The sequence below is a fragment of the Pipra filicauda genome, unplaced genomic scaffold, assembly GCF_003945595.2.
Source record: "Pipra filicauda isolate LSUMZ 115617 unplaced genomic scaffold, ASM394559v2 scaffold196_size3971931_pilon, whole genome shotgun sequence".
In the NCBI taxonomy this organism is placed as follows: Eukaryota; Metazoa; Chordata; class Aves; order Passeriformes; family Pipridae; genus Pipra; species Pipra filicauda.
The window spans coordinates 824,996-897,084 of record NW_024104305.1 but is presented as its reverse complement, the minus strand read 5'-3'; the positions used below and the strand labels follow the sequence as shown (position 1 = coordinate 897,084).

Here is a 72,089-nt window from a genome sequence, read left to right as displayed (position 1 = left end):
CATTAACCCATCAACCCAGCACTGCCAAGCCCACCCTGAACCATGTCCCTAAGTGCCACATCTACATGCCTTTTAAATACCTCCAGGGATGGTGACTCAACCACTTCCTTGGGCCTGTTCCAATGCTTGACAACCCTTTTGGTGAAGACATTTTTCCTAATATCCAATCTAAACCTCCCCTGGCCCAACTTGAGGCCATTCCCACTTGTCCTATCGCTTGTTACCTGGGAAAAGAGACCAACAACCACTTGGCTCCAACCTCCTTTCAGGTAGTTGTGGAGAATGACCAGGTCTCCCCTCAGCCTCCTTTTCTCCAGATAAACAACCCCAGCTCCCTCAACTGCTCCTGGACCCTAACCACCATATAACACTTTCTTTCATCTCCTTCAATACAGACAGTCTGAGGAACAGAAGGAGAAGTGAGTGGTGGACACTGAGAAAATAATGATAAGTAAAGAGAACTTAATGATAATATAAAGAAAGCAAACAGGGACAGGTCTCATGGAAAAGTGGAGCTGTACAGGCAGATGAAATCAGAGCCAAAAAGAAATTTTAAACTACAGCACAGAATTGGTCAGAGCAATAATCTTAAAGTGCATTATTAACAAGAGCTAATTTTTCTGTCATATACCTTATTTTGTCGACAACTAGTAGTATTTTCAATTTCTAAATAAGAACTAGAATAGTAATGAGCCTGATCCAAATTCTACAGAAATTAGTAAAGCACTCTGTAAAGATGAAAGTAACCTATGTGATCTGTAGGATGCTGACACTCAAAACTGGGATTCCAGATCTAGAAAAAGAAGCTGTCTCTCTAACTATCACACATGTAATTTTTTATGCTTACAAAAGAGAAATTATCAGGCCTTACTCCAGAGAAAACAATGTCTGTGCAACCCACTGCGGTCAGGCCATGAGGCATCTATTAATAACAGTTACATGAAGACCTAACAAACTTTGCCTTTTTTTGAACATAAAATTTGGAAATGTAAAAAAAACCTCTTATCTTATTGTTTTTTCATTTCATCCTGATACAGTCAGTTTAAGCAGAAAAATTATGAAAGCAGCAATTCAAGATACCTGACCTATTAATAGTTGATCTATTAAATTCTAGCTAATACATTTTCATCATTAAACCACAGAGGCTTATTCGTGAACTTGCTTCAAAGGAATTATTCAGAGCAATCTGCTGTAACACGGTGAGTTAAAATTATATTCTTACACACCAACATGACTTGGTGAGCTTAGCAGAGACATAAGTTATCTGAAATACAGGGCATGACAAGAAACAACCCAGAGAGTGTAGTCACAGAATAAAAACATGATCATCAGTAGAAGTGAGAACCTGTCAGTCATTCTTGTCTACAAGTCCCTGCAAGAGGGAGAATATTTGCTCAGATTCGCATATTATTTGCCTGCTGTGCTTGTTTTGGTATCTACCTGACAATCTGCGCAGAATGAGTGACACCGGCAAATGCTGAGGAGTGTCAGTGCTGAGATGAGATGGGGGATGACTGTATTACCATTTTAAATGGCCTGCCTGCCGAGTGCTGTGATCTCATTCCTCCCATTCCTGTCACGCTTCATTAGTCGGCCCCCCCGCAGCCCTGTGCTGCCGAGAGCCCCGCTCATTCCCTGCTTCTGGAGACAGCTGCAGCTATCTCCTCCTACAGCAGCACATTTCCCGCTCTCCCTCCCTCCCTGCGCCGAGGGTGCTTGTGCCCATGTGTGTGCACAGACGCACACGCTCACGCCGCAGTGCATTCCCTGCACGACTGACCGTGCCCAGGCTGTGGGAGGCTGTCCGCTGTTTCCAGCCTATTAAGCGGGAAGGTCCGAGTGCTCCGAGAGCTGCTGCTGGGCTGGGGCGCAGGGAAGAAATACTTTGTTCCTCGCTGTGCCTTCGACGACGCCTCTGAGGCAAGGCAGACAGGTGGTAATACATCCAGCCTGCAATTCACATCAGGGTTGAGGCAGAGGGCTTGCAAGAGCAAACCACCACCTGCAGCTAAAGAAAAGGACTTCGCTCTCTTTACATTTATAATTTATATAATGACAGAAAAATTAAACAGTACGATCAAACAAGTAATAGAAAACCTGACTTTCCTGCCACACGGGAGAACAGCGATGCTTCATTTCTAGATCCTTCCTTCCTTCCTTCCTTCCTTCTTATTTTTGCAAACAATATGTAGACACTAAAAGTGATAACTAGGATAACTAGTAACATTTGGAACAGCTAACTACAGCTCCAGTCCTGTAGCAGAAACTGCTTAAATCTCTCTAAAAATCTCCATTTGTTAAATGTTTCAAGTATGCATAAATATATTTTAGCTCTTGTCACTATCACCTTCCGAGCTTCAAATCTTCAAATTTATTTTAGTTAGGTTCATAAACCCTTACATAACAATGCAGTTCTACCACATAGTGAAAAGAAATACATCTGAGGAAAAATGAAGATTTAAAAATTAGAATTTCTTTTTTTTGATGTCCAGAAATAAATAACAAATTTAATTTAGAAAATCTCCAGTATTTTAATAATATAGTTTAAATGTAAACAACATAATTGACTGCAGCAAATCAAAAATATGCTCCAAGATGGGAGGACAAAAAAACCTGTACAATTTTCTTTGAAATTTTAATTTACTAGCTTCAAAGATAATAAAAAGTTTAAAAATTCAATATACTAGCATTTCATAAATCTGACCAAATGTAAAACTGCAAGCCAGACCAACATTATAGCAGATAGCTTGCTTTAAGTTATGGTCAGAACAAGAAGAATTCATATATTGGACAATTATAGAATACTTAATCACTGAGGAAAGGTTCCTCAATTTTCTCTCAGTTATTAACCATTTTTTGTTCTGAAATATGAAAATATTTATACCATTAAAAACCCCCTTAAACACTGTGTTATGTACTGTGTAAAGATGGATTTACATCTAGTAGTTTAGTCTTTTTTATATATTTTGGTTTAATTAATATTATTTTTCTTGTATGCAGAAAATGTACATCATAAAGAGTTCCTAAGGAACAGGCAATTAGATAAGATGCACGGTTTAATAAACTGAGTTTTAGAATGAGATCTTAGTTTTCTTTGAAATTAAACACTTGGGCAAAGTTTGTGGTGCAAGTTCAGGTGGAGGAGGCAAAACTCTTATTTGTGACCTTCCCTTGCTGGACCAGGTTTATGGAGGTTTTAGAGTGTTGCAAGGCTATTTTCAGTAAAGGAACTGCCTTAAACAGCATTTATTTCCCTCCTCATTTTGACACAATTCCCCAGGCCCCTACATGAGAATAAAGTTTCCAGAAAAATGTCATGGAATCACAGAATGGCTTGTATTGGAAGGGACCTTGGAGATTCTTTAGTTCCAATCCCCACTACCACGGGCAGGGACACCTCTCACTAGACCTGGTAGATCAAAGCCCCATCCAGCCTGGCCTGGAACACTTCCAGGGATGGGGCATCCACAATTTCTCTAAGTAATGTGCTCCAGTGTCTCACCACTCTCACAGTCAAGAACTTCTTCATAATATCTAATCTAAATCTACCCCTTTCAGTTTTCAGGCAATTACATGCTCTTGTAAAAAGTCCATTTCCTATATCAATGTCAGTATCAGAATGTAATTTATAGTTATTAATTCAGTTTTTCTGAATGTTAATCAGCATCACAAAACCTGGTGATTCCTAAACCTATGAGGAATCTGTACTTGTTCTGTATGGTCAGCTTTGTAACCTCTTCATGTTAACAATCAGCAGAAAAAGCAATGTTGGAAAATCTTTTTGAATAAACAGTAAACATTAATTTTGACTTTCCTAATAAGGAGCTAACAGGTACCCAAAGAACTAGAATATTGCTTAAATATGAGTCAAACTTATGAACAGAAGATGGTACATAAAATGTTAAAAAATAATTTATAAAAGAACAACAGTTACATTTTAATGATAACCAGGCCTTATACAGTCTCCAGACTTATGATCTTCGTTAATCCTTTTCTTGCAGCTGTGTATATTTATGCAACAACACAGTCTTTCACAAGGAGTTGATTTAAATAGGAGGTAAAGTGGGATATAATGGAAAGATACAGGTACTTCATTTAGGCTAATAGAGTTGATAGAAAATTCAGAGATACTGCTTGATACAGTGCCATGAATATCCACTGTAATGGCTCTGCATAATGATTGTCCCTTCGATAAATATGAAATACACTATAACATTTATACCATAAAGAATGTTTTAGCCATTACCTTTCTATAGGTTACGAGTGCCATCCTTTAAGATCAAATAACAGTTACTGACTCTGAGTGGATTAAAGATTAAGCTTTTTTTTTCCAAAATAAATGATAAAAGACTTATTTTCTTCTACAGTGAAATGTTAAAATGCTGGTAAAAGCATAAATTGTATTAAAATAGAACATTCTGTGAATAACAACAGCATCACAAAAAGGCAAGAAAATAATGCATTCATTTTCTCATTCAGTTATAAAATCTAAACTACAGAGCCCTTCAGGGAGCATTAGATATCATTTACAGTATGAAAAGTAACATCGTTCAGATAAGTAAATTAATGAGCATGAGTTCTGTGGATCTGTTAACTACAGATAATAGTTGCTGAATGTTTTTTAGGACCCAAAATCAACAAACTGCAGTTCCTCTCCCTTTGCGACCTCTCTCATTGTAAGACATAGCAGGGCTGTCTTTAATTATGAGTCAGGTCACTGTAAAAAGTGTTCAAAAAGAAAAGTTTAAATTTAAACTTTACTACCAATTTCAATCAATTCAAATTAATATAAATATTTAAAAGCCCGACTGTCATGGTTTGAGAGCTCCAAAATCCAATTCCCTAGTCCAAGCCCCCTCCCACATCTCAACCCAGTGAGAGATGTTTTTTCCAGACACCACACGAGACTCAAAATGGGGGAAAGGGATTATATATTACAATGACTGTACAAATAAATACTACAATACATTATATACAATCTTAGCTATCTCTACCATGACATACAAGTATTTACAATGGATCAAATCTCTTCTCCCCTCCAAATAAAAGTCCAGGAGGGAAGAAGGAAAGATCCCTTTCCACTCTCAGAGCAGCAGTGTCTCTAAGGCAGCAGGTTTCTTCTTCTCATGCATGCAGCAGCTGTAGCTGGATCTCTGCCAGTACACACGAGGGGGTATCCAAGCCCCTCGGCCAGTCGTCTTCAAGCGAGGGTCTTCTCTTCCGTGGACTGCATAGCAGGGACAAAACTCGCGTCGCCACGTCATATCATGGGGCGTAAGACCCCCATGAAGGTCCCTTCCTCAGGGGATTCACCCCTGAGTCAGAACATCTCGGGCAGCTTTCAGTTGAAAGCCTTTGCCTCAAAAGTTCTACCAGAGCTCCTGTGCTCTGTCTCAGGCTGCCAGCTTGGCAGCAGCGGCGAGGGGGGGCCAAGGTCACCCCCTCTGCATTCCTTCTCCATCCCGGTCCAGCTTTCCAGGATGCTTTGAGCTTTTCAGCTTCTCTCTCTCTCCGGTGCTGCATGTTGCATTTTAGGACTTCCATACAGTAGGAGTCCACCACCCCAACTTAAGAGGGGTCTCAAAAGGGTTTTGGGGGGGGTCTGGTTCAGTTCTTACCCCCAAAACCCTGTGTAGAGCTTAACTCTGCTCCCTCTGCTGCTGGCTCTCGTTCTCTTCCTCTCTCTCCTTCCAGGAGTTCTCTCTGTGTGCTGCCTGCCTGTTTTGCTGCTTGGTCTTATCTCCCCTGGCTCTCTGCCACCTTTTCTTCGGTCAGTGCAGTTCTGCCGCCACTTTTCCGTATCTCTTGCTGCGGCTCACAGTGGAGAAACATCCCCTTGGCTTATAGCTACAGATACATAGTCCAGCTTAACGCTGTTCCAAGTCCCTGCAGCCCCAGCCGGGGCCTGGGGGGCCAAAGCCCCTCAGGGGGGCTCCTCGTGGAGCCACTCCTTGTGTAAAGCCGCTCCTCGTGGCTTTACAACATGGCCACTTCTCCAACAACAACTACAACTATCTTCTCTTCCGTTCTGCTTGTGATATGTTTATATTTTGCAGAAGCGCTCATTGGGTAAAACCTCAAAACTTCAAGGGTCACCACCCCCTGGGGTTTTACCATTTTATAACTGCAGGGGGAAAAACTGTTTCCCTCCCCCACACCTACCCCTCATCAAAACAAAACAACCACCTCTGTGAACTTCCAGTATCTGCCTCTATTAAATCAAATATATATATATATATTATTTTTTTTCTTATCAGTGTTAGCCCTAACAACAGAATATCAATTTTACTGGTTGGCTTTAGGCACTAACACCATTGACAGGTGTGTGCAGGCCTTCCTTGCCCATCTAAGCTGGGGCTGGTGATCTCTGTCTGGGCTGACTGCAGAGGTCCTCATGTCCTTGTCATCAAGATGCGCATGTTATTTAGACCCTTCAACTTCCAGGTCTCTGGCTCTGGAAGACACTGCTGACAGTCCAGAAGGTGAAAACAGAATACCAGAGTTTCTACCATCGCTGCTTCTGGGCCAGATTCAAACAGTTTCAAACTGTGAGATCATATTTTCTAGCATGTCTGGCCATAGGACTAGCACAAAGCAAGCTTTTGCACTCTACCATCTGAATATCAAACCAATAACTCAGGCCGTGGACTCATGCACTTAATTCAGAGTGATGTTGCTCATTTTTATTCCCTAAGTGATTCACTTTTCACACAGATGTACTGTCCTGTCATTTCAGTGGCTTAAAATTATTTATTATCCCTAGAACTGGAGTTATAAAATACAGTCATTTACCCTAAAGGAATAAAATTCATAGCATTTTAAGCAAGAAAAAGATCTGTTCCCCCCATTTTGAGTATCTTTCACACATTACGTTCTACATTGGGCCTTGGCAGGATGAGATATGTCTGTGCTGCTGGAGATGCTGTCTTCCAGATAATGAGACGTAAGGCCAAAACTGTCACTTACATCACTAAAATACCTCATAGCATTTCTTTGTATGCTTTTCCAGGACATAAAAAGATATAATAGAGAATTGTACCATGCAGAAAAAGAAAAACCAAATAAATATTCCTCTAAACTATAAAATTATTTTTAGTAGTCTGGAATAGTGGAAAACTACAAAGATCATGTAGTCAGTAACTTGGATAATTCAAAGATAGGGCTCTGAAATAAAAATAAGTGAGAAAAAGAGCTTTGATTTTCAGAGGCTTCCACAGCAAAAACAGTGAACAGAATTTAGTATAAATTTTATTAATTTCTCAAAGGGAAAGCATTCTCTCTTGAGTTAGCCAAACAGATCTCTCAGTAGAAACTGACTTAAAAACTAAGTAAAGATTCAGAATGAAGACTAGAGAGTGGTCTGATGAAGTCAGCTGTTGAGGTAGTTTGTTAAGGTTCCCAAGCAGATGAAATACTAATTTGTTCACAGAATCACAGAATATGCCGAGTTGGAAGGGACCCGCAAGGATCATCGAGTCCAACCCTTAGATCTGCACAGGACCATCCCCAAGAGTCACACCATGAGCCTGAGAGTATCATCCAAACGCTTCTTGAACTCTTATCAGGCTTGGTGCTGTGACCACTTCCCTGGGGAGCCTGTTCCAGTGCCCAACCACTGGGTGAAGAACCTTTTTCTGATATCCAACCTAAACCTCTCCTGACACAACTTCAGGTCATTCCCTTGAGTCCTGTCACTGGTCATCACAGAGAAGAGATCAGTGCCTGTCCCTCTGCTTCCCCTCACAAGGAAGTTGTAGATTGTGATGAGGTCTCCCCTCATCTGGAGTCTCTTCTCCAGGCTGAACAGACCAAGTGACCTCAGTTGCCATTTGTTAAAAGATTTTTCTCCACAAGTAACTGAACACAAATCAGAGAGATACCAATCAAAAGGCACAGTCACAGAAAAACACAGAGAAATATTATTGCACATCATTTTTGTCCCTCACAGATCTGAATCTGCATTAGGAGCTTTATTGATATGAGAAAGGGTTGCCAACTGCCAGAAAGTTGTCATCAGCCCACAATATCTGGAATTAAGTGGTCCAGCTGCACAATTTTTTTTCAACACTATATAGTCTCCCATCACAGAGGTTTTCTAGAGTAATGGCCTGTGGATACGGGAGCCTGCTGGAAGAAGAAGGTCTCTCTTTTCTCTACTTAAGGAGTCTCTATTATGGGACAATACTGGATTGTTGTTCCAAATAGCAAAGAAGTCACATCACAGCAATGGCAGCGTGATACAGACAAAAATAAGCACTAACAACAGGATTTCCACAAAAGCGTCAGAAAAGGCACTGAGAAAATTGTACTGTCTCTGCTGTAAAAAACCACTCATGCTCTGTAATTTTTTTTTTACGTTTGTTAATAAGTGCAGATTATGGTAATATATTAATCTTATCTCTACTGTTTATTCTCACTGCCTTCTACTAAAAGCAAATACCTTCTTCAGCCAAAAAAGTATACTAAGTACTTGATTCTGTGACAACACGAAGTGTCAACAACAGTTAATCACAAACAAGTCAAGAATTCCATGCCTGAATTTATACAGTGGGTGAATGTGAATATTTTTAATATTCTTTTAGAAACACTGAGAGCCTGGCAGGTTTCTCTGAACAATTTGTGATGCTACTAGAAATGTCTTCTTGATGAAACTGTAAAATGACACAAACATGTAACTACATATTGCAGTGACTATCACCAAAAAATCATCAGTTACTGTAAACCAGCAAGATTTCACAGAGTTCTTGCAAGGTTACATCAAAATACAACTGCTGAAGTACCAGATCTACGAGTTACAGCTTGCTTTCTGTTACATCTATGATAGCAAGTCCTGATGAAAATTTTTGGGGTTTGTGATATGCTGTGCAAACTAGGGGAAGGAAGATTCTTTAATTGGAAGATCTGAAAATCTGCTAATTTAACACATAAAAGACACATGTTGTAGCATTCTCTCAATTTTCTAGAACATCCACATTTGGAAATGGTAGTTCACAGACTGCTTGCTCTGCTCCTACACCAGACAAGGAGCCAACAGAACACAGAGTGTCTTCTGAAGTTACATGTAAATTCCTAGATACACATAAGAAAACCTAGAGCATTTTTCTGAAGTGGAAAAAGATTAGGATTTCTAATGGCTACTGTTCTTCTTTGAAATCATAATGCCCCTTCCCATCCCTGAATGTTCAGCACATTTCTCTCAGTTGGGAGAACTGCACAGCCACAAGGAATAACAGTAATTTTATGTAAAATAATTTTCTGACAGAAGGCTCCATCTTAGAAAATGGATTTCCTGATGGCATCTTTGACTAGCATGTGCTAAAAGCAACTGCACAGAAAGGTCATACACGGTATTGACAACCCCACCTGTTTGGAAAGTACAGGTACACATTCGCAGTCTATAAAAGCGTTCAGCAAGATTTCTGAAAACATAGACTCCCAAAACTATCGTGGAAAGCCTGCAGGCTTCATATATTTGCTTTAGATTTGCAGATATTTCTCAGATCATTAACAGTGGCTCCAGTCAGCAAGCCTTGGGCCGATATTTTCAAATCATCAGGGAATTTATTTTTGATACCACACCAAGCCAGTTCCTCAGCTAGCATAAATTATCACAAGGCATTTAAAGTCATGCAGGCATGATAGTCTGGATATGTGCAGTGTACCTACTGTGCCATGTATATGCTGTAACTACCACAGATACAAAGCATGCTTCCCTGCTTTATCAGGAGTTCTTTGAATGCACTATAATGTTTTTACTTGGATATTCTACAACGTCTGCAGCAACTAAACTGTCATCTGTCATCTCAGGATGCTTCTTACTTTGCTATTCACAGAGTTACTGAATCAGTATGTGAGAGCACACCTTTTTAATTTGGCTATTAATTCTGGACATTTTTATAGTGAAGAATCCTCATTCAAAAAAAAAGGCCAAGGCACCTGGAAGGTCCGGCTGATAGGAATATGGAGATATCAGTAGATATTACTAGTGGAATGAATTGGGGTCATGAGCATTCAGATTATGCACAGATGCTCTGGCATCATCTTCGACTCATCTGTCTCTTCTGTCCATGGTGTAGACTGAAGATATGTTGCAGCTGGTGTACAGGGAACAGGAGATCATCCATGTGTCACTGATGCTTGCTGAGAGACTTAGCTATTTTAGCTCTCAAATGCAACACTGATGATCTGGGAAATAAGATGATGACTGAACATAAAACTAGCATCACAGTGACAAAGGAACATGTCAAAAATATTTCAGAAGTCACTAATGTTGCTAGTTTGTCGTAACATATCTCCTTTTGCTATTCTACTTGAAAAAATACAGGATTAATATCTGTAAATTTGTATTTGACTGGGAGAAGTATGAGTTGTCACCTTAACATTTTTGTGTTGTATCAGATAGATCAAAGTGAAATGTGTATATGAGGATGTAATGTCCTTGTTCCTCGTGGAAGTGCATTTTGCCCATATATAGTATACCCCACTATTTATCATCTTTGCAGACAGTTCTTTATTTCTTACCCTCTCACTGCCTCTTTCTCCATCATCATTGCTACTTATTTCTGAACATTTATACAAACAGTGTCCAATTAATATATATGGTTTTCTGTTGAATATGAGCAACTGTACTGAAAGTTTGAAAGGACGTAGGAAGTTTAAAGGAAAGCCTTTTTACACTGTTTTACCTACTAATAAGGTTCAGGCACAACCTTTTCTGGGTATCAGTCTTCATCTTTTAGAAGTCCCATCAAAGTCACTTAGGACTATATATAAAAGTGAGAATGCAATCAATCCAAAGGAAGAAGTGGGAAAAGGAACACATTTCTGAAGCTTACACCACCACCAATCTCAATGGAAATGACTGTCAAATCTGACGAAACCGAGAGAACCATTTTTACCATGGGAACAGGCAGTGTATGACAGATGGCAAGGTATAAGGGCACCTTTTAGTGAGAGACAGCGTCTGAGTATAGACAGATTCTATGACTGAATGTGTTGTGAGGAACAGCCGGCTTGAGCAGTCGGCTTGAGCAGTTAGCTTGAGGGAACTGCGCTGTGTTTTGCTTGCTAAAAGAGTCTAATTGCCTTTTTTGATTTTTTTTTTTTGGTACATGTCTCAACCACATCAAAGATATGACATGTTATATGGGTTGAGCAGGAATATTCTGAATAGCTGATACACCATGGAAAATTCTGGGTCTGCAAATTATTACCCACTACTGAAAAATGATTATGCTTTCCAGGCCAGTCCTTTAAGTGATGAAATATAGTTATCAGCATCAATGAAGCTGCAGCCATTTAACACAAGTGAACACATGAATTTTTTTATATGGGAATCAATAACTTGTTTTTGATTTCTTGTCAGTTAGCAACACAGAGCCGGCCAACAATAGAGAATTATTACAATGTCAAAGAATACATCATATTCACCATCAGGTGTCATTAATCTCTTAAATCTTCAGAATTTAAAAAGGCCAGCATTTTTGTTTAAGATTTTTTAGCTATATGAATACTGAGTGACCTCTAGCCATTCCCTTTCAGAGAATGGCCAGAGAGATTATGGCCTCTGCTTTAAGTCAGAGCTTCATTTTAATCAGATGACCCTCATCTTCCAAAGAAAGTAGCTTTTGCCAATTATGATTACACTTGTATCTATGTCACTGCAGTGAAAGAATCACAGGCATCACCATTTTACCACTACTTTGTGTATTTTTTTCTTAAAAGAAAAGTGTCTGGTACTAATAGAGGAAGTCAGAACATCTCCAGTTTTTCACAAATACTTCATGTTATTCAAACAGACTTTTTTCTCCCATGGTTGTCCTGGTTAATTGTTCTTTAGTTATGCTATCAACAGTCCAACAGATTGCTTTAATTTACTTATCCTTGTTATCTTTTATAAGATGTCCACAGAGTCCTGTAAGACATACCTTTCAGAGAGCATCTCTGGCCAACCCAGCAGGCTGAGATTTTAATAGCTGCACTGTAGTATTACAGTAATAATCCAAAGAAAGTATTAGGATATAGACCAACACTGGATCTTAAAGAAATCTTAAATTTTGATTAAAATGAAGACGTAATGTGTAGAGAAGACTTTTAAGAATAACACCACCTTCATTGTGTATTTTTACCTTTGAGAGAGGTATCTTTGTATCGAAGACCTATTCACAGAACTTAGGGTTGGAACCTAGTTCTAAAATGTAAATAATTTTAGAGCTAAAAGGAATCAAAACTGTAGTAATCAAATATGACACAGAAGAAAAACAAACATCAACCAAAGGTAAATCACTTAAGTCATACAAATACACACATTCTCAATCAGCGGGTCCATTAGCAGTATACAAGAAAAAGCCTACAGTTATCCTTCCTCATCAGCAGTAAGATGATTCCAGCATCACATTTGGTGTAAGGACAAAACAAGGTCTTTTAATTTCCTTTAATTAAAAGAAAAAAAAGAAATCCTTTGATTTTTGTCCTGACAAGCATTATTTCTCAACCACATTCCTCAAATCCACAGTGACTTCAACTACAACTGTGCACTTAGTAGGGCTTTAAAAAAAAGTCGAATGATGGTTATTAAACCTAGTTATGCAGTACCCTGCACTGTAAAGCTCCCACGTCAGTACAGTACAGTCCCAACACCTGTTCCTTCCCATTTGGCTCCATATAGCAATTTTACCACCTCATCTGTTATCACCAGATTCTTTATCTCCTGTCACCTTCCAAGGCTAGGTGCAGAGAAGTTGTCATGGGCTGATCACCCATCCACCCTCCTTTTGGTTCAGATCATAAAGGAGAAAGAAAATAAGCAGGAGAGGTGCTTTTTATCTCAAATGGAAAGTCAGAGAGAAGGGCTAAAGAAAGAAAGAAAGAAAGAGAGAAAGAAAGAGAGAAAGAAAGAAAGAGAGAAAGAAAGAGAGAAAGAAAGAGAAAGAAAGAGAGAAAGAAAGAGAGAAAGAAAGAGAGAAAGAGAGAAAGAAAGAAAGAAAGAAAGAAAGAGAGAAAGAAAGAAAGAAAGAAAGAAAGGAAAAGGAAAAGGAAAAGGAAAAGGAAAAGGAAAAGGAAATGGCCAAGGAAAAGGAAAAGGAAAAGGAACAGTGATAAGGAAAAAGGAGAAGGAAAATGAAAATGAAAGGAAAGAAAAGGAAAGAAAAAGAAAAACAGAAATCAAAGAAAAGAAAAAGAAAAAGAAAAAGAAAAAGAAAAAGAAAAAGAAAAGAAAAAGAAAAAGGAAAAGAAAAAGAAAAAGAAAAAGAAAAAGAAAAAGAAAAAGAAAAAGAAAAAGAAAAAGAAAAAGAAAAAGAAAAAGAAAAAGAAAAAGAAAAAAAAAGATAAAGAAAAAGAAAAAGAAAAAAAGAAAGACAACTACCTGGATTCTTCCACTTAGTGATGACAGGTTGTAAGCAAAGAAACTTTTTTGCTTCCCACAGCAGCTCAGTTATGAGCTGTTTGTTGGGTGTGTCAGATGGGTCAGTCAGCCTCTCGTTTTTCATCCGGGAAGCACATACTACTTTGCCCACCTACATGCTTTTAAGATGCGTTATTTGTCATTCTGAAACCTGATACCTACCTGCCTTGCCTGTCAGCTTCAACGTTCTCACACTGAAGAGAGGCAGGAAGAAAGGAAAAAAAATAAAAAAAAATGCCAGCTCCAGCGTAGCAAATGTGTTGAAGTTATTTCAGTCATTAAGCATGAATGGAGAAGCAATATTTCAAGTCATTACTCATTAGTACCAATGAATATGTTATTTGTGTTTATTTTCCAAGTAAACTGAGGTGAAATCTGCATAATAGAGGGTTAATTAACAGAGGCATGGATTTATAAAGCATCTAAGCTCAGAGAAGAACTTGCTGAAGAGACTAAATGTCACTGATGTCGCTGTTCAGAGCAAACATCTGCTATTGAGCGCTTTGTGTTTGCCCTGAGGGTCTGCTTTTGTTTTCTCAGGCTCCCTTCAGCTCGAGCTGAAGTCAACAGGGATCCAGGGCACGCCTGAAGCACACGAACTGTAAGATGCAATATACTTCACTGCCAGTTCTCTCCCATGGAAATTCACACAGGGATTTCAGGGGAGACCAGGTAGCTTCAGGGAAGACACAGGAAACCTGATCTGAGCAGGCATCTCTGACATGGTAAAGGTCTGACCTGAAGCAGATCCAAAAGCAATGGCAGACACAGGCAGGTCAGCTGAACACTGCCTGGGACCTCTTCACTCGAGGTTAATGATTGTCCCACGCTTTCCTACAGCCTTGTTTAGCGCATGTATATTCACAAAACCTGTGGAATACTGACCTGTGTCCTGTATGAATGTGGAGGCAAAGGAGGTTGAAAGTTGAACTTCCCAAAGAAGGACAGTTTTCTGAGATACAAATGGAATTATATAAGTGGACAGAATCTATGTATTAAAAGTACACAGAATTTTTTTTTCAGAAGAGAAGAAACAGTTCTGCCTTGCTCAAGAGACAGGCCTTACTGTCTCCTTGGTTAAGGTAGAGTTGCCTTGCAAGACTGGGTGGTCTGAATGGTGAAGGGCAAACTGACAGGGCACACTGGAGGACCTGCCTGAAAGCAGTGTGCTAAATCCTACCTAAAGAGCACACAGCAAGAGCAGAGAGAGCACTGAAGACCATCTGAGTCCTGACAGAAGAAGTGAGGAGGTAGCTGTGCTTCAAGCATCCCTCCTGCCTCCTTCACAGGAGTGCTTTCTCACAACCCCAGTGTCTTGCTCAGTGCAAGCCACAGTTTTGGCCTCAGCTCCTGGGACTCTGGGGCTTCAAAGGGATGCGTCTTTCAGCTTTTGCATCCAGGTTGTGTTCCAAAAACGATCAGCAGCAAGGAGTGAAACCAAGTCTCTCACCAACACTGAGGTTCTGCATGCAGAGGAGGGCAAAACTGGATCCCTACCCATAACTGGCAAGCAGCTGAATGGGTCTGTCAAGCACTGCGCTCAGGTAGCCCTCTACTGTAACAGAAGAATAGCTATTAAATTATATACTACTTCTTTCTCAAAAGGCAGCAAAATTCTTCTTCTGAATATAAAAAAATGCGTTAAAACGTCACTTGCTAGAATCTTTTTTTCCTATTTTTGCAGCAGACATGAAAATGAAACAAAAATGCTAACTTCACATACTTTTCTTCACAATACTTTATAATTAAAAAATGAATTGCAAATGTGATATAATTTAATATAATTGTCACAAATTGCAGTGTAAATTTTTTAAAATTAAATAATCACTGCTAAATGTCATATGATTATATACATTTCTCATCTATCAAATTTATACCACATTTCTTGAGCATATATCCTCTTATACTAACATAGAAGTGTATATATTTACCTGGATTTCTAACTATTCATTTTTATTTGCCTTCTGGTTTGAAATTATTAAGTCAAGTAAAACCAAATATTGGACATTGTAATAATGATTTCAGAAGCCAAAGTGATATTTTCTATTTTCAGAGTTTAAACTCAGAACTTCACAGAGACGCTTCCCCCGCTAATTGAAATATCGTTGTAAAATGGACATAAAAATAAGAGGAATAATATTCCCTTCTTAAAATACTTGGAAACATATATTACAGTGGGAGAGTACCACTACATTTAAGAAAATGCAAATTTTACTGTCAGTAAACATTCAACTACTGTGAGCAGACTGGCAACTTAAAAGGGATGTAGACAATTGTTGCAAGAGGGATCACAGCCATTACACATGCTGTTGTGTAAACCATGGCACAATCACCCATGTCCTAAATGAACTGCTGAAAATACAGACTCTTACAAGTAATCCTTTGCATTTTGATTGCCATACACAGTAGTTATTTTTGTACATTATTTGCAACTCTCTATGAAAACTAATCTGTGTTTCTTCTGTGTTATGAATCACATTGTCATTTCTGTCAATACCTCTGAAAATTACATAAAAGATCTTACAAATTTTTGAGTTTCATTTAAAACTCATCTTCACTCAAATATATGTGTAAAAATAATTTTAGAAAAAAAATAATTAAAAAGGTCATCTGACACAAGAAAATTATTCAGAATTAACCCTTCTGCTCACCTTTACGTGATTCTGTAATATAAAATGGCAAGTTGTAAACACAACCCCTGTGCAGAGCACACGTGTCTATCCCCTCTGACACCAGAAGGGTTATCAGGAGGAATAGGGCAGAGAAGCTCTATTTTACTCATGCAGAGCATGGCTCATGAATGTGCAAACCATCTAAATGCATAACCAAGAGTAAATACAGGCGTATGTATGGTCTATAAGGCAGCACAAACACATACTGAATCTTGATTTTCTTCATAGTTTAGTAGCATCTGTGACTCAAACCACTCAGAGGTTAGCATATACAAATGACTAATTTGAGGAGTTTGGCTTTGACCTTGAGGGAACTTTTCATAATTTGGCTGAATACTCCAGGTAGAGAAGAGCCATACACATCAGTACAACAGCAAACTTGCATTTTAAAAAATTTAAATAGTACCGTTGGGACTCGTCTCTGAATAGACTTAGCAGATTGAATCCTGATCTATCACTCAGGCTTTATGTTGATGCTCAGAATGCTGACGTAAGCTGAGCACTTTTATGCTTTGTACTTTCAGAAAAACGTTTTATTTTACATTCTTCTGTAAAAAGGCAGGTACAGACACTACCATTTTTATAATCTACCTTGCAAACAGATTTACTAAGACAGCAAAAATAAGCTTACTAATGTTCTGCTTTTACAACTTTCATCAGAACATTACTGCATAAATTACAAAATGTAATGTTGAAAGGCCTGCCAGAATCAAAAAGAAAACAAATTGATAGTAAGTAAATTAATTACCTTCTCATGCATGTATATACATGTAAATAAATGTATACTATTTATACCACTCTAAAGATCAATGACAAATTTAGCACACGTGAATTGTGGAATATATCTGTAATAAGAGTACTGTCAAAGGGAAATAATTGATCATATCTATAGACACTTGATCATATCTATGGACACTAAGATCCAAGGACAGTATTTTGAAACATCACAGAAAGGTAATGGCATCCTGAGATCTATTCTGGCTTGCATATAAGTAAAATAAAATATCAAGAGTAATAGTCTCAATGTACTAAACATAGTATTGTGAGTTCAAAAAAGTTGGATCAATTTAATACATGCATGAATAAAGCTAGCCTTTTGGAAAAAGAAGAAAAAAAGATAAACTTAAAATTTCTTAAAATGAACATATGTGTTAAATGCTACTCCTATAAATCCCTAATAATCATTATTGGTGCATTGAGACCATGTCTTTAGACCAGGTTTACAAATTGTTCTGGCATCCTTCCTTCCACCACTTCCCTCCAGACTTGGTCGTGTCATTGTGCTGACAATGCCAGGACACCCAGATACTCCCCTTCCAAGGAGCAGTGGCATTTAACCTTTCCAACCAAAACATTCCCTGTTATGTCATTAAATTACACATTTCTTTTGTTACAAATCTAGCATACTTTCTACCTTTTCATTTTATCTCTGACTCCATGAAATAAATTCAAAGACAAAGGTCTCTTTACAGCTTAACAAAACTGCAGCACACTCTAGGAACAAAGGAGTACACATTCAGTCCCATGTCACTGCAGGCAACGACAGACACCTCTGTATTTGGGTGCAGTGAGCTCACTGTCCAAGGAAGGGAAAGAGTCTAAGAGAGAAGTACCAAGTCCTACAAGTCTCTGCTCTGGCTCCCCTGCTTCCCTCAGCTAAGGAGGAGAGGAGAATCTGGGCTTTTCTGGCTCCTGTTCTAGAGCTCAGATAACCTGCTGTGTGTTACAGCTACTACCCAGTGGTGTGGGCAGTAACTGTCCCTATATGCCAGGTATGAAGAAGTTTATTTTATTCATATTCTTGTGCCATATTCTTGTAGCTTTGTTGACTAGTCTCACCGATCACTCTTCATCAAACCTGTGACTTTTCTAAGCTGTTCATGTTGAGTGATCACCCAGACACCCTTGTTCATCCGAATCCCACCACCAAACACAGATTAAAAAAAAAAAAAGCAATATCCACAGAGGCCTGTTATAACTCTACTAATAGCCATCCACTCTCATCAACAAGAGATGCATTCTGCTGGAGATTTCTTGAGTTTTGTCTTACTCATTGAATGCTTTTCTGAATGGCATGTAAAAGCACAAGTATGAAGCAGATCTTTATGAAAGAGAGTTTAAAATACAATCTCTCCTCCTCATCAAGGACTTTCAAAAAAAAATCTAACAGTTATCCATTATATATCCAATTACTATATCAAGAGCTATTACAGAAAACAGAACAGGCATTATCATGGACACAACTGTTCTGAGTCAGAAGCTGAGACATTGCTGTGTTTTGCATTTGCTACACTGCACAAAAAGAAGATGGATTTACAGGAGTCTGTCTTCATAATAAAAAGGAAATATACTGCTCTTTGCAAGTTCATTACTGGATAAATAAAGTCATAATCAGTGCAAACTGTAATCCTGGAAGAAAATATTTCCTTATAGCTTATCTGAGGAAGACTATAGAAAATTAAGTTGCTTAACTTCACAGTATTTCTAAAGGTCATCATTTTTGAAAAGAACTCTTAACCAATAGGTGTAGCACCGTGTATCATGAGGTGAAAACTAGGCAGCTGTGATAAAATTATAAATGCCTTTCAAAAAGCATAAGGTTTAGAAAAATTATCAATCCCATATCTAGTAGATTAACAGTTTTCATTCACTTGTTCAATGGCAATACTTTACGTAGTATTTGAAAGACAGATGAAGTTACAAAAGCCTGTATCTGGACCAAGGCAGATGACTTTGACATAAGCTTTCAAATGCATAGGCTATATTTATATTTCTCAACCAATTCTTACTGATTATCTCTACTGTACTTTAATGCACTGTCCAGTGTCATAGGCTAGGACAGTACTTAGTCCTCTACAAATCAAAGAAAAAGACTGTCCATGCTCTAAACATAACAGTCAGAAGATATTTCCTGAAATATCCAAGCTGATTACAGAAGGGTTATTGTTTCCTGCACCACGGATACAGGATACTTTGTTATTTCAGTTGTCCTTTGGTTTCTTACCAAACTTCTAAAAAAAAAAAAAAAAGGCAAAAAGTGGCACTTTTTAATAGATCATTTCAATGACACGTATTGTTTCTCATAGCAAAAGGAACACCACCACAACACCTCAAGAGTTATTTGACACCACCTGAGTGAGATTTTTAATTGAAATTTAGTGTTAGTTGCATATGACAGAATTTACTTTTCATAAGCTAAGACAGATAAAAACCAAGCCAGTAAATAAATCAGCACCATGCATAAACCATGTATAGATTATGACTGTACCTTGAACTATTCAGAAGATTAATATGGCCCCTGGAGTCCCTCCCTTTATTCGATCAGAATCCTAAAATTCATTAGAAATTAATGTCCATGAGCAATTCAGCTAACAAAAGGACTTTTCCAAGACTATATCAAATCACTGCAGATGACCTATTGCTAAATGCTCCTTTTATTGTTTCCCTCTGTAACTAAGAAATAAATGTATTGTTAGAGTTTTACTACTAAGGATTAATCTTAACACATTTTAAACACTCCACAACAAAACTGTATATGGAAGATTCAATTTAAATTTGAGACATTTGATTGATTTATTTATTTAGTATATTAGATATATTTCTACTAACTTTAATTTGTGTTTCTTTCATTCTTTTTTATAATATAGTCTCTAAAAGAAAAGACAGTCAGGTAGGAAACCACCATGGAAACCTACTGTGGAAACCTACCGTGCCTTCAAACCTTCATGATGTTTTTCTCAGACGCGCGTTAAGCAATTTCAGCTAAAAAGTCAAGTAAGACAAATAATCAACTATACGTAAGTAATGTGTAAGAATAGTTGGGTTAATGTGTTCATAGTCAAAATTGATTCTACTAAGCATTTATGAGCAATGTATAATGTAATAGACCCAACCAACAGTTCTGCACTGGAAATTCCTCTATGATTTACAAATCCTGTTCAAGTTCACATTCGCTTTGATGATTTCATCCATTTCCCTTCTCCATAATTATTCCTTTGCACATTTGTGAAGCAGCATATCATCACCCTAATTGTCCTAACATCTCATCATATTTATTGTTGACTTCATAATAATGATGAACCCTCTCAGCCAACACATCATTGGCTCATGTCTTTAGCTAAATCACTGGCAGTCCTAACGTCTGGCATATTCAGGCTATATGAAACACAGTGACCTTCTCTTGGAAAATAACTTTCTAATTATCCGTGTGCCAACATGTCCCAAGACATCCATGTAGATGTAATTTGCTGATTTTGACAGTGTTTAAGGCTGAGGAGATGGATACAAATCAGCTGTTATTATATTACTTTGACTTCCTATTTCCAACATCGTTTTTTGAGGAAAATGAATCCAATCACTCTTTTAACGAAAGATAAATCTATATTTTCTTCTGCTTCAGAATAAGAATCACATTCAGCCAAATACTGTGTTAATAAGGTTTAAATATAGTGGGGTTGGAAAACAAATCACTAGAGCAAACAAACAAACAAAATCAGGGTTGGGAGTGGCACAATACAAGAAGCTGGGTTTGGGTTGCTGAGTTTGTGGTTTCTTGGGGAAGGGTGGTGTGTGGGGTTTTTGGAGGGGAAGGGGGGATGTTTCTTTTCATTAACTTTTAGATATACTTGTGTATTTATATTCTATCTTAAATTTTGCAATTTTACAGTGTTGGAAACAGAAGGGTATAATGGTGTAGTTAAAAGAGACAGTAAGTACAAAAAAGTAAATTAGCAAAAAGCTGAGAGAAGCACAAAAGAAACAAAGGAAAGGTAAAAATCTTACACAGAATAGGGATATTAAGGAAAAGTAGGAAAGATTCAGGCTGAAAAACTAGCATTCACCAACAAAAGGTCAACAGCAAAGTTTGCAATCGCCAAATCAAGTTAAATTCCCACTTAGTACTGCAAATCCAGCTTGGATTCCTCTGGAATATATATTATAAATGCTTGAAGAGCACAGCAAAAGGATAGTAACCATCATAGAAACATGTCCTGAGCTTTTTTCTAATTGATTAAGCACACCCAGAACTGTGCAAGAAGGAGAGAGAGCTTGTTCGTTGTGGTCTGCACAGATAACTGTAGGGCAGCAAGTGCTCTGTCAGATCTGCCAACATCTAATGGTTTCTCTCTCTCTCTCCATGAGAACACAGGGCTTTGCATATGAGAAAAGCTGGGAATACAGAAATGTGATAGTAACTATGCACAATCCCCTCCTCCTTGAAGCTCCCTGAATGCAGGAACCTGCCAATCCATTGCAAGCAGCTTCCAGCAAAGATGAGAAAGTCTGCAATAACACTTGCAGCATGCTCTGTCTGCAGCATATGACATGCCTTCGAGGAGGATTTTTAGAGGCTAAAGAAGCCTAGCAAGATTTTAGGCTTTTGTTCAGAAAAGCACTGGAGCACATACTAAACTACTACTGAATTCAGTAGTACCTAAGCTTGTGCTGAGCATTTAATGAGCTGAGTGGTGTTCAGAATGTGCTCAAATGTGGCTCAAGTACATCACTGAAACAAGGCCTCTGTTGTGAAATGGTTTTGTTTAGTTTGCGGGCTCTCTGCACCCAAGCAGTTTTCCAGCTATGGAAATAGACACTGCACTAATTAATCCTACATACACTCAAGAAATCCCCAAAATCCTTAAAATATGTTTACTTTGAATATTAAAGGATTTCAGAGTAACAGATTCAAAAATAAATGTACATGAATTATTTATTTCTATTATTAACTTATTTATAAGCTACTGGAGTCACCCACCTAAGCAATAAGCATTCTCTGTGTAAATAATTTACATTTTAAAAATTGTTACAAAGTGTGTGATGACTTGTTGTAGGACCATTGTTAAGATGGCATAACTGAAAGCCATTACCTTCACAGGGAAATCAGCTGCTTAGCAGGTTCCATATACTTACAAGCTAGAAAAATTCAGATATTAATGTTCCCATAACAAAAAAACCCAAATAGGTTTTGTTTATATACTTGTCTGTATATATGCAAAAGTACACATATATGTCTATAAACAAACTTAATATCCTTATATATGTCACTGTGCAAGGAGGCTGCCTCTTAGCACATTTTGACATGACTGATATTCTGAATCACTGTTAATATCTACTCCTTGCTACAAGACTCACTTGGTTATTGAATCTCTTGCCTTCTTTTTCCTTTAATTTTCAAAACATATTTCTCCAGAATCCCTTCAGGATATACCTTTGAATCTCCTCTTTAAATGTGTGAAGAATTTTAGAGTTCTGTTAGTAATTTATGTATAGCATGATGGACTGGGGTCAGTTCACAAATGAATTCCCAAGGCAAGAAAATCAGATGATAGAAAAGACAACTCAATATAAAATGCCTCCATGCTCAAAAGTTCACACGCAGGCAGGCCCTGCATTTCTTGTTCATGCGGGCAGACCTCTTTGAACTCAGAGCCCTCATTGCCTTGAGATTTTTATAGTCTTTCACTCTATAAGGTGGATAAATGTTAAAGATGCCAGACCTCTAACCTAGCAGCAATTCATCACACTGGGTTCACTGAACCTCCAATCAGACATGGTTCAACAGAGATGGTTTCCAGTTTAAATAAAATGACAATGCAAGAGTAGTCCCAAAGCTAACTGGCCAGCTGCCTGTGCAGAGTACTTCCTGAAGCATTTCTCACCATTTAGGTCCAGGATGATGCAGTTGCTGAGGCACCACAGGGAGTGCCCCACAAGCTGGAGCCTATTCATCCACCCTGCACATCTGCCTTAACCACTGGGTCCCATCTGCCAAACCACATGACAGACTATGGAGAGAACAACACAGAATGGTCTCCTTAACAAACAGCCCTGTTGTTGTCCAAGGCGAGTGCAGAACAGCCTTGTGGGCACAGTGAAATCAGGCTGTCCAGAAAGACAATTTAGTTCAGTCTCTCTAGTGTTCCCATCTGCCAGTCACTGCTGGAATCAGCCACCTCAGGCAAGTGTACGCTTTGCCCATGCATAAATGATAACATCAAGATTTTCTTGGGTTAAATGTTTCGCTTTTGCGCTTCAAAACCTAAACCCAGGTTTTTGGTATAGCATATCTGTGGATCAAACTTGATGTAGGATGTCACATCTGATTCATTTGGCTTAAAATCCTATATTGATGAAAATGTAATATTAGGAGTACTTGTCCCTGCAACCACTTTCATCTACCCCAAAAATATTCTTTTAAGCTATACAAAAATGTTAATGAAACTTTTAGTTACATTCCTATACCTATATTATAATATCTAAATCTGCTTGACAGAGCTGAAAATCAGGGCACCTATTTAAAGGGTTGAATAAATTATTCAGAGAGAACATCTGCAAAATTGTAACCTATTTCTTCTTTCCTATCTCTTGTTTTTAGGTATCTCTCCCACCACCATTTTGACTTCTTTTCTGTCTTTATGGTTTTAAACGCTTATCCAGTATTAACAGCAAACATCATACATTTATTCTGGAATAACAAAAAATTTTGGTATCAATTATATACAAAATGTGTGCTCTGGGGTAAGAAAAATATATATTCATTTCTACATTGGTCCACACAAGCCAGCAAATTGGATAAATAAAATGAAAGATAATAAAAATGTAGGCAGAGGAGCACATATGTGTGTACACAGGGACTGTTGTCCACCTGAAAATTTGGCACAAAGGGCCAAATTCTGTCCAGAAGAATGTCTCGTTACAGTGATTTTCTTAACTTATCAAGGTGATAATCAATGATGATTTGCGAATGATAATCATATTTTTAAATGTAAATTATGCTTAGGTCAAAATAGTGATTTAAGTATTGATGATGTAATTAGTTCTTTTTCTGTGTGCTGACAAGCAGATATTCATTGTGGGATGCTCACAACAGCATGTCAGCTTCTCATGCCACGAAACAAGCTACAGAAATACCAACATATAAAAGAATCACAAAGAGAGATTTATTAAAACTCGTCCATAAATTTCATGGCTTTTCTAGGCTTAAAACCTATCCTCTTACAATAACATAGTTGCCTCTAATCTGTGTTGCTTTTAACTGGAAGTGTCTCCAGCTTATTATTCTAAAGAGATATTTGTGAGGACTACAGAATGAGAGGCACAATTACAAAACAGCTGCTGTTTAGCATTTGCCATAAAACTTCAAGATTCCTAGTAGGTGTTCTTTTGAAACAGTCAATTAGTAATTTAGAGCAGAACAGAGCTCATCACAATTTCTGTCCTCAGTAACACCAGGGGAGTTCTCCTTTGATTAGAATACTTGTGGTGGGGGCTTCCTTTGTATCCTTCATAATGGAGTTTACGTTATAAAGGCTTTTTTTCTTTAAACATTACAAAACTGAGAATACCTACAGACAGCTCTGTCTCTTATCTTTATCTCAAAGGACACAGATAAAGTCTGTTGTCAAATTAGTCAGTGAGGATGGAGGATAATCCCTAGCAGTGAGGCTGTTAGGCAGATCAAGGATGAAAGTGTCTAAACACAGGGCTCACCTATGTAATTAATTGTGCTCCTGCAGAAGTGCTGAACCACCAGCACAGTCCCTCCATCCATATTGATCTCCAGGAAACAAATTATATTCTCTCTGGCAATTGACCAGAGATTACTTCTTAATATCTCAGCTAGGCATCCAGGGGAGCGGAAAAGCACAGAGAGTAAATACTGAATATATCTCTAGTCACTGCAAACAGCAACCCCCACTGGTTCCACCAGTGTCAAACTCAATCAGATTGCAAAAGGGCTTCCACTTGCTTTCAGGTGAAATGTATTTGAAGGCATTCACCATCCCCCACAAACTGCTCCTGCTTTACCAGGAGAAATCTAAGAATAAAACTCTGATTACTCACTGTTGTTGAGCAGCAGAGTATGACAATGCAATAATATGAAATCTGACATTAATGAGAATCAGATATGTAGGCAAAAGATATTAGGCACACTGAGCTCCACACTACAAGCTAATAGAAAAAAATACTGATTGCAAATATTATTAAAGCAATCATATTTTACTAATCAATTAAAAGGGCTGCTTCAGTATGTTTCACAGACTAGAGACTGTTTCACTTGTAGTGACAGGAGTATAATCAGCAACACCAACCTAATTTCAAATTGTTGAATTTCCATTCAGCTTAAAATTCTTCTTTCCTTTCTCTGTTATGAATAATTTTATTTGCTTGTTTCCTTTGGGTTTTTTTGAGGGGAAGGGCAGGGAGAATTTGTGGAGGTTTTCTTTGCAATAACAGAAAAATCTTGGTAAACTTTCCCCCATCTGAATAGGAAAGGAAAAGAAGAAATCCAAAAGAACCTTGACTATTCCCCAAGTGGTTAATAATAGGGTTTTTTCTCCTTTCTTGTTTAAAATCAATTGCATAAAGGAAAATCTTACAAGAAACAATCCAGAAGTACCAGAAGGTCTCTGGTTTTGAAAACATGCTATAATTTATACTATAAAGTATCTGGGTGAAAAATCAATGCAGAGAAAGTTTTTCTAGCAAATATCTCTAGTAAATTAGGTAATTCTACCCTAAAATATTATTTGTTTCACATCATTTTATGTCATATTTATAATGCATTTCACAGCCGCTTGTGTTTTATTATGTCATTTTCAGCTTTTGCTGCTGTACGTTGATGTGTGATCTGATATTAAGTACCATAATAGTAGCCTGTAAATTATATCAATATCAAAATGAGTAAGACATTACAAAATACATTTATTGCCTCTTCATGTGCTATAATATGCTGGAGATGTTCACTCAGCATTGATGGTTGTCCTGCTTACTTTTGGATATGCCATTATGCAAATTTCTGTTAACTTGAGTTTTTGGAGTAGCTGTGTGTTAATTACTTCTCAATCACCCGTGAAACTATTTTTCTTAATGCATCACATTACAATCATATCAAAGCAGATGTACACCCTCTTTAACTTAAAAAGATCATGTTGAATATATGGGTTTTCAAGCAGGATCTACAACCCATCATTTCACCAAAAAAGGCTCTCAGAAATAAGATCACATTTTACTTTACCTGAGTACAAAATGCAAAAAGATGTATAGGCCATTTTTTTCAGTCTCTTGGCTCAACATAATGAAATCCTCCGAAGTAAAAAAAACTTTCTGGTAGCATTGCTGTTCAACTTACTGCACAAGACCAACAGGGTTTAAATCCAGATCTGTGACCACTATTTGCCTCAGCACCTTGCTCTGAAAGATCACGACAGATAGAGAGTTTTAATTCAGGAATTTAGATGAGTAAACCAGCACTTCTCCTATATTCACATGGGGTTATACTAGCACCTCTTGTCATGCAAAGAATGGGAACTGGCTTCTGCACTCTCCTTCCCCAGGCACAATACACTCAGGAATGCACACCAAACTGTGTGGCTGCAGATCACCTGCTCTTTGGCTATCACAAAAAGGATCAACCAGCCTGTCAATGAATCCAAAAAACCTGGAAGTTATGTATAATAATCTGTTCTTTGAAGAGCTTAAATTTATATGAAAAATGTATGAACAAACTTGAGAGTGAACATATGCAAACAGACTGCTTGGTGAGTTAAAAACTGATCTTTGAATTAGCTCAAGATGACTATGACCTTAATTTATCTTGTTTAGGTTCACTCTGAAAGTGGAATACTGTAATTTTTCCATAACTTGGTGGTTTAGCACCAGCTTGTGACTGTGTCACTGACTATGATATTAGGGTCCAGACAGGAGAGCAAATAATAATAAAAACTTGGGTTTACTGCATCTTAAATGCAAAAATTATTGGGAGAGGTTTGCAAACATGTAATTTTGGAAGAAAGGTGGCCCCATCAGCAACAAGGCCAAAAAGGTGCACTGTTTATACAGGTATGTATCCTCTAGATATTTGTACAATTATCTCAACTTTGGCTTAAGCTTTTATAAAAGATGTCAAGGTGCTGTGACAGTCCTAGAGCTAAAGAGAAGAATAAACATATCTTCAGAAAGGTCAATCCTTTACTATAATTGTATTTTTATATTAGAATGCTATATCTAACTTTCTTGGTGAAGTTTTATAAGAAAGATCCTTAAGACTCCTTTCTGTCATGCCTATACTTCAAAATAAAAAAATGCTGTGTTTGTTGCTAGGATTGTTTTTGACCCTTAACTTCATATTTTTTAAGTTAAGTGAAAGAAGAGAGTAAAACTGTTAATATGTGAGGCTTGGGATGTAGGATGTAAGTACCTAATGAGTACATCCCCAGGTGCAGACTATTTGTGCTTGAAGGCAACACAACTATTTTGGTCCTTTCTTGGATGTTCTTTCTCATAAATGTATTCAGAATACAAAGACCAAGTAGTCAAAAGGATAAAAGCATTGCTGCCTTTGTCTGTTAAGAAGCCACAAACACTACAAGAGCCAACTTCAGAAGCCAAGGACTTACCTAAAACAATGAATAATGTCATAAACAAAGCAGTCCTTGAAGAGACAGAAGATGTTTGTGCCCAGATGTTGAGAGAAAACACAAAAATGTAGCCATGGATTATCTCTGAGACCTGAATCTCCAATGTTTTGCTTAAATTCATGTAAAGAAAAATAAATATAGGCTTTGTTACACTTCAGCAAGTAAAGTTGTAAAACTGAGATGGGGAAATAAGTGAAAAAAGGAGCAGATTAATAAAAAGCTGAAATTTCTGTTCAGCTTGCATTTCCCACATCTATTGTTTTCTTCTTATTCCTCAGCTCAGATACAGTGAAAAGTTACTCAGATGAAGAGGCAAGAATTACTTAGACACACAGCATAAATGAAAATGGCAAACTGCCACATTCTTTAGCACAGAGGCACAGTACTATAATCCTACCAGGCCTAAATTGAATCCAAGGTAGGTTTATAGGATAACACAGCTAAGGAGAAGGGGTAAAAACAAAATCTTTTTGTCCACTCAGCTTAAGTGTTGTGCCAAAAGATAGGAGTTGTCTCCCCTAGGACCAAAGGTCTGGCATTTATACAAAGCTCACCCATGCAGAAACCTCTTGAGAGACAGCTCCTGGCACACTGATGATAGACTTGATGTCTTTTATTTTATTTCTACTGACTGCTTCTCCATCGGACCTTACCTCCTCATCCCCTCCTTCAGGTGAGCAGCAATAGATATGAAAGAGCATCCTTTTTATCCTGATGGTATTAAAAGAGCAAAGTTGGCCAGCTCTGGCCAATCTAGTCTGTCTTGTTACCACAGAGGGTCATTTTTCCTTAAATCATTATCTTCTAGGCCAACTTATATGAGGCCTAATAAAAGAATCCCTAATGAATCACTAAGACCAGAGCTAGCTCCCTCTCTCCTATATAACAGGAGGAGGGTAGCAATGAGTCTCAGTAGTTCTGAGGACAACATTCATTAGTTTTAGGGATAGCTCAAACACCAATACACCTTAAAGCTCCACTGCCTACCTGTGGCTGCAATAAAAGGGAGAAAATGCCATATTATGAAGGTCTGCACTACCTTTCTTTCAAGTATTTATCTGCTGCAAATAAAGAACTACTACAAAAGGTGTACAGAAGAAGCGTACATGGGGCTATAATGTCTGATAAAGACCAGGTTGCTGAAACAGAAGGTGTCTTTTGAAGACCCAGCCTTTAAAAAGTTCAGGAAATATTGTGATAGTCACTGAGTGAATAATCTAGAAGGTATGTTTTGGTAGAGAGTATTGGTAGAAAAAGCAATGTAAAAGATTTTTAGTCACTTTTTAAACACTATTAAGGATGGAAAACTGCTTAAAAAGTGTTTGCAAGAAATGTTTATTTTTTCCACAATAAATGTCATTTCCTAACAGAATAAAGTGTCTGATGCTTCATGGAAAACATTTCAGTAGAATAATTCTGTTCAGACTGCTAAGTCTTGCATGACTTATCCTCTACATATACAGAATATATTGCAAACATCAATAATCGGCTGCTTGGCAATAGTACCAGTTGTGTGAAATGTGGATCTGAGGTTTTAATTTTGTAAGACAACACCAGTGGTGGAATGACATGACTTTTGCTTCTTAAGTGAATACATAATTAACAAGTTTCTGAATAAAACTACATATGGTTGTTCAGTACAAGTCCGGTCCAGTCCAAACCTGATCTCCATCATGTTTAAGTGTTAAGTGGCACTTAGGCATGAGTTGTGGCCTTTCAATCACTTCAGATTTGATTTATGCTGAATATTAGCAGGGAGGGTATATTGTTTGACAGCAGATGATGGGGTAACTTGAGATTTCCATACAGGCTACATTTGACTTTTCTAATGTGCACTGTCCTAGACTAATCATTGACTAAAAAGGGTTTCAGGGTTTCTATCTCTGGAATAAAATTGCATATCTGAAGGTGGCAAAATATAGCCCATAAAGTTATTTTTTTAAAAGTTTTCATTTTAAATAAGTATATATCTACCTGTCTGGTTTAGTTACATTATGGAACTAAACATTTCCTGAAATCACAATATTTCTAAAAGATTTTCTCTTTTTATTTACATTTTTTTTAGTTCATCACCTCAGCCTGCTTCTTAACACAGGAAGGAAGAATATGCTTTTCTTTTTCCTTCTAGAGAGGCCCTTCATCATTTGGGATGGACTTCATGCCTCTGTCCTGTCTCCGGGTAAAGTTTTCCCCTCCAAGGCTGTGCAATCAATGGATTAGGGCTATAAGGGGTTTTTTTAATTATTTTTGGTAAGAACAAACTAATGACAAATGTTTCTCCTTCCAGTTCCTGTGGCTTCACTGAAGTATCTGAAATTTAATTTTCCTTGCTTGCCATGGTAATCAAATTATCTGGTTGAAGCATAGCACATGAAAGTTTTATATTTTCTCTGAGAATAAAAGTGACACATTAATCCATTCATTTAGACCAGGAAGAATTAAAAGACTTATCACTAGCCTAATTTTCAGGACTCGTCCCAAGGCAGTAGGGACCAGTGCAGTCACCAGGTTTTGGCTTCCTAACCGCAGTCCTAGGACTTGATGCTACAGGTAGGCATGAGAGGAACAGCTGCAGAAAAGATCTTTGGTCAGACCATCCCTGAGAGTTATCTAACCTCTTTCTCCTTTGCATACCTTCAGTGGACATCATGCTAAGTCTCTAAATTCCACTTACACTAGACAAAATAGTTTTACTGCTGTTAGTGTTAAAAGCTGAAAAATTCAATGGCATAGCAATTTCCATGCTGACAATACAATAAGAAATTCTTAGGGCAGATATGTTTGATCTGTAAATCCTCTACCACAGCTGAAGCTGCCTCTGCCTTTTTCAAAAAGCATCTCAATCCCATATAGAAGGCATCCTGCTAGAGTTTTGATTGTGCTTGTTCCAGATACTATGCTATCTCACAGGTGTAATGATACCATATTCAAGGAATACTCTATACTTGCAAAGTCATATCTGAGCAAACTAAAGTAGAGCATCTGCTTAGCATTGTCTATATGATGAAACTGCAGACAGATAAAGTCTGGTTAAAAAAATATTATAATTATTTTATCTTTATCACTAATTTTTCAACATTCACCATTTACTTCTCTTTCACCTGTTCTTCAGACTGTCTGTATTGAAGCAAATGAAAGAAAATTGGTAGATGGTGTTTAGGGTCCAGAGTACGAGTCTTATGAGGAGTGGCTGAGGGAGCTGGGGTTGTTCAGTTTGGAGAAAAGGAGACTGAGGGAAGACCTTGTCCTTCTCTACAATTACCTGCAGTTAATCAGTTTGTCCAGGATCTTACCAGGTAAAGTATTGTCCAGTCTCTCAGCCCTCACATGTTTCCCAGCACTTCTGTGAAACAGCATTCATTGATACAAAGATTCAGAAATAAATACATGAAAAATAGTTGGGCACTTCATCTGTGCCTACAGCTAATTTGATCTCAGCCACAATATGGCTGCAACATTATATATTATATATTATGCATAAAGTAGTTACCATAATGCCATAAAAATAGGAAACCAGTTCTGAAAAATCATTTTTGTCACATCCTGTAATCTCTTTATGATATTTTAAAGATCAAATTTCTTAGAGAAAAGGATACTTATACTCTGCTATCCCTTTCTGATCTCTTGACTGTATTCTGTATTCAGTAGTAGAGTTATTCTTAAGGCTCCAGATAAATAATTGTTTTCCTGATATTTTTCTGAAATATGCTATAAAATCCATTTGCAGAAGATGGTATTAGCCATAGAGGCTTTTGAGTTTCTGGTCACAAATTGATATTCTGAAGGCAATCACAATTATGAACAAAATAATAATGCATGCTTATCCCTAGATGGAGGAGTTCGTGCTTAAACACTTTCCTTTTTGCATGGCAGCTTTTAATTGCAGAAAGCAAGTCACTGAATTGATTGTCACTATTTAGATAGCGTGCTGTTCTTGTTGCTAAAGGTACTAGGATTGGTACGTATGTATTTGTTTATTTTTGCAGTGTTTCCAAAATGCACAATAAAATTCCTTCTAGCATTTCACATTTCATTAACCATTTTTTAAATATTTGCCCATTCTGGTTATTCTGGTATAACAGCAAATTGCTGTAAAGACAGGGCTAGAAATAGTGGGGAAATAAAAATATCTTTTGCTATCAGGACCTAACATTTGTGTATTACTTGTAATATAACAAGACTGAATAGCGTTTAAACAGGTTTGGAAATACCTTATGTTGGCCTTATGAACCCCGTATTCAGAAAATGATTCTTGTTCCAAAGAGCAGGTCTAATAATATGTTTAACATATTTGAAGTCTAAAACATATTAAAACAAAGCCTAAAATTTAAAGCCAAAATTAGCAGATTTGTGGTTTAAAAAGCTCAGTTTCTCTTATTCCAGCCTACCTTCATGTTTAGAGACATGAAGACAAATTATGTAACACACAATTAGTCTTTTTCTCTTAATCTCAGTATTAAGGACAATCCATTTTGAAGACTAGATCAAAGTTTAAATCATTAATATGAAGATAAACAAAATCACAAAAGTTTCCCCACGTTTCATAGAATGATTCACCATAACTTCACAAAGTGACCTACACACTTGGTAGGACTATTCCCCTTTTTAGCTGGAGGGTTACCTGTCAATATCACACCTATTCCACCTTCAATTTTGATAGGAGCACTGAAACCCAAAAAACCAAAGAGCACAGCTGAACACCACCACACATCAAAAAACAATAAAAAAGAAAAAGTAGAAAATAAACCAGAAAACAAAGTATGATACAAGAAATTATATGTATGATATATATGATATTATATGATTGATATGATATGATATGATATATGATTGATATGATACGATACTCCGGACTGAGTATCTCTGGTACCTATGTGCTATATAGTACAGTCTAGAGAACCACTGACTTATGTGGATTTTCTGAATACATTTTTGGAGACGGAATACATTGCTTTAGGGATTTCACTTTGTCCAAATACCTGAAAGTTCATAGAATGTCCAGTAATCTTTACAAGTTTGGATTTATTTTTGTGGTGGAGAAAGCTAATGATTTCATGTTGCATAATCAGACAGAGAACGTTCATGGTCTGGTTCAGTAACTAAGAGAAAGCTTTTGTTATTTCTATTGTTTACGTTAACATTAATACTTCCATCAACACTTAAGTGAGCATTTATTTAACACTGAATTCCTGTCTTTCATTGAGAGGAACAAGAAAAAGATATACCTTAATTAAAAGGAGGATGGACTGACATGAAAATGGTGGGCCCTCAGCTGTGTGGAGGGATATGAATTGCACTCATTAAAATAGAATGCTGATAAGGACAGGCTATAAATCTGCAGATGGGTTGCCCCTAAGATCTGCAATGGGTTTTAGAAAGGATTTAGCATTTAAAGCAAACAACTGACAATAAAGGCAGTGACCGTTTTGCTTTCCACAGTGTATAGGAGGAGGACATGTTTCTTCAGACAGCTAAAGACAAAAGTGACCTTCTTTACTGCAAATATATGCCTAGACTTAGAAATACCTGCATTTCAATCATTTTCAGGCAAAGTAAGTATCATTAAACAGATAATATAGTTTGATTATAACATGAATACAGCAAGAAAGAAAAGGACAGAAATGACTGCTGAAATACGACATTTTAAAAAGGGTAACTTTCAGAAATAGTGCTTGTTGTATTTGAAAACTGAGTAGTTTAAGCTCATTTTGCATGAAACAAAGGCTCAAAATGAAAGCTTATAGCACATCTCCTTATCAGGCACTCTTTTCTTGATTCAGAATTGTAGGAGAGCTGTAAAAACAAAGCCTCTTTCAGAAGTACTTCCTAAAGGTGCAAGTGATGTAATAACCCTCAACCAGACAAACTCACATTTTAATGTAGGCTGAGGGTACAATGTAGAATTATATCATAAGTCAACAGAGACCTAACCAAGATGAAAAGGAGAACAAGCCTCTCTGCCTGTACACATCACAGAGTTGTAGAGCTGCTACTGCAGATAGACAAGCACAGAACTAAGAGAAAACAAAAAAGGGAAGAATTGAAAGTAGAGCAAAAGAGGTCATAATACAAAGGAATGTGGGAGCCAGATGAGCAATTTGCTGAGTGGCAGAGAAGGGAGGCAAGCACTGAAGAGAAGAGGGAGGATAAATCCAATTAGCATGCTGGTTTTGACAAAACATTCCAGCATCCCGAAGAATATGTTTCTCTCTAAGAAGTCTTTTTTTGCACAGCCTCACAACTGAAGAAGAAAGTGACAAGGAAAATAAAATATGATTCAGTAAAAGGAGAAAAAAGAACAGGAAACACTAGATAAAATAAAACTGCAATTATATGTGCTGCACTCAGTTTAAAATATTTTAAAAATAATCAATAGAAACAATAGTTACTTTCATGGCCTCCATAACTACTAATCATATAACTTAAAGAATTCTAGTAACGATGCTGATAGTAATTGCAGTAGCATTACAGACCCAAAATAACGGAGGTGATATTTTTCTGTTGTAATGCAAAGTAACACTTGCCATTTCTGTTGAACAGAATCAATTCCATTGGAGATTATTTGTTCCTTTGAGTCGATTATTATACAATCATAATCATTTTACAAATACTAAATATCAAAGCGTATTATTAAAGAAAATCACCCCCTTCTATAGAACTACTGAAGATGTAGTCCTGAATGGATAAAGTTCCATCGTGGATGACTTTAAATTTTTAATTATGTAAATACATGATATTTTTTTATGCAAAGAATGTTTTCTTTAAATTTGGCAGTAATATTACTGTGACTTTTAAAAAATTATCCCAAACAGTTATTTGGATAAATAATTGCTGCTTTGAAATACATACAAACAGAAGAGTTGCACAGTAGAAGAATGAGCCAATTACTGCTCCTCAGAACACCCAAAAAAAGCTGCAAAATCATTACTTTTTTGGGTCTTTATGGTTACCCGTGCTGACAATGTGGCCAGTGTAAATACATCTGCTCATTTGGCGCTCAGTTTAACCCTTCTGTCTAAAACAGTTTGGAAATGTATTATTGGTTCGTGGTGAGTGAAGAATGAAAATTTCTTGTTACAGTTCTAAGAATTAAAGTGATCCAAAGTTCATGTTCAAACTTCATGGTCGAATTTTAATCTATGAAGAACACCATAAAAGTAGCCAAATAAAAAGAGAAGAGCCCTTCGAAAAATTTGCACAACTACTTAAGTAAACTCACACAATCAGTTCAATTTTCTTATTATTAATTTGTTCAGTTAGCTTGCAATCCAGTAACAAATAACAGAATGGTACTGAAGTATACTGGAGCAGAAAAACTACACCAGAAACAAAAGTTTCTCTGTAATGAAACGCCATGTTGTGCTAAGGAGCATGTTAACCATTACTCCTGACTCCTAGTATGGTAATATAAGGGGGGTTACCTATGGCAGGAAGAGGTGATGCAAATATCCTGGCAAAAAACCTGAGATTAGCATTCTACTTGGGCTCTGGTACTTCTGTTCAGGAGTAAAGCAGACCCGCTTCCTGTTCTGCAAATATGTTTCTTGTCCAACAGTACATCTGGATATTATTCAACAACCCTACTATCAAGCACATTTCTCCATTCTATATAAAGTCTCAGAACAAAGATTGCTCACTGCTGTAAGTTGATATACAGTAAAAGAGAAACTCACAAAGTTGATAAAGAGCCAAATTGGGAGTTTCATCCTTTTGGGGAAAAGATTATGTGGAAATCTGCGCACATAAAAACTGTTCTAATTTACTCATCTATTAGTTTCCACAGGGGTATTTGGAACACATCAGTAAAATTTGTTAAAGGATTTTATTATAAAGTCAGCAGTGATAAAGGGTTTTAAATGTATGATGAGCAATGTAGGTCAGCAGAAATTCTCTTTTCCACTTGAATAAATGTGACCTATATGTAAAAGAGCTGAGCGATGCTTCCATTTAACCTATCTGAATACATGCATTCTTTCAGATTCTTGGAAGGAAGAGAAAGAAATGACATAACATCTGGATTTTTCAGAGTAAAACTCAACTGGTATCACCAAAGAGCTAGTCAAAATATTATAATTGTAAGCTTTCCCAATCTTGGGACAACTTGTCCTGAAAAGTCTACATACAAACCGCAAGAAAATACAGAAATCATATTTGAAAATTACAGCCATTTTTTTTATTATTATTTCTTGTAAGAGACATCTTTAGCAGAGAAAGCATAGCTCAATGAGCATAACTCAAGTAGACTGCAAACACAGCTAAATACTTTCATGCCCTGCCTTGCAATTTTACATCTCTGTAGGCTATTCAGACCAACCTTTTAGCAAGAGCTTGTGAAAGTTGTGGGTTGCCCAATTCAGATCACAGCTTCATCTGTCTTCCAGTCTGCCCTCCGCATAGTCACCACTTGTGACTATTATAAGAGCCAATTATTCTTTTCATTTTCTTAAGAAATGTGTTCACATCCATGTTCTGATGTTTTCCTTTCTCTCCTCTGCACAGAAAGTGGGGAGGCAACCCTAGAAGCCAAACAGATGCACAGGAAATGGCATTTGGCTGTTCAGGATAGTTCACAAACTTCTCAGTAACTTGGGTATTACATTTTGGAACAATTAATGCGGAGCATCATATACTCTGCATGTGGCTGCCTCTCACCAGAATTTGGGATTGTAGTGCTTTTCTCCTGCTATAGAAGGTTTTATCATTTTCTCTAAGAAGAATGTTTCTAAACTCTACAAATGCATTTCATGTTTCTTAAAGAAATATATAGTTTAAATTTAGCTAATTAAAGAGACATATATAAAACACTCTCAGTGGGTAAAAGATTTCCACTCTGCTCAATAGCACAGAGAGATTGTACCTGACAATTATAAAATGTGTGATTTGAAAAAAAACTTGTTTAATCAAATAATAAAAAAATACTCATTGCTGTTCTATTTTCATTTGCGTGTTTCCTTGAGAAAAACACTACCGTTTCTTTACAGTGCCTCAAATTTCTCTGAACTTAAAAATGCATCCCATCTTGTCAACATGCACTCATTCGTCCAGTTTTCCCCAAGTGTATTTGAATGCAAAGCACAACTTTCCCTGCAGTGCTGAGTGTGGCAAAAAGTACATCCATTAACCTGGTGGCTAAGAATATTTGTAATTTCTTTTGTTTCTGTTGACAAGCTTCTTATCAGTTTTTCTGTCTGAGATTCTTTGCAAAGTACTCTTTGTTCTTTTCAGTTTTGATCCCTCCTTTAAATTCTAGTATTATTGCTTTTCTGACAGCTAATCTCAATTTCCCTTTAAGTGCAAGGACACATCCATTTGCTGTCAGAGAATTCTCCTCCACAGCTCGTTACACCTTCCCATTTAGCATCTTCTAATACACCAAAATCTGAATTATATTATTTTAACCATTGCTTTCATCTACACTTTTCATTACTTGTTTTACAGACTAGTGACCAAAAGACAATGTGGGTTTTTGGCTAACTCTGATCCAGCAGCTCAGTTTGCACTGACTGTGTGCTTAATGTATAGTCTGCAAACCAAAGAGAGGAAGAAACATCCTTACATGTACTGGGAGCACTCACCAAGTAGTCCAGCAAGTAAACACAGTCAGACAGAACCAGATTTTCAGACTGCAGACATATTCTTTACCCTGCAAAACATTGCAGATGTCACAGAAGAGGCAAAAAAATAATTATAAAAAACAGAAGCATGAGAATATGATTCAAATTTCTTGAATTCCAGTTCACTTTTCCAGCTACCAGCAAGCATTTCTCCTACCCTTTTACCTCTAATAAAGTGTTCAAGAGCACTCCTGTGCAGAGTGCCAAGATATTACTTAGAAACTGTATCTGTTCATATTTTGGTCTGAAAGCAGAATGTTCTTGAAGAGATTAGACCACAACACCTGTCATTTCCATTCATTGTGACACAGTACAATGTTATAAATATTTTTTTAGTAGCACATCAGGCCATTTGCTGACTCTCGTTTGTCTGTGAGTCTCTCTGTTAAAATCACAGCACTGAGATAAGCATACAGTGCTTTTACCATCTGAACTGCAACAGGAAGACTACACTAGCATAACGACATGTCCTACTGTAGATTTTAGGTGATAGGCTGATTTCTTTAAAACAAATAGTATCTATCTTTCATCAATCGTTTTATATCCTTCTACTTCTAACAGCGCAGAAATAAAAATTGCTACCAACACTTAGTTGATATTTGATATATTTTTTGATATATTCATTTATGCTAAACTCATTTAGTCCCATCTTTGTAGCCAAAATAATAAGTGTTTGATCACAGACTTTCAGGTAATTTTTGTGGCCAGTGATATACAAAGACAGCAATGCCGGTGGCTAATTTAGCAAAAAAGTTTGCTTATTTTTAATGTTTCCATTTAATAAACACTTCCCTGTTTTAAAGACATTTCTGTTATCTTGTATTTCAAGTAGTTATTTTGTTACATACCTGTTAATGCAAGAATAAGTGCGTAATAGTAACATTAACAAATACTTCGAGTTGAATTTCCCATGGTAACTTCCATCTGTTACCTCTTGTGCTTATGTTCTCTAGTTTTTACATTCTTAACATCCTCTTTCTATTATTTTATCTACCAACAGCAAGTAAATAAAAAGAGAAAAATTATAATTATTTCTATATTCAGGCACTAAAAACTGTGGTAGGAAAGCTGAACACACACACACACATCTTTTGAAATAAACAACATCTCTCATAACATACTCAGTATGTCAAGTTAAAATGAACTATTTTGCTGAAAGCCAGATTAAGACAATGGCTTCTGTTATTGCTGACATGATATTTTATGGCAGCTCTAGGTTCTTAAAAGAGTAGAGAATATTTCCTCTTATCAGTCTTCAGCAGAACTGAAGTGTTACACTGTAGGGGACATGCCACGCTTTCTCTTTTTTTTTTCTCTGAGAAACAGGAGGGTAAAAAGACAAGCAGAAATGGTTCAGTAAGCATGAAGAGCCATGGACAAGGCTTCTGGGGACTCTCAGGTGCTTTGGTATCCAAGAAATGGCTAGCGAGGTTTAATCCCACATGAGGATGTCAGACTTCAGAATCACAACTGTTTTTAGGTCCTGGTCGAAAGCAAACTTAGGCAAATGGGTAACAAGGCCAGGCTGGATGGGATGCTGAGCAACCTCATCTAGTGTGAGGTGTCCCTTCCCATGGCAGGGGGTTTGAAACTGGATGATCTTTAAGGTCCCTTCCAATCAAAACCATTCTAGGCTTCTGTGATTCTAACTTCAGTGGGATTACTCTAAAGTCAAGAAGATGCATAAAACACTGAAAGACCAAGGTTTCTACTGTAAAGGAAGAACTATTTCAGCATGTGTGCTTATATGGTGATAGTACAGTGGAACTCCCATCCTAATTTCTTGGGTGTTCCCTCTACAAAAATTGCTATAACCTTTTTAATATTTAATCAGCTAACACTCCATTCATTTAAGGAATGAAAAAGATTCACCTGCTTGCTAAAAGAAAGTATAAATCTACATATCTTGAGATGTATAAAATCTTGAAGGAATTTTTAAGTGATTTTCTCCAATGGTATGAAAATTGCTAAATAGCATACCTTCCTTATTAGTCTTATGTGATCATTATGTGATCATTAACAAGAGAGAAATGAAAGAAAAACAAAACAAGAATGTAAGAAAAAGAGGGAAAAAATAAAAGAAGAATGGTCCTGGTTGAATATGGGGTGCTCATTTTTAAGTCCACAAAACAATTGAAAGGGAAAAGAAATTAACAGAAAGAAGAAGTAAAGACAGGGAAATCAACAGCCTTTCTGTATTTATTTTCTGATTTTGCAAATGAAAGTCTTTCCACTACTGTCATCTAATTTTTAAGCTGCATTAAAAAAAAAAAAAAAAAGCAGATGGAAAATATCTGAAGAAAATATGGAAAATTCCAAACAAAGAAAAGTTACCAGTAGCACGGGACAAGCAGTTTCTGAAAATGCATGAAAATCTTGTACCAGGCCCACAAGCAGTTTAAAAAAATAGTTTCCTTAGTACTTAGCTCACTGTATTAGATCTTTCCTTGGAAATGTCTGGGAGTTCCTACAGACTCTGTAGGAAGATAAGAAAACTCGAATGACATTTATATGCTTTCCTGTTCTCAGTTGAGAGTTATTTTGTACTTGCATTTGAGGAAAAGTTGCTATGATGGCATATTACATTATTATTAATCTAATGATCATAGAATGGAATGACAGAAGTTTTACCTACTTTTATGTATGTTCAAAACTGTTTACTAATCCCTCATTATCACAGTTCTAACAGAACAGCTTAAACACTCTATCTTTACTTCATGGATCTTCATGAATAAATTACACTTGAAGGTCTTACTCTACATCCTTCTAAGTCAGGTATAAAGTTTTCATTTATTGCAGTGGCATGCTCTGTGAACATCTCTATGATAACCAGAACATAAGACGTGTATTTTTCAGAGGTACTTAAGTGACTTTTGCGCTCAGTGAAAATGTAATTTTCAAATAACTTTAAAGAGTAGGGGAAACTTGGAGTTCATTGCTTAAACCAGGATTGTTCTCATAAGCAAACATCTGGAAAAGCAAAAAAAGCTTTAACTTTCAGAAAGTTGTCAGCACCATGTCAGCATCATTTGCCATGCTTTATGACACCACCCATTTCCAGGGACTATACTGAAAACTAATTTCTGCCTTTCATAGTACATTAATTATGGGAGTGCATTTTATAATTCCTTTGGTATAAAAGGTTCTCCTCTTCAAGTGTACCAGTGAACTAAATGGTGTTGACATTCCAATACATGGTGTATTTCTTTAATGGCAAATTTCCATCAGTGCATTTACAGCAATACAGCATAAAGGGGGAAAAAAATAGTTATAGTATGACATACATTTCTGACTCTAGCCTTCTTTATTTCCACCAAGGTACACTTGAACAGCCTGTTCTTCATTGTAATAAATTGTCCAGATTCACAAGACTGGATCTATTGTATCTGAATTGTTGCTTACACTTCTGAAAAATGATGAGGGTAATAGCAATAGGTTGATTTTAATGGTATAATCAAGCTCTGCAACACAAAAAGAACATTGTTTCATACAGTTTTGAATTGCATAGTTCATATACAGCCAAATCTTCTTCAGTCAAAAGGATGATGACTTTGAAGAGGGGCACACAGATGAGTTCAGGAGTGAAGAGGTATTGAACACCATGAGGCAATGACAAGGGCAATACAGCCTGCAAACTTTCTATTACAAACTTCCCATACTTTCTTAGACAGTTTTCAGAAAAGTTAATATCTCATCATTAAGGGTGTGCTTAGTAGGTGCACCATCAGGAGGGAAGTATGTTTCCAATTTGGAGTATGACAGGTACGGTGACAGACGCAGCTGCGTGTCATTGGTGAGGGAAGGCAAAAGTAACAATGTCCAAATGAAGAACTTCCCTTAGGTGAAGCAAAAATGCAAAATTTTACATTAATATTGTAAATTACTTCTGTCAGGAAGTTTGGTTCAGAAAAAGAACCTTAACAGTTTGGGTTTATACGTGCTTTCAATAAATTGACACAAAATTTATTTGAAAAGAGTACAGGCCAGGAAAATTTTCAGTTAAAAAGTTTTCACATTTTACAATTTGATACTAATGAAATGAAATTGTATTTTCTCAACAAAAATAGAGTGTTCTGTTTATGGTATGACACAGGGATTAATTCTTTAACCCTATATATTTTTAAAAATACTTCTTGAACAAAGGTTTTTGAAAGGGCCTGTTGTTTTGAGAAGCATCTCTGGCACAAATTACCGCAGCAAAAGAGCTTGTCAAAACAGAAAAGATGGGCATTTTCAAAAATATCCATACATTTGGTAAACAGCCAAATGTTGAATTTCACAGAAAACTATTGATATTATTTTGCTTTTTGTTTGGTTCCAAAACTAAATTTGAGCGAGAAGAAAGCAGAGAAAGATATTAGTACATTTTTCATTTCCCTCTTTAGAAATTGAGGAGGAAGAAGAAACAATTTTCCCTGCCACTTTCAGAAGCTGTACACATTTTTGCATAATACCATTCATTATCTCCCAGACTGGTGGTCAAATTTTTAAAATATTTAATAGAAATCTTATAAATATTTATTGCATGCAAAGCATAATGTTTACAGACAAAATTCAAAATATTTAGTTGGAGACCTTCTAAGTTCTATCTATTTCTGAAAGAGAACTTGTGAGCATATTTTGTTTTTTATGTTACCCAATTAAAAGTGTAGAGGGAAAAAACCCAACTATGATGTAATCTTAAATAAGCTCATTTTAATATTAATGGGCCTTATACATGTGTCCTTCTTTGACATAATGTAAAAAATAAACTTAAAAACTCTAATAATCTAATACAAATACTGAAGGCAAACAGTGGGAAATGCCTGATTATGTATTGTATACTGCATGTATGAATGATAGTGCTATCTTAGAAAAGAGGAAGACCTATGTAATTTCTCACAGGTGGTATTACTTCTCTGTCCTCGCTGATATTCAACACTGCTGCAATTCAGATTTGAAGTTAGGTATATGCTTAAGTAATGTATTGAATGTCTTTCATACTATATACTTGTTTGACTTCACTTGTACTTTTCTTTATCTCATAGCAGACAGAAGGAGACAGAGAAACCAAGAGACAGAATAACTTATCATGTTTGCCCACACCTTGTTTTGAAGAAGAATTTGTAAAGAGCTTTTAAAGATTAAGGTACCATTAAACTTCTATAAGTTCAAACACTATGGGTTGTTGCACAGTCTATTGTGTCAATAGATTGTTTACAACCAGAGGTATTTTTGTAAAAAGACAATCAGGATGTCATTACAAAACATGAGATAACTTTAATACACATTAGACGTTCTTTCAGTATAAAATTACTCCTGCTTGTTTCTTGTAGTCATCTCACTTCTCTGTGTGGATATGGTAAAGCCAGTCACACACTAATTTAATCCATAAAGAGATTTCAACATAGCTCAAAGTATAATCCTACAGAAAGATCCAAATTTCAGATCTGTATAGCTATGTTACCTTGGCATTTTGCCTGGGTTTCTCAGCAATATAAGCAGCCCAAGAGAAATGCTGCTACACTGTTGCTGCTACACTGTTACTGTCACTCAAATTACTCATTCTTATTAGTGCCCAAATATCCCTGAAGGAACTTCAGAAATGTACTCCCAACATAAAGTAGCAATAACACACTAGATGTCTGTTTAATACCACCACACGTTTGAATGACTGGTGCAAGGGCATGTAGGAAACAAAAATGCTATACAGTACCATTTGCTCTTTTACTTTATGGTGTTGTTTGTCTGTTCTCAGAGTCTGTTCTCAAAAATACTGAGACATTGCTGCTTTCATTCTACGAATGGTCACAGGTCTATCCATGTGCTGTATTTCACAGATGCAATATATGGTATGCAACACAGGAAACCCTACCTGCAGCTTTGCCAGAGTGTACTCATTAGGACAAGAGAGAAATACCCTTCTGATTTAGCCTTAATATTCACTGAGGGTTTTTTAAAGCAATACCCTTCATATGTTACCCACATGGGGGCGAGGGGAATAAATCTGCATTTTTTTGTTTCAAGGTTCAGTTCAGCTCAGCCTAAACTGCATGAAGAACAGTTTTGAGGCATTCCTCACCTAGAGCATGTGCTAAATCTGTAAACTGCAATGATGGGATTTCAAGAAATGCAGGTCTGCAGCAGAGTCCCCAAATAAATGCTGAGGATTACACATAGGTGAAAAGCTTTTATCACTGCAGTCAGGGGAGGCAGATGTGTTTTCAGACAAAGCAAAAAATTTCTAACCTACATTGAAAAAAAATAAAGACAAAATAAATAAAATCAGGGTTCATTCTTGAAATAAGAGCCCTCGGGGAACTTATCACAGTGTTTCCAATCTTCTGTCCTTCTTCATAGCACAAAAATATAAAAGAAGAACAAATTATGTTCTTAAGCTAGTGAACCAACAAAATGAGAAGACATGAGGAAAGAGCATTGAAAAATTAGTTTGGCAGCAAGCTAACTCCTTCAGAGCTCTCCTTTGTGCTACACTGAGTCTAGAGAGAAAACTCATTGTTTTGCTGTGAGATTTTATTCTGTGTACACTAGTATTTTATGCATATTTGGGAGGTCCCCAGGGGGAAGCTTTCTGCCAATTCAGAAAGCATTTCTAATTAATTAAAAAGTTTGTGTTTCTACATTCTTATTGAATTTTTGGTGGCATTTTCATGCTAAAGCTTCTTGAATGATATTTAAAATCCATTAATCAGAAGAAACTTTGATGAGGATTTTCAACATAAGACTTCCAAGTTTAGGCACTGTTGTCTCCCTTTAGACAGCCAAACAGCTAGCTTAATTTTAAAAAATGCTGAGCATCAAGAAGTTTCATATTAATTCCTAAGGATTGCCTTTCTAAAGTCCTTTGTAACCCTGCAACCTGTTGTTCACGGTAGCAGATGCTGAGGAAAGCATGAGTGAAGCACAGTACAAGCATACAGGTATATCTTTGTGAGTGCCCTTGAGGTAACCAGCAGCTCAAGGTACTTCAGGAAGCAAATTCCCACTTATGACTGGAAAAGTGAAGATCTTGTTTTACTGAGTCTCAGAGGGATGAGAGAATGGAACATTTTTGGGGAAGACTGTATCAACCATGTCTTCGTTTGCATCTCCTCTAACATCATATATGCATCCTCTCTTTTTTTTTTTTCAACTTTCTCAAAGATTTAGTTTCCATTTATAAGCATTGTACCAAATCTTTTCTTCTCATTTACTTATCTGATTGACAGACACATCTTTTTTAACCACCTCCATAGCAATTCAGCCCTGCCTAACCTATGAAACAGCATAAACAATGAAAGTCCCTTCAAATTATGACAGTGAAAGTTACATTACATAAAATAACACCAATGATGTATTGTCCAGAGATCTAGCCATAAGCACATTTTGACATAAATAATGAAACTACCTAAGTGATAACTAATACTAAAACAATTCTTAAAGAAAAGAATGAACAGGGTTTTTACATTACCAAAATGAGGGAGTACAGCCATCTTTGAGATAAAATGGCAACCTGTGCTGTTTGCAATTATCTAAGAGGAAAGAATACTCCAAGCCAGAAGAATTATGAGACAGAACTGATGGACAAGGAGAGATGATTTGTACTTTATGTTTCCACTCACGTAACTTCAAAAACAGTTTATGTTGCAGGAAAAATGTAATAAAAGAGAAATGCAGCAGGTTGTTTTTCAGTCTATGATTTCATTAGGAACTTGTTTATCTTTCATACCCCTTCAACGCCTCCTCCAAAATGGTCTGGTAACTTCAATGGAAAAGAGGACATAGAATGCTAAAACTAAAAATACTTGCAGCTTTCTGGAGCTGTTCCCTGACTACACACACTTTGATTTACTGGAACTAAAACAGAAACTATAACAGGAATTATTTTATTATAAACAACAATGTGTGTCCAGAAGCAAGAGCACGTTTGTAGTTCCACTTCACGATTCAGAATCATTGTGTCTTGAAAAAAATTCATGAATTCATGGGTATTTTTACAACACCGCAAAATTTAAAATACAATTTATAATTAAGGCTGATGAGTGCTGAATCTGTGTTACTGAATGTAAGGAGAGATTACTTCAGATATACAACTGTGGCACATGTGTAAGGCCTAGTTCAGGAAAAGCCCACTGGACTAATTTCAATAAACTGTCTTCTGTCCTAACAAATTTGTTTTCTAAAAGAACATACCTAAATGAATACCACAGAAGATTTTTCAGCCATTGAAAAATAAATCCAGTTTCAGAGTGGAGCATGATACAATCATAACAAGACAGTAGTAAGAAGTTCAAACAAGCAAAGCTTGTTTTGTTTCTCACACCAGCATCCATCCAAATGATCACTGTATGCTCATTTCTGACCTGAAGTTGTGAGCTCTCAGCATACTTTTTCTTATCCTAGCCCAGATAAGCAATCATGGGGAAGGTTTTCCCTTTTTTAAGAAACAAGTTTGATCACTAGCCTAGAGACCTATGCTTGTCACTTGATCAAAAAGTCTGGGTGGCTGGTTTTATTACTTTAAACACCTGAATTGGTCTTCTCAGTTTAATTACCTTTTCACAAAAGCATACCACAATAAAGATGCTGGAAGAGCTCAGTTGATGTCCATAGTAAAAATTTTAGTTTAATTTTATTTCGTAGATTAAAGAATTTTATCTAACTGCTAACACAGCTCATTCGAAACCTAAAATTCCAGTTATGAAAGTGATACCCTATTGCCTTGTTATAATGGTAATAATATTTCATGCTTCTTGATGTCACTTTCATGAAACACCCTGTGTCCAAACATCCTAATGTCTTCTTGAAGGGTCATGCAGTGATATGCCTGAGAGTTCATAGTTGCAGAGTTTCATATGAGATTAAATCGACTGAGGGTAACTTGTTCCAAAGATAGCAAGAATATTCACAACTAATACCATTTTTTATGAGACATCTGGATGGTACTTCAGAATAAAATGTACTTCATCCAGTAAGATTTTCTTTATCTGGGAACCTATGGATTACTAATATATACAATACAAACTTTAAAAATTAATTTTTCTACAGAGAACAACTGGTTTTGGAAACCAACTGCTCCCAATGTACCTAACCTAGAATTACATCTGACTATAGGAAACATGTTAGTATGGTGATCAAAGCTGGAGAGCTGAAATATGAACTACTTTCATTCAAGTTACAATCATTTAAATAGATCGGCCTTCACAGAATAAAGTGACCAAAATTCTACACATTTATTTTGAATCAAAACCAAGACATGCCACTAGAAATGTTTCACACAAATTTCTTAGATTTTTTTTTTTTTGCAAATGAAGTAAATTTGTTGAAATCAAGCTTTTATCATTAGCTGTTTTTCAAAAACTAGATTGTTTAATAATTTTGGCTTTATTTAAAAATTCCACTACTGAAAAATTCTCCATTGCTCTATAGCTAGGGACACACATGTGTGATTCTTTTGTGACTTTTAAGCTAACAGAAATCTGGCAACATAAAAAAAGTAAGTTGTCTATGCTTCTAGTTCTGTATTATTCTATTATATTTCAGCTTTATCTGAAGTCCAGAGGATTTCAGTCAGGATGGAAGACAGACTAGCTTAGCTGGTTTTTTTTCTATTCAATTAAATCTACTTATCCAGAAGTCTTAAAATGCATTGCAAAACTAATTGCAACTTATACATAATGTAAGTCAGGCAGGTATAGGTCTCTCGATTAAAAATTAAGGAAGCTGAGAGGAGATATCTTAAGAGACTTTCTAAAGGTCACACGCAGTCAGAAAGTCCAAGTAGATTTTCCCCCAAGCACAGAAAAATAGACAATACACACACATACATATATATGTACATATCTCTGCATGTTTTCAAAACATCTTACGTGTGTATTTCTTTTATTTCCAGAACGAGTCCATGTTTACAGTTGTAATGTTAAAGATAAATAATCAGTTTTCAGGCTGATGAACAAACTGGGTTTGAATACTGAACTCATTAAGGACTCAGGAGTAGCATGCAAACCACCCTACCAAGGCAGTCTGACACTAAAGTTTGCAGGCTGGTGCATTGCATAGCATGATCCACATGTATTGATGCTGACACAGGAAGACCATTATGCCTAAAACACTACCTCCCACACAACTAATTAATCTTTAACTTTCCATCATTTATTTCTGACATTCAGCTTTGGAGGAAGGTACCACGAGAAGTTCATAAGTATTTTACTTACCTTTTACAAACAAGCAAATAACAAAGATAACATCTTAAATGTAGGACATAGCAGAAGGTAGTGTTAATTATTGATTAATATAAAAGCGCATTATTAAGAGACAAGGTATGATTGAGGTCATACATTAAAATGATTAATTACTGTTTTCCAGAAAACATTACTGTGCCTGTAAAATTATGTTCATCTAAGAATTAATTAATCTAAAAGCTTTAAGGAAACATAAAAGCACAATAATCAGGAAATTGGGTTAGCAGTTTACTTAATTTACAAAAAAGAATATTTGTATAATTGATTAGTCTGAGAGCAACTACAGAGTTGGCAAAGCCTTCAAACAAGAATTGACTTAAGAATGGCACATTAGTAATTGCTTTTTATTCATCTTTCCAGCACACTTATTTGCAAAATAATAGCAAAAATTGCCATTCTATTTTTTGGTATATGAAGGAAACGATATTGTGCATGTGCAAAAACGTGTGCTCTGAACACACACCACTATCAGCCCATGCTCCCTGTGACAGATGCTAAGAGAGCACTTCAACCACATCAACTGAACAGACTTGCATTCCACCTTGGTGTATAGGCCGCGTGAAAAAGACCTCACACGATGTTCTGTATCAAACTCTTTTTTATGTTTCAGAAATCATGTTTGCGATCTTCAGAGGTGCCATGTGAGGGATTTTGGTGGTGTTTCTTTCTTCTAGAAGTTGCAGTCATGACCAATGTCAGCAGAATGAACGCTTGCGAGGAGCAATCCTGATAAATCATCTGCAACTGAATTTGCAACAGCACTTGTCTTCTGCATGTGGGACACCAGAAAGTTTACCTGTAAGTCTGCAGAAAATACTTCGTAGGCCACATCTGGCCTATGGTATAACAGATACAAATTTACCCAGCAATACAAGGCTTGGAGCAGCATGTGAGAAAGAACATTAAAGGGACTTCTGCCACACTTAGCATTATCTCTGGCCATGGCAGTGTAATCTTGCAACTTCATGTAGCCTGACCACAGCTGCACATCATCCTTTCTATCCTATTGAAGAGGAAGAAAATGAAGTTCTGACCTGCTAAACAGTCTTTGAACAGCAGTTTGTTAACCACACAACAAATTCAATCCCTATACTCAGTACTCAAGGCTGAGATGTTGTTTCAGGGAGTCCTTGTATCTTCTCTTCGGGGCTCCTCTCTTGCGGCAGCCGGTGGCAAGTTCACCATAGAGTAAGATCTTAGGGAGGCAGTGGTCCTTCGTCCTGGAGACGTGCCCTGCCCAACGCAACTGTGTTCTCAGTAACATGGCCTCAATGCTTGTGACTGCTGCTTGTTCAAGAACAGATGTATTGGTCACATAATCTGACCAGTGGATGTTTAGGATTGTGCGGAGACAGCATTGATGGAAGCGTTCTAGGAGTCGCAGGTGGTGGAGGGCTCTACCCACGTTTGTTACAAGCGTGTTGGTGGCTAAAAAGGCCAGTACGAGACTGGCATGTCTGGTTGCAAAAGGCACAGCAGAAAGACTCTTTAGGAGGTATATTCTGCAAGACACAGTTCTTTCTGCGTTGTCTTTTCTCCTCAAGGGTGATCCTATGTGCTTTCTCAAAAGCATCAGCAGCGTTGAAGATGATGTGTCTCCAGACCTCCCGATTGGAGGCCAGAGTAGACCAGTTACGTTGATCAATATTGCCAAGGCCATGATGATGATACTCAGCACCTATCCAGCCACTAACCCTACTCTCTCCCCATACAACAGAATATCTTTCATCCAGACTGTGTAAATCTGTTATCTTGGTCCCTCCATCTTATTAATCCTTTACATTTTTTAAAATAAATCTGGAGCATCACTTCCCTGATGTATGCATAAGGTTAGTATGCTGTAAATCACTAAAATGGAAAGCAAAGCAAAGATAAACCATCCCCAGGTCTCTCTATATTCTTATAATAGACAACCAAATTTACGTCAATGACAACGCTGTGAAAGCTAACAGGATCTTCAACAGGATTTTCCTTTGCAAAATCAGCACAGAATTATCGTCATATATTACTCTGGACATAAGCAATTCATAATTGAGAGTGTTTTGCAACAGTGACTGCTGCTTAATAAATGTTTATTTCACCTTCGTGTGCCATAGAAAGAGCAAGATCACAAGACACAGTGAATAACTGAGAAAATAAAATAATGTAATTCAAGATGTCTGTTGTCTGTTTGAGATTGCTTCTATGACAGAGCACTAAATATACTACAGCAGAAAATCTGGAATATCTAAAGCACCGAAGGCAGAGCTGTTCATGGAGTATAGAGTATATAGTTTAGGAATACTAAGTCCTTTTATATCAGCAAACTTTGTAACTGAAAATGACAAAAGACTTATATAAAAAGTGATGTGACCTCTGACCAGCAACATGAGAATATTATTATTTAAGAACTTGCTGAATCAGTTAAGTTCAGAGTTAGCTCTAAATACATGCTTTAATATCTTTCAGTACATGCTTAAATTTAAGGTTATATATACAGAGTTTTTCCTCAGTCAGGAATTAGTACGATTTATCAATAGTAAGCAGATGTAGGTGAAGAAAGGAAAAAAAAATCTTGCAGATGGAAGTTGGAGTACAAGTGGATTGTCTTCCCTCCAGACAAATGAAGAACTCACAGAAAAATTAGTGACAAGATTCTTCAAATAAATAGAGATGTATTATACTTGCACTATAACACCTATGGACCTTTATCAACCCCATGAAGAATTGCGTGAAAAAACCCATCAGTAGAAACTATAAGAGACTACTGCATATGCAGAGCACACCTTATAAGCATAAAGCAAGGTCTTCAGAAGCAGGAGCTTTCAAAGCTAAAGCTGAAGTCTTTTACATTGTTTTCTTCTGTGTAGGTGCAGTAAGACATTATTCTAAAAAACCCCCAGCATTTAAAGATGGTAAAATACAAATTCATAATACTTCAACAATTCTTCTAGCTACTACTTAACCAAAACTGGAATTGTAACTCTTTGTGGTCTGTAAACAAGGAGCAGTAGTGGAAAACTCCCATACAGAGTCTGCATTAATAAATACATTGAGAACTTTCCTACATCCTGGATGTATGATGTCTCCCACATCCCTGTACAAAAGCCTGTATTATATACTGATTCCTAAGCTTCCTAGTGAGCAGCTGCAGCACTGCCTTTCAGTTCCCAACCCAGATTAGAATCAGACTGGAAGAGGGGAAAACAACCTACTTCTTCTTCAGCACAGTTACCCAGACATCAATGAAAGAAGAAAACACAAAAAACCAGATCTTATCTGAAAACAGCTTTTCATGTCATCACTTCACCAGTTCTATGTAGGACAATTATGTTTACAAAATGCAGGTAAAGGCTTTATATGAAACACCATTCTTAGTGCATAATTGACTGATTTTAATACATGCTTATAAGAAAATCAAATATAGGTACTGGTGGCCATACCAGTTGCACAAATAAGCAGTACAACAGAATCCATAGATCGTTGCACTATTAGTCTACTACACTAGACACTCCTGAAGAGATCCTAATTACTTCACTAATTATTCTCTAAATATTCTCTAAATAAGGCAAATATTCTCACATTTAAACCCAAAGTGCCATCTGTTTTCTGTTGTTTATGCAACCACTTTCTACGAATAGTCCGATTTCAATATGAAAATACAAGAAAGAAGGAAAAGTTGGGAGATGAAATACAGAGTTGACAAACAAAAGGTAATGCATAATAAACAAAGTGATATGAACTACTGAGTCATCCTGCTTGAATTTAAATGCAGTACATCAAACTTGGGAAAAAACCAAACAAACGAGGCTTCAATGTAGACAACTGAATTAGAAGAGTGTCAAGTTCAATGTCAGTGAAGTCTGTAAATACTGGAAGTATACAGTTAACAAAAACCCCATAAGTATGTTGGGTTTTTTTACATGCATTCAGGTGGAGCATTATTCCAGTCAGTCTATCTGAGAATGAATTTTACAAGAAAAACATTCAGAGAGAAATAAAACATCCAAAATACATTTGTAGATAGGTAAACTGTTTGAGGGGAAGTAATAAGGAAATGCTACTAAGAAAAAAAATCATCATTATGTTCATGGTGGATAAGAATAGAAGAGGGCTGGACTGTGTGTGGCTGAGATGGAATTCATTTTCTTCATGGGAGCCCATGTGGTGCAATGCTTTGGATTTGTGGCTAAAACAGAGTGGGTAACACCAAAGTTCTGACTGTCGCTGAGCAGTGCTTGCATGACTCAAGGCTTTCTCAGTTCCTTACTCTGTCCCTGACAGCAAGCAGGCTGCGAGTGAGCAAGCCTTTGGGAGGGAACACAGCTGGGGCAGCTAGCTCAAACTGGTTAAAGAGACAATTCATGCCATATATCATTATATTCGACAGTAAAAACTGGGGTTTTGTCTTCCAAAGTAGCTGTTGCTCAGAGACTGGCTGAGCATCAGTCGCCAAAGCACCCCCAAAAGATTACCAAACTTCTCATGACATACATTTCTTCCTTCCACTGTACTGACTATCAGTGTGGAACACTTATTACAGGGAAAAATACATACACTTACGTGTATATTTACACACATATGTGTGCATGAACATCATAAAAAAGCATCAGTTATTTTGTTTTTACTGTTGCATTTTTCCAGTTCAACATTGCCAATCATCCTGAAGGACCTGGTCCCCATCTTGCCATAATTACTTTTCTTTTTTACCTCTGCGATAGAGTTTGCTTTCCTCGTTTTTACAGTTAAACATATCACTACTTTACTCATTATACTCATTACTTTAAGAATATGGGCACATCTTTGGCCCATGACAGCATTGCAGTCACTCAGATTCAGACCACGTTTTGCCCACCATCCTTAGAACTGCTGTATGATTCATGTTGTAAAAAAAAAAAAATGCATCTGATACTGCCATTAAGAACTCAAGGTCAGAACACACTGATGATGTCAACAATTTTCCTTCAGCTTACTGTCCTAAATTTGAGACCCATATTTCCTCTTGCTTATCCTTTATCAATTTCATAAATATATCACTACAATATTCAAACTTTTTAACCCGATGAAAAATAGTTTCCTTATATTACCCTTCTCATACATTATGTTATAAGGTTCTGATTTACACTGTCCCATCATCTCACAATTTTTTGGTCATTTATTTTAAAGTCTAATTCTTATTAGTTACTTCCCTGTGTAGCTTCATGAGCAGTTAAAAACTAAAGTTACTGCTTTTCTAGATGATTTCCTACATCAATCAATACCTTATCAAATAGTTCATTCACAGTGGTCTCCAGAAGCGTTGGCTGTTCTTTCACATATGAAACACACATGAATAATAGAAGAATACATTCAGGATTTTTCAGAACAGTTTTCTCCATTGCAACTACAATTAGTCTCTGTTAGGGCTGGTGGAGAGTTGAAAAATTCAGTAAAAATATCTTTTCTTCCTCCTTTTTGCTTGGATACAGGAATTTAGCTCGTAGAAACAATGTCCCATGGTAAGGTCAGTAAACAGATCTTGTTCAGTACCTATTACTACAGGCATAAATATCTGACTTGTATTTAAAAATTCTCATTCTGTGTACTTGTTTCATTTTGCAACCAAATCGTCAGTGCTAAAAAACATAACAAAAATTTAAAAATATAGTTCCTCTAAACCATACCGGCACTCCTAGAATTTTAACTTTTCCATGGTAGGGTTTTCCTGGGAAATACTTTCTACACAAGGCAACCCTAATTTAAGAACTTAATTTTGCCAATCAACATTTTAAATTAACAGTGGACAAGATGGTAAGAGGAGAGGTAGTCTACTAAACAGGAGAACTGGTGCTAGAATAACTGTGCAAAACCACATCTGAGTAAAGGAAACAAACTATCAAGGAAACTTAGACTGATATCTCAGAACAAAGGAGGAAGGGGATAATTTATCCATCGTTTTACAAACACGGGGCAGATGCTGTAACTCAACACAGACAATCACAGTCAACTCATTTGACCCAGTAACAGAAAGGAAAATATGGCAAAGCCTGAAGATGCTGAATAATAGTCTGGATGATTCACTCATTGACATCTCATTCATTATTAATTAAAAAAAAAAAGAAATCCTGTAGCAGCACCAGCATATAACACTCTCCTCTACAATTCAGTTCACAGGAGTTGAAGAGACATGCTGTGATCTGGCCAAGCTTTTGTTAATACTGCTGTACTGGTTCTGAACTGTCTGAGTTTACCTCAAAGGTATCTTTTGCTTAGAGCTCTGGGCAATTCCAAAATCAGTTCTACATCATGTACACTGCAGCTCTTCCCACCTTGCTGCAGATCACTCACTGAGTTTGTGGTAACATGTACAATATATATATTAGTTCTTTTATCATTAAAGTATCTATAATTAAAGTATCTATAATGAAGTCTTTCAAAAGAAGATGATGAAGTCACACTTCTTTCATACTTAATTTACTGTACTAGCAAATCTACCTAACATTACTACAACTTGTTCCATATCTTGTCAGATTTAAAAAAAAAAAAAAATCCATTTATTTATTCATTTGGACTAATACATCTTTCAATGTATTTAGTCAAAATGGATTTTAGAAGATGAGAGAAACTCCTGGGGAAAAAAAAAAAGGCAAAACAAAGAAACCTCAAAGAACCACCTCTTCCATTTGAGATCAGTTGTTATATAATTCTTGGCAATTCTGAACAATACATTAAGATCAGAGATATTCAAAAAAATATATTAAACACACCAGATATTATAGTATATAGCTTTCAATCTGTATCTTATTTTTCATCACTCTTTTGAAACACTCCATAAATATTAAAGCATGTATTTTCAGGTCTCCTCCAAGAAAAATATATGCTTCCATTACTGTACAGAAAAGAAACCAAGTTAGATATGGTTTACAAACAAGACTTACTCATCAGAAGTTTTGTGACAGAGAGTGAAGAACTTAAAACTACTGAATTATAGCTGCTTAACTGTAAAACTATTCATCTCTCTGCTTTTGTTCTGAAGAGTCAATCTAAATGCTGTATTTGTCTATGAGTTTCTGGGTGCCAGAATCTACTAAACAAATTCTATCAGGTTTCCATAGATGAAAGAGACTGAGATGAAACAGCTTCTCACACACAATCTGGTCTCTTTGATTACATTTACAGGCCCTCCAGTCATTCCACAACCCCACCAGACTTTTACTACACCTTTCAAGCTGTGACAATTTAGATAAGTGAGACATTAAATAGCTCATTATAAGTCCACTTCTGCACCACAGGAATTGATGGCAGCATTGCCATAGACTTCAATGGGAGCTGGATTACAGTTCAAAACACATCACGTACACATTCATCAGAAACATTTTAAAATTCAGAGACTTTCAAAACTTCTTCAAATCAGTTATACTGAACCAGTTTTATCTATATCAGGAAGAGGTGGCAGGACAGTTTTGTAGAATACTACAAAAAGCTATCGAAATGCAGCTTTTCTTGTTCTGCCGTCTTCATCCAAATCTCTTGCTATGACTTATGTGACAACCAATCGTCAGGAAGTGAAAAGCCATTTCCAACAAACATAACATAATAGAATAAAAAGATCAGGGACAAACAACTTACAAAATCGTCTTCTGAGACAGGCAAAATATTTATCTGCTTGAAACTGATCTGCTTTGAAGCAGCTACCACAATGCTCATAATTGCTCCAGCTTATAAGAAATCACACAGGTAATTTAGTTTACAACATAGTCCTGTATAGTCAGAATGAGACATATTCCAAGTGGGTATGCATTTCCTTCTCTCTTACATGAGACCAAAGAGGCAAAGTGTAACCAGCCTCACAAATTCAGTATTTTTCAGACTGTTTCTGTTGTCCCAGCAACCAGAAACTGCTAAGAAATCTCCCTGTGAAAAATAATTAAATAGCAGCAATACTGAATATCTATAAAATTATTCAGAGATGAGATTACCTTTTATCTTCATTCACCACCTATGACAAACATAAACATACCAATCTAGCCACTCAGCATCATGTCTCTTAGCTAGAGACAGAAAATCCAAAGATGTAGTAATCTTTCCACAAGTCTTGCTGACAATATTTTTGAGATTCATTACCACTGAAAATCCCCTTAAAAAGGTATTAATAAAATACCATACCAGTGTAATGGCAATATAGCTCCTTTCCTCAGCATTCCCAAAGGGCATGGAGCAGTATGGGTGTGATACAAGGCAGCAGACAATCTTCAGTGACCCAGATAAAGAGGAAAGTTGATGTCCCTCTTTCTTGAAAATCCCATCCTGCACAAAAAGGAGAAAGATACTCATGAAGTTCCCTGTAGATAATATAGGAGCAAGGTTTAGAGGTCCAATTTTTAATTTTTTTTCCCCTAAAAACGCAGCAGTGAAGTCATGGACATTAAAAATGCGTGCTTTTTTTTTTTTTCATTTGGAGAAGTGTGTGTTTTAAAATTCTTCCCTCTGTTGCTACAGATCTTTGTTGCATTAAGAGAAGTGTCAATGGTGGAAGAGGCTACTGTTTCCTAGATGATTGTCTCTTACCCTTTTTCACTGTAATTTAGTCATCTTTTCTTCAAAACTACTTTTTGCACATGCTACAGGGTATTTCCAAGGTCAGAAATTAGTGTTTTGGGACTCTGCATTTCTTTTCTTTTTTGATTATTCATTTTTTTGTGTCCACGGAGGTTTTTCGCTTTTCCAGATAAGACATTCAGAAGGGTAGTTTACTATGTTCAGCAGATTGTCTCCATTTAACAATCCCCTGGTGATATCTAGAGCTCAGTTACCATATCATCTTAGAGGTACAATTCTTTCCAGATAACAAAAAGGAGTTACCTCAAAATAACATGCCTAGAGTGATGGAAATTGCAGCCATCCCTTAACACCAGTTTGAGGAATAGTACAATATTTTTAAGAAACTGCTTGCCAGCTGAGGTCTTAATACCTTAGTTTTCACTACTTAGGAATATCCTAATCTAGAGCTGATTTGTTTAAACACACATAATGGAGAGTTCTTGTAGTGATACATGACAGTGATTAAATGGTCACTTTAAATGCTGATTTTCTTTTAAAATGTATAGCCTTAATGAATCAAACATCAGCTATTTCTTTACAATTATATTTTAGTAAGCCCTATATTAATAATGCAGCACTCCACTCACTTTACAGAGCTGATCTTATGTGGATCATATAGAATAGCACAGCAAACTCATGTACATTGTTGGCATCAGCAGCCATCGAACCAGCATCATCTGAATCCCATACTGCAGTTGTACAGAAACAGTACCAGTTGCCCCACAGATTTTTGGAAATGACATCCAGAATATCTTCTCAGATAGCACTGTACTTTCCCGTGTCACCTTCATTGAGGAAAATTCCTGCAAAAGGAATTAAGGTTGAACAATCATGACTATAATTCCAGGTCTTTTCTTTGTATTTAAGGATCATATTACTGTATACTTCAACTTTTTTAATTCAACGGTGTTTTGGCCTAGCAAAGGAAGTAGATTAAAATAAAAGTATATAATGCACTTAGATTCTGATCAGTAGTTTGCAAAATATTTAATTTCTTGAATGAAATAGGGCCAAGGAACTCAGATAAATAGTACCTCCCCCATGTCAAACCTTTAAGACCATGGGTAGTCAATGTTTTATTCTCTGTTTCCAGCTGCTGCTTATGACCATGAGCTGTGGTGTTGATAAGAACCACTCTTACAGAACTCCAGATACCAGAGCAGAAGTAGATACTAATATACGGATGGACAAAATCAACATTAAAGGATTATTTCAAAGGTAATTTGAGTTCTGAGAAAATGAAAATAATCAGGTATGTTCACAAATTAAGTTGATCATATTTTAAATATAGCAGTCCTCCACTAAACTGCTTTTTTTCAAGTTTTCATTTAACTATTCATGGTATCATTTTATAATAGGTTTGTTCATGAAAGCTTTGTACATAACAATATTTTCAGGGGTCAGAGTGTGGAGGGGAATTAAACCCACATTCAGGTGTGTGCACTTATGGTAAACAGAAGGGTTTAACTTTATATAAAGAGTATTCTATTTTACACAAACATTTAGCCTCCAATATGTTCTCTTTTTCAGAAGATTATTAAGCACATATTGCATTAGATCTGAGATCTAATCAGTTACTGTTCTCAGTGACAGAAAGGCTAATATTTTCCTCAAGCCAAAAGAAACTCAGCTTCCAAAACAAAAACTACTATTTCTTCTCAGCCAAAATAGCACTAAAATACCAAACCATGTGATATTTCTTTGAAACACTAATTCAAATTATCTTCAGAATACAGTTCCTTGGAAAAAATTTTACAAAATCAGTGAGTAGGTGTGAAACTTTGAAATTTGTTTTTCATCTCTTGCTTCATATGGGGCTAAGTGCTAAGGTTACAGGTCAAGCAGCATTTGATTAGACTAGTTGTGGATATACTAGGATGTTAACAATAGTTAGGAGTGGGAATTATTACTCCTTTTCAATTTCATATCTTGAAAGTAATAATAGCACATCCTTGGAATTAATGTTTAGAAAATAACTAAATTAGCCATAAAAAAAATATAGAGGAAAATTGACATTAGGCATTGGAAAAAGATACCACCATCCTCAACAGTAACCTAGTGTCAAATATAACTTGCCTTTTACTCACAGGTTTAAAACTGTAAACAAACCCCTCAAATGCAGCACTTTCTAGTAGCAATACATAGTGACACTTCACATTCCCATGGTATTTCAGAATGTCAGGGCATTGAAATGCTCAGAAATGCCTTCATGTAATCTGTTTTTGCCATATAATATTATGGCTCTCTAGTGACTAGCCATTATTTCAAGACTACAGGGTTCATGCTGCAGTATAGCCAAGGGCCAAATCTAGACTTAGGGACAGTGGAAGGTGATGAACTAAATGTGCAAAAGATCTTAAAAGACTGCTTTTAAGTAATTCTGTAAAGATTGTCTCTTTACACTAGTACACTTTTCTTTACACGAAAAGGTTCTTTTAAAAAGTAAAAGCCCAATAGACAAGCAGTTCATGCTAGTAAACTACAGAATCATTAAGGTGGAAAAGACCCTTAAGACCATTGAGTTCAACCACTAATCTACCACTTCCAGGTCCACCGCTAAACCATGTCCCTAAGCACCACATCTACACATTTTTTGAACACTTCCAGAGATGGTGAGTCAACCAGTTCCCTGAACAGCCTATTCCAATATTTGATGATCCTTTCAGTGAAGAAATTTTTCCTAACATCCAATCTAAACCTCCTGTAGAGCAACTTGAGCCCGTTTCTTCTTGCCCTTTCACTTGTTACCTGGGAGAAGTGACTAACTCCCACCTGGCTACAACCTCCTGTCAGGTAGTTGTAGAGAGGGGTACGATCCCCTCTTGAGCTTCCTTTTCTCCAGGCTAAACAACCCCACCTCTCTCAGCTGCTCCTCATAAGACTCGTGCTCCAGACTCTTCATAAGCTTTGTTGCCCTACTCTGGACATGAAATGGGAGACTTATAACAACTCTGGCCTCTCTGCTTACAGACGCCCTCAAAAAAGAGCACTGGGCCAACCCTATTCTAAAACCACCCAGGGAGTTTAACCTATGTGATAAATTCACTCTTGAATATGTCAAATATTGAATATGACAAATATTGAATTTGTCATACCTTTACCTCTAGTCACACAGGTTAAATCATGTAAAATGTTAACTTGTAAGATGCAAAATAAATCTGGGAATAACCTAATTTCTGTAATAACATTGAAACTTTTAAATGTGACACTGCAGGCAGCATAAACCTCACTGTAGCTCTATAATTTGGCCTACTGTTTGAGTTTAAAGAAATTCAGCAGAGTGAACTCAACTGATTTGATGCACACTAAGAAGTCCTGGGACAATCTATGAAATTGGTGACTATGAACTTTATTCTCTAGAGACTGTCAATCTTCCTTAATAATTCCCAGGAGACTAAAAGATGCAAACGTAATTGTTTCCATTAGGTTTGTCTGAACACATTTGCATTAACTCACATTTCTCTTTGTTACTGCAAACTGTGAAAGCAGGCTCTGTGAGCACCCAGGGATTTTTATCAGTCATTTTCCCTGAATGAACTTGGTTCTGTCCGAAAGTGCCAACCTGCAGCACTGCAACTCCTGCATTCTTCTTGTAGGCTTCTTTTAAGTCCTTTCACCCCACTGCTGGATTTTCATTGATGTTGCTTTCTCTCATTGTCTGTCTTTATGGGAATGTGATCATAGATACACAGATTCTAGAAAAAACAAAACAACTCTTCCAGAAAAAGACCACAGCTCTTCTACCTGCCAAGACGTTTGTTACTATATATGAGAGAGGCCTTAACTCCAGATACCCTTCATTATACTCTAATGCTACCATCCTGCATATGTAAGGAACTTATTTGTTACTTTTTAAGGGGAAGGGGTGTTGGGGGCCGATATTGTGTCATTGCCAAATATGAAACAAAAGTCACTGTAAAGTTCAGAAAACATAGGAAAAGTTTGTGATAAATGAACCGTCCTCACTTTCAATAGTTTATTTTCAACCCCGCTTAAGACAAAGAGACTGACCTGAATTAATGAGAAATTTGAGAAGGAGAAGCTTTATGGAAGTTCCTGCCATATCGATCAACTTTTATATGAGCTTTTATTTTAAGTGAGCTGGAATCACTTTATTAAAACAACAATTTAACTAGTCAGACAAGAGCATCAGGAAAGAAAGCAGTAGAAGAAGAAGTTCAAAGAAAAAGAACGTGACATATGGACTTCTTTTCATTTGACCTGGAACTGTAAGGAAATGGCCAATATTAGAGTCTCTGGTGAGATATCATGGTCTTTCTGTTTAAATAAAACAGAATATTATATTTTTAATGTTTTCTGAAATATTTTATATGTATTTAAAGGCTTTATTTGATTTTTTTTTGGTGATGGAAATATTCAGAAGTAAGCCTCAAATGTTATTTTTAAGTCTTGTCAGGCAATTTGGTTACTCTTGTAAAAGAAATACACATTATTTTAGAGCCCAGAGTTTTACTGGCCACATCTCCTCCCCAGTGCTTGAGCACATAGCCTGACCACAGCCCAGCTGCATGCCAGGATACTTATGAACATGTACTTCAGTTTCCCACAGCAGAAAATCCATGTGAAAGAGCAGCAAGTTTCTGCGCAGTCCCCCCTTTCCAGATTCATCAGGGAATGAGGACTGAGCGTTACTGTGCCAATTGTACCTAAGTGCAGACGCAGCCATTTTCCTCAAGCTGCCTAAAGCAAAGGCAGAGATACCAACACTGTGGCACAAACTACATTTAGAGCAGTTCAAAACTGAATCAGCAACTTAAAACATAAGTTGATGAATGACTACTACTTAGTACAGGTTTAAGCTCTGGCTCAATTTTAGGCAAAGTTTCCATAGTTAGCTACATTAGAGAATGCACATTTTGGAAAAAACTGCAGAAGACATCTGGCCTTGAAATGCTGAATACGTTTTGCTTATATAGTTTAAAGCCTCATTTTGACATTAGTTTTCTTCAACCAACACTTTTGGTAAAACAAGTGACACAGCATCTTATTTCTTACAGGTGCTTGGGCAGCATACTTCACTGGAAGGACAAAAGTATATTGCCAAGTATTATACCTTCTGAAACAAATCCCTTTTGGGCAGTAGAAATGCCAAATCGTAGCAACAGACAAAAAAAAAAAAAAAAAAGAAGTTTAGGTTTACATATTTGTCTGTGTGCATGCATAGAGACACATAAAAAAGACTGAATCAGTTTAGGGGCAAGCATTGTGGTGTTTTGCTACATTCAAATGTCAGTTTACCACTTTCCAAGGCTAAAGATTTCTCAGGCATAATTTTCAAATAATCTCTAAGGACTTGAGAATTTTACACAGCCTTGGTTGTATTTGAAGTACTCTATCTATTAAAGCTGCAGTTAACTCTAAAGTGTGTAAGTGCCAGAACAACAAAACATTCAGTTTACCGTTCAATTTGAATGATTATCAAATTTCCACAACAACAAAACTCAGAGGTTGATTGAGCTGTTAGAGCCATTTTAAGGTGATGCAAGTTCACTAATCTACTCTGATGCCAATGGAAGCTGATGCAGGCACCTTGGGCTGGAAAAGATGAGGCATTGGCTGCAGGAATGACATGTCACTGTTATGGAATCATCACATTACAACAAGTATGTGAAGATAAAATAATTACTAAAAAAGTTTTGATTTTCCCACCACCATCAAATATGATAATTAATCTTTTTTACTATGTCTAATAGAGCATATGCCATTTGGCATACTGCTGTAAATGGCAATGAGCCATGTCTATAGAGATTTATTCTCTCCAAAGTCTCCAAAAAACACTCGAAGCTTGACAGATAAGATGATGACGATAATAAACCATTTATCAAATTGAAATGCAGTCACCTCTAGGGTGAGCAGCAATATTAATATTTTCTTGTGTGAATGCTCCATTGTACCCCTTAGAGATTAGCATTATCTGATTGGACCTCGGTTATAAAATTGCTTGAAGATCCCTTCTAACAGCTGGAAGAGTTTCTTCTGATTTATGGTGGCTGAAAACAAAGGTATAAATGCTGCTTTGAATCTGAGTGTCTGCATTGAAAATAATAGAGATTTTCAGTATAGCAAGATACTGCACCAGGAATGTAACTTTGTGTCTGCAAGGCAAGGTCCTATCTCTCAATTACAATGCTAACACTGAGAAAGCTGCTGACCAGTCTCATCAGATCTCTTGAAAGCTTTTTTTAACCTTGTTAAATGAACTTCTAAATTAAATTGTCTCCACTTCAAAATGAGATAATGATCTCTTGCCTTACAGAGTCTACTCAGGTTTTGCTTTGCTGTTATTTTTTTTTATTATTATTATTTTAAAATAAAATGATGCCCATTGCATGTAGTTTTTTTAAATCTTCTTCTGAAGTTTAAAGAAGTTAGTAGGGAATTGGGGAAAAATATTTAATTGCTTAATTTCTTAATATTAAAAAAAAATCTATTCCTTCTAGGAGTACACAGCATAAAGCATTACTTCAAACATATTAATTAAGAAAGACATATCATACCTCACACAAGGCCTGATAGCCAAAGGGACTTTACATCACATATATAAAAAAAAGTAGAGTAAATCTTGATAATAGTTGGTTTTACTTCACAAGAAAATCTTATCTTTTTGAACCACTGTTATTAGAGGAGACGTGTCATCCTCCCCTTATTTATTGCATTTATTAGTACAATAGCATGTTGATACCACATGTTGTACTGTTAAAGAAAGGTACATTTGTAAGAGCAATAGATCGTTCATCAATTCCTGAAAATCCAAGCTGACCGTTCCATTTTAAACCAAGGAAGTTAGTATGATAACTAGTCACTGTTTATTCTAAATAAGATTTCAGCAGGAACAAATGTTACTAACTCTATTGTCATTCTTTTAATTTAGTAACAGAAATTTAAAATAATCCAATAATATTTGTCTAGATGTAAGACCTAAATGCAGTAGAACACATCAGCAAGCAACATTTCACTGAAATACTTGTGCACTTTACTCATTTTAACTCATGACCACTCACCCCTACTATGACACTCAACCATGGGAGAACAAATACATGGAGGAGAATGTCATCACTTTCCCCCAGTAGACATCACTTACCACATCCCTTTTAGCCCAAGAGTTCCATTAATAACTCAACTTTTAAAGTAATTCAACTCTAAGATTTAAAACTAGACAGTCTTTTTTTATTGCCTTACTACTTTCAGCCAGCCTGTTGAAAAGCCAGATTACTAGCATAATGCAATGAAACCATTTAACAGATGTGCCTGCAAGGCACAATCAGGGTTAGTGCTAAATGCTGTACAGAATGGCTAAAATGCCACACTCCTTCCCACAAAGGGCACAAGTCTTCACTTCCTTTTTCTCCACTAAAAAAATTTTGCTGAGTTACTTATACAACATGCAATCAATTATGCTCATTATGCCCAAAACACTAATATTTTGCATATTTTAATGCTTTCTATGTATTATAATTTTCTGCAAATTAATACATTAATACAAGCTGGATATGCTGACACATCCCGGTATATCAAGTAACAAGTGCAATAAAAAAAACAACTAATCTCTCTCCTCAGATGTGCTATTCATTGTTTGAAACTACGTAATTGCCAAGTTAAGGTCCAGATTTTATCTGGGTCAGATTCATTTGATCTAAAAATAAAATTCTGTTCCCTGAAAGCATTCCAACTAGTGCATGCATTCCCTTAAGCCCATAAAATAAGAATAATATCAGCATCAGAGATATTAAAATATGAATATAGAAATGGAACATTGAAAGGATTCAGGTTGTTTGGGTTTGGGTTATAAATTCTACAAACGTAATTCCAACTACTTACTTTACTACAGTATTACTGTAGTGGATATGTCTCCTTAGAAATAGAGTCAGCTTTCATTCAGTTTTAGTGGGAACATTAATGCTGTAATTTCTTACCACTTTGCAGCTTTGAAGGATGACAGAAATGAAACACAGAGGCAATTATTTTAGTTTCTACTAGAATATCAGTTTTCTTTTATGGGCATTTTAAAATTTCCAGTCTGATATATCCAGAAATTTCTTGTCAACTCTTTTTTATACTGACGGTGCTAACCACATGCTTCTTGGTGATTGCTTTTTTTGTGCAATCTTTATGGTTTACCTACTCTGGTGAAGAAGGTACCTACTAAAGTTTCAATTTGCCTCTCCTCCATATAAGCTCCAAACTTCGCACTTCATTCCATTCTTTTCTTGTCCATTACAACGTTAGGAATCACTCTACAACACAGGAAGAGCTTTTTGGTGGTGAGAGCACGCCTCAGACACTGAGTGTGGGTGCCCTTCCTCTCCACCAGCATCTTCTCTTCCCTGGAGTGGCTTCCTTCCTACTTCTCCATTTGTGAAAGGGTAAAACAGATGGGAAATGATATTGAGGAGATGGTAAAATGTAGATGTAGTAACTGGAAAGTGCTCAGATAACCTAGCCAATTAAAACCTATCAGTCAGAAGTCAGCTATACCATAATACTCTGCCTGAGGGAGCATATGATCCCCCTTCTTCCAGAAATGTTGCTTGCAAAGGTCCAGGCTTCTGCAAAGTCTTCTCTCGCATATTTTTCAACTTTCATACTATGTAATTTGCACAGGTGATAAATGATAAAATGCCAGTTGTGTAGGAAGGCAGACTGGCAACAAGCTCTATTTCATGAAATAAATAAACATCAAGGGCTTCCAACCTTTTTATCTTAAGTCATTACCTGAACCAACAGCATTAGATCAAAGCAGAAGAATAGCTGGATTTGAGCTGGTGGAAACAAACTAAAAAAAATTACAAAGTCCACTCATACTGTAGCCCATCAGTGTTGTGTTCACAGAAATAACTGTGACTGTCAAATATTTTTTCTGCTTTAGGCTTCTTCTCAAGCCTCAATAATAATAGCTGCTCGAACCAGAAAGAAAAAAAAATCACGGGTAGACATATCATTACTATGGTGGTTCCATTTAACTTGAAACAGTTTATGGCATTAATTCAACACAAAAATAGATTCAAGAGCTTATCTTCCCATCTCTTGCAAGGCAACAATAATTTTCAAGCTACATGATCTTCCTCTGTTATGGTGAGGAAGGAAGTATACATAGGTTCTTTACCATATGAGACAAGAAAAGTCAGTTACAGAACTCAATAAAATCTTTTCCACATTTAGCTACTATTTCTCTGAGTAAGATGCTGTTTTTTCCTCCTAATAAGGAGCTGCACTTTATGTGATGAAAAAAGCATCCTTGATAAAGGTCATTCTCTGTGTATTGTCTATAATTTCCCTTCTAAATTTCCACAGTGCTTTAATCTTACCACACTAGGTAGGAAATAATTCAGTGACACATACCACAGACACCCCAAGAAGAAAGATAAACATTTGAAGGTCTGCTATGTCAGTACCTTTTACATCTAAAAATGACAATTCTCCTGTTCCACTTCCACACATTTTGTTGCTTTCCATCATTTACTTCTCAGGTTATTCATTATCAGCTTTACTTGGTGTTCTTTTGATGTGATACCACAGTTTGTACTTTAGCTTCTCATTAGCTCCTTTTGAAAACACAGGTGATAACCACTAGAAACTTCACCATCCCAACTGCCTTCTCCCTCTTCTTGCTAGAGTTATTTCCAGTTTAATAGCACCTTTACAAAGTGATAAGTAGTAGTTGAAGTTTAGATGTGTTTGTACATAACTTCAAGGTGGGGAGGAGGGGAAAAAAAGATGAGAATGTCTGCTCAGTCACCAAGGATCTGCTGAAATCAATCTGGTAGAAATACACACCTCTTTCTGAAGGAACCTGAACCAAACATCATCTATGCATGTGCCAAATGCAAATCTATTTTTTTTTCTCCTCTTGAAGGTATGAAAAGCTTTCGGTGCAAGCATTACAGGAAGTAAAGAGAGTAAATCAATTAAGCACAGGGACTAGAAGTCTTTCTGAACAATGACACTCACATTACTGTTTTAGTGTCAAAGGTGATCAAAGAGAAAAGCCAAGCAGGAACAAGACAGCACAAGCCTCCCTTGCTTGAACTGAGGTGAATACAGAGATGTCAATGCCCACTCTTTGCTTTAGCTAGATGGAAGCCCCACTACTCTGCTCTCATGTGACACCCCACCAGGAGTGCTGCATCCATCTTTGGGGACCCCAGTACAGGAAGGACATTGACCTGTTGAAGCCTCTCCTATGAGGAAAGGCTGCAAGAATTGGGATTGTTCAGCCTGGAGAAGAGAAGGCTTTATGGTGACCCAATTGCAGCCTTCCAGTACCTAAAGGGGGGCTACAAGAAAGATGGAGAAGGACTTTTTACAAGGGCATGTAGTGACAGGACAAGAGGGAATGGCTTTAAGCTGAAAGAGGGCAGGTTTAGATTAGATATTAGGAAAAAATTCTTTAATGTGAGAGTGATGAGGCATTGGAACAGGTTTCCCAGAGAATTTGTGGAGGGATACCCCACTACTGGAAGTGCTCAAGACCAGGTTGGATGGGTCTCTGAGCAACATGGTCTAGTGGAAGGTGTCCCTTTCTACGGTGGGTGGGTTGAAACTAGATGATCTCTAAGGTCTCTTCCAGCCCGAGCCATTCTATGATTCCGTGAATAGGCACTGCCTTGTTCATTGCATCTGCAGTTACTAGTGCCCAGTCTGAAAAGCTGGGGATAGAACCTCCAATACCCACAGTGTCATTTATTCGATAAGGTATTCTTGTGTTGACTAACAGGAGTTAAGAAATGGTGGGGGAGTGAAAGGGGGTGGTGAGAGTGGATAAAAGGGGGTTGGGGTTTGTTGGTTTTAATGGAGTGATAGTTTTCTTCAGCAATAGAAAGAAAACATGGTCACATTAACATTATCTTTCTACCAACTTGGTTCAGCTACTGCAAGATAGCCTTCCTTGTTTAACAGAGAGAAGTGCAAGGCTGGCAGCACATTTATGCATTTTGAATAGGGCTCTTGAGTGTGCAAAAAGCTTCCACTTTATAAACATCTGAATATTCTTATCAGGTAACTTTAAGTGTTGTTTTATTTTCTATCCTGCCTTCTCTTTTTCACTTATGCCCTCTGCTTAGGACCTCCATCAGTGCAGTTTCTGCAGTTTCATTCTGTTTCCCTGCTCAATAGAATTGTGCTGTTATCTTAATTCTGACTTCTTAATTCATTAACTCATTGTCATTTACCCTTTATTGCCTTTCTTTTTTTTCAAGGCTATTAAGATTAGATTTAATTTTCTTTGATTTCCTGGGGTTTTTTGATCTTTAGAGTTTATCAGCTCCAATATTTTTTCCTTAGTATTTCTCCAGCCCCATGTTATAAATTGCCATCCACTTGTCTATCTTCTACCTAAACAATTTCAGACAATGATAACATTATATATATTTTTACAGGCTTGTCTCATTCCTTTGAAATGTTGACTAATGGTTGTTCCTCCTTCAATTTCCAGTCTTTTTAAGACAGCTGAGCTTTTGCAGCAGGGCAAGTCTGAGTATTTTAAGCAAGTCTTCAGCAGTTCCAAATTGTCCCAGTAAATGTATACATTATCTGAGAATTGCCAGCATGGTCTGGTTCTGATTTTTCTTTTTTTCTTTCTCTATTATTTGGACAAATTTATAATTAAGGTTTCATAAATGAAATTGTCTCCAACCTACTTCCCCACTAGCTGTACTCCCTGTTCTGGCTCTTTTATTTTCAGGCAGTTGAAATCGAATTATGTCCTGAAGGTATTTTTCTGTATCTTCTGTAAAGCTTTTCCTATTACTGTGGCAGCACCAAAAGGCACAGCTTCATTATGCCAATACCTTATAGACAAAATAGGAGACAATCCTGGGCTGGTAAATTTATTCTCCAAATAGACAAGAAGAGCAGGAAGAAAAGTATGGACTCTGCTTGGTAAAAAAACCCAGTCGTATCCAGCAAGTGATACAACTTGCTTAGTCCAGGGACACTTTTAGATGGGGTAGGAATTGCCTGTAAGATGGCAAGGCAAAGAATGGCAAAGGAAATGCTCAGCAGTTCATTTGGTGCAGAGTGTGGATCAGCACATTGGTCAGAGTGGAAACTGCAGAAAGAAAGCTTGAGCAATTTCACACTGGCTCATAAGCAGGAGCAGATCAGAGTGGAAAAAACCAGTGTTGTGAGAATCTTTTGTTGTCAAAGGCAAATTCCCACTTCTCAGTTGAAGGTAGAGTGATAAATAACAGCTGCAGCTGGATATCATGTCTGCCTCTTCAGATCATGCTGAAAACATGAAGAATAAAGTAGGAAAAATCAGATGACATTTTGGATTTGCATCCAACATTGGTCTCTGTCAGAGGCAGAGTGTCCATGTAGGTGGATCTCTGGGTTTTACTTTCCTGTCTCATCAAGAAAGTAGTTCAGAAGATATATCTCCCCAATATCTAATTTTCTTATTCTTCATTCTTTCTCCCCTCCTTACTAAATCAAGAAATAGCAATGCCAGGGAGTGACACTGTATTTGAGATTCCTCAAAAAATAAATTTGACAAGAGAACTTGTTTGAAAACATAAGCTGGTCTAGATAAGAGAATTCTTCTGGCAGATTTACTCCAGCTAAGAGAAAGCTTCTAGTAAAATACCAATCTGACATGTAACAAATTGAATAGGTTAAATGTTTACCATGTGCTAAGTAAATAAGATCATACTAAGTTAAAGAACTTTGCTTGTTCTTTGAAGCATTCAAGTTAGTGGTCATATCAGGATGACTAAAATATCTCATTGAATCCTTTACATTAAACTGGAAGTTTGTATTTTATATATGGTTTATGTAGAGAAGAGATTGTTTACCACTAGAACTGTGAAAAAAAATCAAGTGTTTTTAAAGATAAAAGAGCTCTTTTCTCAAAGTAATATCCTGTAGGTGTCCCTATAGAACTCCTTCTCAACATCATTTCAGATACACATATACTAATATATATATCTGTTGAATTACAGAAGCAGTCCAACAATGATGAAGACAGAATGTCAGGTTCAGCAAATCATTTTGATCCACAGTGGCAAAGATTTTTCTCCACTACGCCTAAACTACTTCAAAATTACATTCTGCCTTCATGACCTTTCTTGTTCAAACCTATAAGCTAAATTTTTCCTAATGTTTTGGTGACAAGTGTTTTCCAAGGCCTCTGAAAAGACTATTAAAGTTTTCTTTAAGCAAAATTATTGTAACTTGATTTAGAAAATTTTTATACTATTTCCAGTTTTCAGAAGGAATATACAACTTTAAATACCATCTTTAAATTTTTGGATTTCTGGTAGGAGATATAATAATGAAAAACATGAGTGATTGCAACATCATTTTTTTCTTAAAAATAAAATAAAAAAAATCAAGCAGTTACTCATTTTTCCCTTAAGTTTATCTATCCAATTCTATCATATACATACTTCCCACCTGCAGGATTTGTTAAAATTTTCAAAAGGTGTCAACACTCTGGAATGAAAATGACACTAAATCACTGTTATGATCATGAAAGCTGTCAACTACAAATCTCCACTTATCCTTTGAAGTGACATCAGAGTTCATTTACAGACAGCTTATAGGAAAAGGACCTCTATCAAGATTGTTTGTGAAAGCAATGACTAAACATTTGTAAGTAACTTAATAGGTCTGAGGCCTGTAATTACTGTATGTTTAAACATGAGCATAGATTTAAGTAAAATAAGGATTTAGGAAGTAGAATTTCCATTCTTCGTTACCTGAATCAACTGATTTATGATACAAGAGTTTGTTTAAAGGTGTGTTTAAATCATACATTACAGAAGCATAATTTCTTTCTTAGGACAACTCCAGAGGACTTACTCACTCAAGCAGAAACTCTAATTTATTTTTTGTTCTAGACTTTGGATTGCATATGCTCTTCCCTTCTTGGCCAGAAAGCACTATAGCTGGATCTCTCAGACACCGGCTGCTCAGGCTTGAAAGTCATAATCTACTCATTTGCTCTCAAATACTTCAGGAAGTTCAGGATGGATGAACATCCTTCACGCTTCTGGGTTTTCTCAGGGATCACATAACAGTTAAAGCAAGCAGTCTGAAGATTTTTTTTTTTAATAAGTAGTCAACTCTCTTTCATAGCATAAAAATTGTTGTTAAAAAAAATAAATAATAAATAAATAAAATAAGTAAGTAAGTAAATAAATAAATAAATAAATGAGTAGTGAACCAAAAAGCTACCCGAGAAGCCTTGCCAGTGTTTCATCATCATGCAGATTTCTTTAGGTTGCCACACACACACAAAGTCCTTGCCGAATTCTTTCTCCTTGTCTTTTCTCTCCCTTCTAAAATGACTGATATAAAAAAAAATCCTCACTTTGTTTCCTCCAAATCTTGGCCCCATGACTGAAAGAAAATATTACTTACAAAGACATAATGCAACAGACATGTTGCCTTCTGTTCAATTCACTAATACCGCTGACATTATGCCACAGTATCACTTGTGGTGAATGGCTTTAAGAAACAGTAAAATTACTATAAAAGCATCAAAACTAGCATTTATGCCCCTTTTCCTCGCCTGTTAAGTGATTGTTATTCAAGCTTCTAAAAAACCAAGTGTTGTGTCATGAAGCATTAGTTCCTAAGCATTATGCTGTAGAAAGAGTTCCTTTTTCCTGAATTTTGATGAAAGCAATCTACCATTCTGTTGTCCATCTAGAACAGTCTCTCTAAGTGGAAGAGGGTTGACTGTGTACCACATCTCTCCAGCACAGAGCCTTCAGGAACAACTGCCAGCCTAAAATACATGCATGGAAATTGGTTGGAGCAGCACTGAGTGAGGTCTGATCTGATTCCACAGATATTTTCTAATGCTCTAAAAGCTAACATCTGAAGAACAATACATAAGAGAGTCAAGTAATAAAATCCCATTAGATAAAGCATACTCCAGAAAATCCCTACACTGCCTTTATCTCTTATCCCCAGCTATACAGAATCATAGAACAGAACCACACAAGTATGTTCAGGTACTACCCTTTCTGCTTTGAAAGAAAGATCAGACTACAGGTTTTGTACCTAGACAAGTTTATTGAAAATTAATGTAAGATGTCTGCAACCAACTATCATTACACTGACTGCTAATGGTGATCAAGTTTTAAGATCAGATGATCAGTCTGCCCTCAGGGAAACTCGAGTTCCTTCGTTCTGTGCTCCTTCTAGATGCCTGCAGGCCAGTCTCACAGTAGAGAAAAGTGGTTTACAACTGTCAATGAGCATATGTCAAAGTAGAACATGTTTCCACTTTGAACACTCCCTTGTGTTTTCTGAGCACAGACTCTTATTCATCAGTCATATCTAAAGAGCTGTTAGGAGTCCACTAGTGCCCACCATCAAATCAAAACTAGAACCAATGTCTGAGCTCCTCTGAAATCCAGTTGACCAGAAAACACTCAAGCCCTCTGTTGGGATCCATTCATGGCCAGACATTAAGAGTTCACTGGTACCAGGCCAATTTACCTTTATAAATGGTTTAGGATCACTGACAGCTCAGCATTTCTTTCTTACCTACTTGATGTAAACAGCCCATGACCAATCACCTCCTATGTTTGTGTCTAGGGGTGACTGAAGAAAAACCACACATCACAGATATATCCCAGAGGTCTCTTTAGAAATGATCTCAGTCAGCCAATTGCAAGGCCCTCTATTTCACTCTGCCCTCAGGACTAGAACAGAGGCTGAAATACTTCCCAGTGTGTTGGTACCTCAGTGCTGTCTACTTCCAGATTCTGGTCTTTTTTTTATCTGTGGATTTCACCTCCCAGCTCCATACCTTGGAGTTTAATTAAGATCAATAGCAAATGATGTAGGATGTTGCAGTTCTTTTACAGAAAATAAGTTGGAAAAGTTTGAAAAAAATCTATAGAAATTAAAAAGCAGCTTGTTTCTTGCTTCGATTGCCTTGTTTTGACAGCACCTCCGGCATTTGCAGGTTTAATTTCTCTTTCAAGCTAGAGGCATAAAGAAAAATGCCAAAGAAAAATATTTTGTCCAGACTCAGGTAGTAATTTTGAGGTAATTACAGTGCTGCATGTTCAGCCTGAAGTTTTCCAGGTAATTAGAGGCTTAGGTTATCTGCCGTTCTGTAGTAGGTATTTCGATTCCAACTCATCTCTGTTAAAATACCCCCCCCCCCCAAACACATAGAGAACAACATTCCCTGGATCAGAGTAAAGAGATTTTTTTCA

The 72,089-nt window shown here is 36.7% G+C and overlaps 1 long non-coding RNA gene across 1 annotated transcript; it reads right to left on the bottom strand.

Annotated features, from left to right (window-relative positions):
- Nucleotides 1-35,976: 35,976 nt before the first annotated feature.
- LOC113996881 lies at nt 35,977-55,567 on the bottom strand. Its single transcript, XR_005563242.1, has 3 exons — nt 55,456-55,567; nt 37,073-37,140; nt 35,977-36,013 (listed from the first exon to the last, which is right to left on the bottom strand). It is a non-coding gene; the product is annotated as an uncharacterized LOC113996881 (long non-coding RNA).
- Between the last annotated feature and the right edge of the window lie 16,522 nt (nt 55,568-72,089).